General features: G+C 56.3%; 3 protein-coding genes across 7 annotated transcripts in view; 2 read left to right on the top strand and 1 right to left on the bottom strand.

Moving 5' to 3' along the window:
* KIAA1755 (KIAA1755 ortholog) overlaps window positions 1-9,754 on the bottom strand; it is a 22,643-nt gene extending 12,889 nt beyond the window's left edge. The window contains exons 1-6 of one of the 2 annotated variants that reach the window (XM_024108891.3): window positions 9,494-9,633; window positions 5,130-5,327; window positions 3,224-4,390; window positions 2,992-3,115; window positions 2,675-2,869; window positions 1,451-1,574 (exon numbers count right to left, since the gene is read on the bottom strand). In XM_024108891.3, the coding sequence (XP_023964659.2) occupies window positions 1,451-1,574; window positions 2,675-2,869; window positions 2,992-3,115; window positions 3,224-4,390; window positions 5,130-5,327; window positions 9,494-9,496 (1,811 nt within the window). In that variant the 5' untranslated portion in view covers window positions 9,497-9,633. Of the gene's footprint in view, window positions 1-1,450; window positions 1,575-2,674; window positions 2,870-2,991; window positions 4,391-5,129; window positions 5,328-9,493 lie in introns of both variants that reach the window. The other variant, XM_008172199.4, reaches the window with a different exon arrangement.
* Window positions 9,755-14,890: 5,136 nt separating this feature from the next.
* Window positions 14,891-45,200, top strand: LOC101943323 (bactericidal permeability increasing protein). 2 transcript variants are annotated; one of them, XM_005304860.5, is made up of 15 exons: window positions 14,891-15,092; window positions 30,944-31,058; window positions 31,819-31,947; window positions 32,849-33,004; window positions 33,615-33,678; window positions 36,234-36,297; window positions 36,857-36,948; window positions 37,505-37,681; window positions 38,038-38,097; window positions 38,469-38,636; window positions 39,126-39,193; window positions 41,075-41,117; window positions 41,954-42,017; window positions 42,530-42,606; window positions 43,889-45,200. In XM_005304860.5, the coding sequence occupies exons 1-15, from the start codon at window positions 15,029-15,031 to the stop codon at window positions 43,925-43,927; spliced, it is 1,380 nt and encodes a 459-aa protein (XP_005304917.2). In that variant the 5' UTR covers window positions 14,891-15,028; the 3' UTR covers window positions 43,928-45,200. The 2 variants fall into 2 exon arrangements, with proteins under 2 accessions (XP_005304917.2, XP_005304915.2); XM_005304858.5 differs by lacking the exon at window positions 14,891-15,092 and adding an exon at window positions 27,685-29,062.
* Window positions 45,201-48,555: 3,355 nt separating this feature from the next.
* Window positions 48,556-61,334, top strand: CDK5RAP1 (CDK5 regulatory subunit associated protein 1). Of its 3 annotated transcripts, none has more exons than XR_010592411.1 (14): window positions 48,556-48,857; window positions 49,962-50,270; window positions 51,533-51,636; window positions 52,159-52,193; window positions 53,750-53,850; window positions 54,051-54,261; window positions 54,976-55,096; window positions 55,893-56,123; window positions 56,343-56,440; window positions 57,331-57,386; window positions 57,814-57,944; window positions 58,643-58,792; window positions 59,280-59,553; window positions 60,040-61,334. XR_010592411.1 is itself a non-coding variant. In XM_005304861.4 (14 exons), the coding sequence occupies exons 2-14, from the start codon at window positions 49,991-49,993 to the stop codon at window positions 60,118-60,120; spliced, it is 1,740 nt and encodes a 579-aa protein (XP_005304918.2). In that variant the 5' UTR covers window positions 48,556-48,857; window positions 49,962-49,990; the 3' UTR covers window positions 60,121-61,334. The 3 variants fall into 3 exon arrangements, 1 of the variants encoding a protein (XP_005304918.2); XR_010592412.1 differs by having other exon boundaries at window positions 59,158-59,553; XM_005304861.4 differs by having other exon boundaries at window positions 59,413-59,553.
* Window positions 61,335-68,190: the final 6,856 nt, after the last annotated feature.

The following is a 68,190-nucleotide window of genomic DNA, read 5'->3' as shown; positions in this document are numbered from 1 at the left end:
GGGAGACACCTGCTGGATTTAATGGTACTGAACCCCCAAATACATTGCTTGGATTACCCCAGGCCTTCTCCTGCATGGAGACAGTGAACAGTTCATCACTTCACACCTACCCCTCTAGGGGCTATTTTACCATCAGCAGCGTAGGTGGCTTTGGGTGTGTTTTTTCTAGCAAACAGGGAAGGGCTGGAGCAATCCAAAGACCCCAGAAGCAGAGCCGGATTTACCAGTTAAGTGAAGGTTTCAATGGACTGTAGAACTCTAGTTTTCTCTTCTGTGAGGAGTAGGTGGCCTTGCGTATGGCTGGTCCTGGTTTCTAGCCTTGATTACTTCACTCTGGTGCACAATGGCTAATGACGTTGACAAAGAGGTACGTGGCGTGTACATTATCCTCTGAATTAGTTACGTATTTCAGTGACTCCTCCTGGGATTGTCTCTCAGGCTGAAACCCTGGGACATGAACATCAACTCTTCCCTTTCCTCCGGAAGATCTTCTGGGCATTTTGCCCTAGCCAGCCTTCTCCCCCTTGGCAAAAGCCCCACCTCTGCTCTCTCTCTGCCTGCTCCCCCCAGAAATGCCTGCATACACCCAACATCACGCACACTATTTATCTTCACATCCCACAGCTGCCATGGGATTTCAACGGATGGGTGGAAAGAACGTCTGAACTACCAACGCAATGTCCAACGTGCTCCAGTAGGGGGCAGTGGTACACATTCCAGCATGTGTGCGGGTGGAATCCATCCAGCTACACACGGAGAGTTAAAAGCCCCCAAACCACCACAGTGAGCAGTTCCAGAAATAATGCCTTTCACAGTAATTAACTGGGCCCTCTGAGAGTTGCCTGCAGCCTAGAGCCATCTGACTCCCTTTTGCCAGGCAGCGGGATGGGGGCGCAAAGCAGGCAAAGGAGTGAGTATGGATGCCCAGCTCCCAGGCAGAGTCCACCCCCTAAACTCCATATTCCCCAAATTCCATTAGCCCGTGTTTACCCTCAACTATGCTACTGCCTGAAAGGAATTGGAACGGGGCATGCCAGCCTCCACACATGGCAGGAAGGGGTTAATGGGCAGCTGGAGGCTGAGAGACCTGGAGCAGAAGTCTGGCTTCCAGGGTAAAAGGCAGAGCCCTGCTCAGCTGCGGGGAGCAGAGGTTGGAGAAGGCTGGTCAGGGCCCAGGGCCTAGCAGATCTGCCCGAGGAAAAGGAAGAATTTAAGTTCATGTTGTTTCCGCCTTGTTTTGGAATTGGAGTGCCCTGCAAGGGGTAGCACTGGAAGGGACCTGACGGAGGGTCCAGACCCAAGGTGTTGGAGGCTGGGCAGAGCAGTGGGAGACAGGCTGGGAAACCGAGGCTGAGTGGCTGCTGCGCCGGGCGATGCTGCATGCAGGTGCTCTGCTAAGGTGATGCTATAACATGGGTGTTGTGGGAAGGGTGCCGCGTTCTCCCCTTACCTGGGGATGGAGCAGAGGTAAAGGAGGAGCTGGGCTACCTCTCTGGCGGAGCACCAGGTAGCTTCCCACGCTCTGCTGCTTGTGGTCACCTGGATCAGGGCCCTGCCAAGCTTATCTGTGCTCCCTGCAGCCAGGAAAAGCAAACGTTGAGTTACCAGTTCACAGTACTGCCACGCCCATGTGTTCGGGAGACTTAAAAATCATGAGATTGTTCAAAAAACAAAGGTTGGGTTCTTTTATTCGCCTTCTCTTTTTGAGCCTTTAAGAGTCACGTTTTCAAGCTGTTTTCTCTCCGCAACCATGAAGGCCAGAGACATGCTTTTTCTTAAAACAAAACAGAAAAAAGCAGAGTTTCAACCTATGCCATGATTCCAGGAATTGGGGCTTCAAGGAAAACAGCAAGTATCAGGAGACTTGGCGATGTTACGGTTGTGGAGTGGGAGACCACGGACAATCCAAATGTCACCTATTGCGTGCTCCCTTGAACTGCTCCGTCCCACGGCCGCATGCTTTCCCTGAAAGTCCTTAGGGAGTGCTGCGTGCATGGCACAGCACCTCCAGTACGTCTCCTTGGGGACTTCATGGAAGAGCTGCGGCAAATACTATTGGCCTAAACTCCCTCACGACCTCACTTTCACCTTGATGCCTGCTAACGCCTCAGGTTTCCGCCTGGTCTGAGTAGCTGGGGTGGAGGCGATGTGAGAGGGGCTGGAGTCTGGAGGAATTAGTACCATGTTGGGAGCTCTAATTCTGGCGCTGGGGGGCTTTCATCTGTATCTCAGAGTTCTCATCTGTGAAATGGGGGGAGAATGTTTCCCTGCCTGCCTGGGGGGCTGTGCCGTGCCTTCAGGAGATAAGAACTGGGTGGGAAATGTCTGGGTTTCCCCTACAGCATTTTTTTGTTTCTGTCAAAAATGTTCAGGTTTTCATTGTAACCCCTCCTCCTGCCCCCCCCCCCCCCCCAATATTCAGTTAAAAATTAGTTCTCAGCCACTTAAAACAGAAACATTTCAGCTGACCAGGCAAATATTTTCGTTTTATTGAAACGCCCAGCTGAAATGTTTGCCATTTTGGTGCTTTCCATTTTTCAACAAAGCCCCTAAAGAACGTAGGACATTCCCTGTAGAAATGTTCATTTTGACCACAAAAAGCTTTCATTAAAAACCATTGTGAATGAAGACATGCGAGTGGGTCTAATCGCGATCCTGTCACTGGGTTCAGTACCTGGCAAACAAGCTATGCCCGAGAGCAAGAGCTCAGCGCCAAGATCCTGCCATTGGGGCGGCCGTTGAGGGCTGGACTCTGCAGACAGCGGTTCTTGGGCAGGAGAGCTCCCGGTGGTGGCACAAAGCCCGTTCTTACAGTTGGTGCCTTGGAGAGAGCTGATGTCGAAGAGAGACGCGTCCGTCTGATCGGTACCTGGCCAGGAAAACAGATCAAAGATGGGGCAGAGTTTTTAGCTGAAAGGAGGCAAAGCTTGCACAACTTACTACCGTGATTGCTTTATACCCAGTTTTGTACAACCCTCTACTGGCTATTACCTTTCCCAGCCGGCTTAGCTCTGCTCATCTTGGGAGAGTAAATAGCCGACATCCTTTTCCAAGGCCCTTCATGTTGGCTGGTACCAGACAAACTGTCCCCTGGGGATGCTGGTGGTTGTCGGCCCTTGAAGAAGGAGAATTTATGGTTGGCAGGGGGAGACTGTGACCGAGGGAGATTTCTCCTTGCACCAGCAGGAGACTTGAGAAGCTTTAAGTACCCCTGTTTTGTCACCTCCTCGGCTTTCGTCTCCTGAGTCACTGCCTTCCGAGGGCAGCCAGAGAGGAGTCTGGGAGCGGCTGCCTGGCCTGGCCTCTGTCTGGGGTGAGCTGGACTCTCTGGAGCTGTGCTTGCTGAAGGGAACTCCGGTTTGGGCACATCAGACTCCTCCAATATGGCTGCCATGAGCCCAGAGCCAAAGCTCACGGGGTTCTGAAGGGCGGCCACGTAGGACTCACGGTATCGACACCTCAGCCCATGGAATTTGGGGTCTCTGTTCAGTTTTCTCCTCAGACACGGCGTGCAGGGACCCTCCTCTGAGCTCTGCCCTTTCCCACAGGTCCATTTTTCAGCTGCTGACCCTTTGTTCACCCTTGGAAGCCGTGATTTACGCTCTGATGGCACCTTTATTTCTCTAGAAGGTCCAGGTTGCTCAGCAGATGGTCCTGACTTGGCCAGAAGATCCAGCTTCATTTCTTCAGAAAACTCCAGCAGGTCGACATAGTCACCGTCCAGGTCCTGGCTGATGATATCGCACAGGCTTGGCACAACAAACACACTGGGTTTCTTCCATGATCCTGCTTGGTCCACCTTGATGAGTCCTGGATACTTGCCCTGGCTGGACCTCCAGGGCACATCTTTGCAGTCTTGGACATTACACATGACGTTACCAGGTGGCACCTGAGCATCAGTCATGCAAAAAGACATTGTGCAGCTCTGTGATGCTGGCTCTACCATCACTTCAGAGCTGCCAAGGTCGAGTGCATGTGCTGGAAGGGACACTCTGACCTGGGTGGGACTTGGTGCTGCTTTGGGCTTGCTGATGAATTCTGGCGTGGCTATCTTACTCCAAGGCACAGGGGCAATTCCCTTTTCTGTGGCTACCAGGCAGGTGTGCAGAGGCGCTCTGTCCAGGTCTCCGTTGATTTTCTCCAGCCACTCATTAGTAAATAGCAGTGTGTAGGAGGATTCAGGAACTGTTCTTTCTTCCACAGTGCGCAAGTCCCGAGAGAGGCACTTAACAGTGATGCAGGCAGATTGCTCTCCGTAGGGCTCTGCTTGGAGGTAGAAGTCTCCTGGGCGTAGTAAGAGGGGGTTGAGTGGGGCAAGGTGAATGACCACTTTCTCGTGAAGACACAAGGGCCAGCCTTCATGGAGAAAGATGCAGTTAAAGTAAGGTGCCTAAGAGAAGAAAAACACACAATGTTAACAACATGGGATCTGACCAGCTTCTTGTGGCCTAATGGATGGAGCGCCAAACAGGGAGATGGCTCTACCACGGGCCTGCTGGGTGATCTTGGGCAAGCCACTCCCCTCCCCGTGCCTCAGTTTCCCTCTCTGTAAAGTGGGGATAATGAGCCTGTCCTCCTTTGTAAAGTGCTTTGAGACCTACTGATGAAGAGCTGTGTAAGAGCTTGGGATTATTATTATTATTATTATATGGCCTTTGTTCCACAGTATGCGAGCACCTTGCAACCTGTACTGATCGATTTGTCACAGCCCCTGAGTGCGGCCGGGCCGGGCCATTATTCCCGTTTGGGGTGGGGATAATGATGTACAGACCGACTCTGCAGTGCCACAAAGTGCCTCACACAATGATTAATAAACCCAGCAACCTGCGAGGGGTTGGGGAAGTCTCATCATCCCATTTTACAGATGAGAAAACGAGACCCCGATGAGGAGATTTGCTGAAGGCCCCATAGAGAGAACCCAGGCGTCCTGTCCTCCTGTTCCTTGCTTAACTACCAGACTGCACTGCCCCTAGGTGGGATACCGCAGCGTTTAGAGTCTGCGTGGAAAGTTTGCTTCAGTGGGGGAAGCCTGCCTGCATCCATGCACCCACGGCAGGCCTGGGCCTGAGAGCCGGGCTCTGGGAAGGCTTGGGGGAGATGGGTCCTGGAGTTGTTATCCATGAACTCACACAGGCCGCCTGCCGCACATGCTCAAAGAGGCGCTTGGCAGGAATCAGGAAATCAAGGAGGCAGCACAGCCCGTCGCCGTGGTAGTCGCTGTCGAGTAGGCGGAAGAGCTGGCTGAGAACGGTTGGGGCTGTGACTTCAAATGGCGGGTAGAGGGCTAGCAGGGCGTTCTGCACCGCGGCATCGAGAGACCGGGGATCCTGCAGGGGAAACGTACCATCCATTAGACAGATCAGCGCTAGCAATGGGCCAGTTTCCACCCCCTTTGGGGACCTCTCCCACCGCCCCCCGTTTAATATACCCCATCCGTCACTTGCTTTCCCAGCCTCCCCACAGAGCCTCCAGACCGGCCCTCCAGCCTGGGGGGAGCGTGGAAGTGTCTTTAAAGGAAGAACGCTGATTTAAATACACCAGTGCGGCTGGCAGAGCCACGTGCCATAGACATGTTTCCTTGGGAGTAACCGTGCTTTTCTGGGACTCGGGGTACATTAGTTATGACACTGCTGAAGTGAGGAAAGGTCGAAAGGTCTGAGCGAATTGGGGAGATGTCACAGAGGACTGTCTCTTGCACAGACAGGTTAAGGGGCTTTTGATTTAAAGGGTCGCCCGTATGTCTAGGTTTATACTCGTTTGATTTGTAGTGGGTCTGACTTTCCAAGTGCAGGCTCCAAATTCTAAACTCCTCAGAGTTCAGGAGTGTTCACACCTGGTGATTTGGCTCAGCCCATTGTAGCGAGAAGGGTAGCTAGCGAGATTAGATGCGGTCCCAACTTCCCCCAAATTCAGAGCTGTTCAGAGCTAAGCTCTCTCCCAGACACTGGCAGGTGTCTGAGAAATACAATCGTGTGGATGGGTGACATGAGGCCAGGCACCTTGATCGCTCTGGTTCAGCCTCATCCCTACATTTCACTGATTCCAAACCAATCACTGGAGAATCTGTTAGGAAATATCCGACCTTTTCTACAGCTCCATTCCTTGCAAAACAAGACCCTCCAGACTAAAACAAGCCACCATGTGTGTAAGGCCCACTTCATGATAGTTCCAATTCGCCGACCTGACGCTGCAGAAGCAGTTAATTAAACAAACCCTGTTTCCAAGGCCGTGCTAATCTGACTGACGTAACTGGTGCACAAAGGGAAGCAATCAGGATGAATTCATGTTCAATTTCAGCTGCTTTAGGGGTGGGGGGGAATAAAAATGGTTGTCAAATGGAAAAACCACCTAACTGGTAGGGACAGACGTTGGCCTTTCAAGCCTTTAGGAAGAGCTTTCAGGCCATTCACGGAGAGTAAATAATAATGCAGCTGTAGTCGCCTGAGACAGCTCTCCTAGAGCTAGTATTTGTGCAGGAACTGGACAGGCAGACAAATAAAGACTCGACTGGATTTGCATGTACAGAGGCCCATCGGCTCACACAAATGGAGGTTTCTGAGCATGCAAACCCACGTTCCTGCAAAATCTGGGCTGTTGGAAGCTGGTGGAAGAATTAACCCCAATGTGCTTTTTAACTAGGATGTGTTGCGTTTTTATATATATATAAAATCTCCTGCTCTGTCTCTGTTCAATCCCTAGGTAACAGAGAAGGCGCTTTTATCTCCCGCTGCCAAGCTTGACCTGCTACAGATCTGAGCTTCTTGACCTGGTCGAAAGGTCAGTCTCCAAATTTAACTGGACTTGATACGGACGAATTCCAAAGCTCTGAGCACAGCCTCAAGCAGAGAGTTTCGTTAGCAGCCTCCCATTGATCCAGCCAGGAGTTGTATCAGCAACAGCTTTCTGGTACGTCAGTGAGCCCAGGCACTTGGCAGGGTCTGTAGCTGTCACACACTGGGGCTGAGGGGGTGAGATTGTCACACACCGGTCGACGTGGGGACACTCGGGAAAGTGAAGTGGAATTATCCCAAGGTGTGAAGGTAGAGAGCACTAGTTAAAGCACATTCTGTGTGGACACGCTACTTCAGAAGTAAAACTGCTTTTGTCCAGCTTAGCTTAATTAGGTTCAATGGGTTTTAGCTAATGCACTTCAACATCACACCTTTAGCTAATTCTGAGGAGCTTTCCTGAGCGTCCCCAGGTAGACACACCCTGCCACTAGATTCTCACTTCTCAGTGAGGCAGATTTCAGCCTGGTTGCAGAGCTCTCTGTTTACCATTTTAAAGTGAAGGCTGTGTCAGATTTGACAGCCTTAGGCCTGGTCTACACGTAAAAATTAGGTCAACATAGCTGTGGCGCTCAGGGGTGTGAAAAATTTACACCCTCTGAGTACTGTGGTTAAACCAACCTTGCCCTGGTATAGACGTGGCTTGGTCGATGGACGAATTATTCCGTCAGCCTGGCTACCGCAACGTGGGGAGGTGGATTCCCTACAGCAGTGGAAAAATCCCTTCTGTCAATGCAGGAAGTGTCTACTACGCTAAGGCCGCACAGCATGGGTGCAGGGCTGCAAAGCAAGCTTGTGACACTCTGCTTCTGCCCTGACCTGCAGGGACCTCTTCTAGAGGGGACAGGGGAGGCAGGGAGCTACATCCATGTGAGCCCATCCAATGCTGGCCTCCTCGCCGCTGCTGAGATCTGCAAACAGACACTTGCACAATACTTGGTTTTCTCCCCCCGTCAGATTTGTCAGAAGGGGCCTGGGTGGGTGGCTTTGGGGCATGGGAATCCTACTCTTTTGCAGACTGTCTTGCAAGTCAGCTTTATCTCTCCGTTCTGTCCTGCTGTCTGGGTACATGGCACCTCAAACCCCCTGTCTGCTGGTTCTCATGCCCTTCCTTGGTCTGGTGGATGGGACAGTGAACGGAGCAGCCGGTGCTGTTACTCCCAAATCTCAAAGGGGAGCTCGGAATTTAGCCACCTCCCAGCAGCTGGTGAGGTACTGAATTCACTGAGTGTCCTAGTGCTGTAACAAAACAGAGATGAAGAAGTTCAGATCCCCCCCTCTCCCCCAGATGAACCAGTTCAGATCCTAATGCTGTAATTTGTAAAGCAGCAGGGCCCTCTTAAACTCGGGTAAAAGAAAATTGTCAACTGAATTTGGGGCCCCCATGTAGAGCAGAGAGGAGAGTGGGATTTTACAAATCGTAATGACACGACTTTATTCTTGGTGTAATTCCACCAAGGGCAATTACACCAGGGATGATTTGGCCCAAGATGACAAAACGACTTCATGAAATGTTACCAAAAAACCTCCCATCAGTAAATGAGTCTGATTTGGCTGTCAATAGAGAGCCGCAGCAACGTGCAAACGCGAGGCGAAAAGGGACACTAGCTAGAGAGTGATTAGAAACCAAAGGGAACTGACCAATTTAAGTGAAGTGCAAAAAGAAAACAAAAGTCACTAAGAGCATAAAGAGACTGAGATTTTATAAGTTATTTCCATTTCAATAACCTAAAGTGTAGTTCAAACAGAGACGATGCTGTTTCCCCCAAATCCCCATCTGTTTTTATAAAGCTGTCTGTCTGAATCTCTGGGAAGGGTTAGATCTTCACAATAAATACAGTTTTGGCACAGTAAGGTTGTTCATTTAACTCTCAAGTCACCAAGTGTACTGCTCTCTCTCCCTTATGCAGAGGTTTGAGAGCACTAACCAGCAGCCAATAACAAGTCCACTCCCGCTGCTCCAGCTCGTACATCAGGGGAGTTTAGCTTGAGTAAGGACTGTAGGATCCAAACTTTAAAGACAAGTCAAAGCATTAGGAAGGCAAGAGACGAGGTCTGTGCAGCCCATCACAGCCGCTCAAGGCAGCACAGTGTGCCTCTAACAGTAATGCGAGCCCTAGCGTAGGGACCGATGGAGTAAGGAATGTCATCCCTGCCCAGCAAAGGGAGAAGGAGTGAAGTTATTAACACACATTCTCTGGCTCTAATTCCCTGCAGCCATAGCAAGGGAGTGCAGGGAGGTTTTAACCACAATGGTTTGCAGCCCCACACGCTTCCAACCAAACAGCTGGTAGTGATCTTTGTACCCTTCTTTCTACTTTGTGCCAAACGTCTGCTCAGTCTGCTGGAGACATGGTCTCTGCATGAGAAGGGAATCCTCCCAGACACAGATGGGTTTAGAAGCGAGCTCTGTCGTCAATCTATCTCCCCGTTCCCACCCGGCAAGGAGCGGCGTGACACCTGAGCGTTAGCGTGTCAGGGCTGACAGCCACGCCCGGGTGGCACAAGCACACACAGACAGACAGGGCCTGGGAAAGGGCAGCACCTGCCAGGCACGGAGAGCGATAAAGCAGCAGGCAACTGCTAGGACTTTGCTGCAGGGCCAGGTGTGCGGTCTGTGTTGGCAGCAGGGGACAGAGGAGACAAGCAGACAGGGGAAGCGAGTGGGAAAGTCATGACAAAGATACAAAAGCAGAAGGCATTACCATGTTTTACTGGGAAGTGGCAGGGAGGCTGGCGGGAGCAAGGAGGTAACTGTCCCTTCTCCCAGGATGCTAGAAGTTTTCCTAGTGCATCTAGTTGCCCTGCCACTCTCTCCAGTCCATGCAAGCGGCTCTTTTTTCTTCTGGCGGATCCTCAATGAAATCCAGGTGCCCTAGAAAAGTTGCAGTGAAGCCAGACAAGGGGCAGAGGTGGCTCTGCCTGCGTCAGCCCAGCCGTACCTCCATCCCATTCCCGACCAGAGTAAGCCAGAGAGGATCCCTCCCACCCAGCCACCCAGAAGAGAGCAAGCCCTGCTTGTGAAGGGGAGGGAGAGGGAGTGGAAAGGGGGAAGGAGGGAGGGGGCTGTCTGGGAAAGACGTCTTAAGCTCAGTCTAGCTCACGCCTGTGCGGCTTCATCTGCAAAACATTCACAGAGCAAGCCAGGCTTCAGACACAGCAGCTCCCATTGTGCATCTAGACAGGCTCTTTTCATGCCCACACAGCACAGGAACTGGGGTGAGAGCAAACCAGGCAGGGTACACATCTTAAAACCAAGTGGCCAAATCCATCCGGGGTGCCTGGACGCAGAATTCAGCGCAGTCCCACCGGGTGAATCTGGCCCAGGATGCCTGCCAAGATGAACACAAGACGCCCACACAGGCTTGTTTTTCTAACTGTTCTATTTCCCTCCGCAGTGGTTTCTTTCTCTGTCTCTTCCTGGAAGGGGCGTGCCAGCCAGTGCCTTGAAATCTCCCCTCCTGCCTGTGTGAAATAGCTTTGCTTAATTGGCCACTCATTTCCTTTGTAATGTGGCAAAATCCACTTCCAGGCTCAGGGCTGTCCAAGCTGTGACTCAGATGATGGGGAAGGAAAGCAAGAGAGAAGCAAGCCAATTAAAGGAGACACTGTTTCATACAGGCAGGACGCTGCCCTGTCTCTGCACTAGACATTATCCAGGTCTCCGTTTCTAGCTGAGCATTTTCAGAAGTAAAGTTTTTTTGGGAAAAATAGATCATAAAACTGTTCTGGGAGAAACCCACTGCAGAATCCTAATACAGAATGCTGGCGCAGCGCTGCAATGACCTGGGTTATAGAGAAATCTGTCCGTCTGTCCGTTCCTAGCACCTTTCAGCCATTGATCACAAGTAAAGTGAGTGTCATTATCCCCATTTACTGGTGGGGAAACGGAGGCACAGAGACTTGTCCTAGATTACATGGTGAGTCAGACAGTGACTGGAATAAATGATTTGGGGGGAGGGATAGCTCAGTGGTTTGAGCATTAGCCTGCTAAACCCAGGGTTGTGAGTTCAATCCTTGGGGGGGGCCATTTGGGGATTTAGTTGGGAATTGGTCCTGCTTTGAGCAGGGGGTTGGACTAGATGACCTCCTGAGGTCCCTTTCAATCCTAATGATCTATGAATAGAGACCAGGTCTCCTAACTTCCATCCCAGTCATATTCTTTCTCTATTGGACCATTCTGCCTGCCTGTCTTATCAATCGTCTGTCATATATGTCTGTACCAGAGATGGGCTGGCTACAGACCTTACTTGTACACACCAGAGGTGTTCATCGTAAGATCCTTTACTGTTCTGCCAGGTCTGGCTGAGGTGAGCTCACGTAAGATTTTTTACACATGTGTCACCTAGATGCTGACCAGTGTCACACAGTTTAGCATTCCATCACATCTCCCCCTTCAAGTTCTACAATCCTACCCTTTACAGTATTTCACTATCAGGCTGCCGTCGAAGTTCCATATGGATCAGTTTGTTAAGTGTGTCTGAATCGTCCCAGTTTTCTAATTACACCTCCTGAACCTGTAACAACCGGGTCATCTGGCTGTCCATTAATTGCAATGACTGGCTCTGATCGGTTTGGAATCCGTCAGGCATCGGCGTCTTGTTCTGCATCTGCTGTCTGTTGAGTTTGCTCTGTTTATTGTTCTCTCCGAAGAACAAACTGTAGCTGTCAACGGTTTCTGGTGAACTCTCCACTGTCAGTCGCTTATCACATACCATCTGAGCACTGAATTCTTTTTCTTTATGACAGCTGGAGTTGTCCATCCTTTTTCTCCATGTACGTAGTCACCAGGTTCTAGACCTGGCTGTTCTCTGACTGAGTGATGTCTATTATATAAGTGTCCTTAAGCTCTTTTAAGCCTTTTTACCTGATTGGGCTACTCTCTTCATATCTGGTCATTATGGACATAGGTTCTTTTCCAAAGTTGGAACAGTAGTTCTGAGTTGTCTTCCCACCAGGAGTTGTACTGAACTGTATCCGGTAGCTGCTATTAATCTTGCTCTGTAACTCAGGAGAGCAAGGAATGGGTCTTCCTGCTGTAGGATTTTCCTGGCTGTCTGTTCAGCTCTCTCAGCCTCTCCATTTGCTTGTGGGTAATGTGGGCTGCTAGTAAAATGATCAAAATCATATTTCATTCAGAGTGATTTAAATTCCGCTGCAGTGAATTATGGTCCATTGCCCATCACTATTTGTTCTGGAATATCAAAGTGAGCAACAGTGCACTTCGGTTTCTTGGTAACACAGCCACTCGTTATATCTTTCAGGTACATTACTTCTATATGCCTGGAAAAACAGTCCACAATGACCAGGTAATGATGTCCTCTGAATGTGCATATATCTGCAGCTAGTCTCTTCCAAGGTCTCTCTGGTAGAGGTGTTTGTACACTGTATGGTTCAGCATTGTCTCGTAAGTTGATTTGTACTGGCTCTCCTGTCAAAAGTCCAATATCATCAAAACCTCTGTTGAATTCTTCCTGCTTTCTCACTACGCCCAGGGCCGGCTCTGGCTTTTTTGCCGACGCAGGCAAAAAAGCCTCCGGCCGCGCCCCCTCCCCTCCCCCAGCGCGGCAGGGGAGGGCGGCCAGAGCGCCGGGGGGAGGGCGGAGTGCCCGGCCGGCGCTCCGCTCTCCCCGACGGCCGGGGGGAGGGCGCCGGGGGGGAAGGCGGCCGGAGCCCTGGGAGGAGGGCAGAGTGCCTGGCCGGGGCTCCGCTCTCCCCGGCGGCCAGAGCGCTGGGGGGAGGGCGGCGAGCCCCGGCCGGGGCTCCGCTCTCCCCGGCGGCTGAAGCCGGAGCGCCGCACCGTGCTGCCCCCCTCCAGGTGCCGCCCCAAGCACAAGCCTGGTGGGCTGGTGCCTGGAGCCGGCCCTGACTACGCCCATCATGGCTGCCATCCTGTGGCTGAGAAGACTGCTGGCCTGTGGTCCTTTGGTCACAGACACGCTGAATGCACAGCTTTTGTTTTTGTAAGTTGTTTCAGTGGTGAACTGGCCCATGCAGTCCAGAAAACCTGCAGGGCTAGTCAGAGCGGAGTCAGGGGACTTCAGCCCTGGGAGGGGCTGAACATGATTGTAAGCCCCTTCTGCGAGGACTCGGATGTCAGCTCCTGAGTCAGTTTTAAAGTCAATAGACTTGCCATAAACATTCAGTTTCACTCCCCAGGCAGGCTGTATGGCATCACAAGCCATAGATCCTAGAAACAACAGCTCTTGATTGTCTGGAATATGTGCCAACTCCCTGACTGCTTTGGTGCACCAAACAGCTGCAAAATGTCCATATTTCGTGCATGTATTACACCGTGCGTCTCCGGCTGGACGTGCATCGTCTCTTGGGATAAGACTTTTTCCACACCTTGTGCATGTAGGCTGGAATTTGTCCCTCTTAGCCTGGGAGTGATTTCTCCTTGCCTCTGGGGTCTCATGGTAAGTACTTTTAACACTCATGCTGCATTTGTTAACAGCTTCTAGGCTAGTTTCTTGGTTTTCAAGTTTGGCAAGTTGCTCTTGGTTTTGCTGTCTCACCAGCACAGACTGCTTTCATGTTTTGCATTCCCCAAATCACAGTTTTCAGCCAATGAATGCAGAGCTCCTATAAAACACTCAATATTTCCCCCTGGTTCTTGAATTCTCTGGTGGAAACATGCTCTTTCATAAACCACATTTCTCTGAGGTATAAAGTATGCAACTTTCCAGTCATCTTTGTGATTGTCTTCAGTAAAGTCAAAGGATTTAAAGATATGCTCTGCCTTCTTCCCCATAGTATGTAAATTGAAGAAGATACCTATATATCTCCAGTTTCTTGGTGGAGTTGGTTTGCAATTCAGAATCTTGCAAAATGCTGCTTCCAGTCTGTCCACTGGGAAGGTTTGTCAAAGCTCAAGTTCCCAGGGGCATTGAAGAGTGGCATGTTGATGAGATCCTGCAACCTTTGTTGCTGTTCCTTCTGTCTGCAGCCTTTGTTGTCCTTTTGTGTCTGTCCTTAATTTACTCCTGACACCATGTCATGTACTTCTGTACCAGAGATGGACTGGTCACCGAACTTACTTATACACACTAGATGGATTTGTCAGAAGATCCTTTAATACTCTGCCAGGCAGAGCCGTCCTTTGGGGGTGTGGGGCCAGGGTGGAAGTGATGTCACTTCCAGAACTGACCACGGCAGGGGCGGGTAGGGGAGGCTGGGGGAGGCGTGGGGGAGGCCTCAAAAAGCTAGGTGTGGCCCTGCTCACACTCCACCCCCTGCCCTGGCCTCACTTCAGCGGTGCCACTGGACTCCAGGGGGCTGGGGCCACACCGCCCGCCTTCCTGTTTTCCTTAAGAGTTTTCCTTGGAGTTTTCCTTAAAGTGCCAGCTCCTGGAGTCAGCTGACTATGTGAGACTTTCAGCCTTTCAGCCTTCATTAAAAAAAAGTACGTTTCTAGCCCTCATGAACATAAGAACATAAGAACGGTCGTACTGAGTCAGACCAAAGGTCCATCTAGCCCAGTGTCCTGGCTCCCAACAGTGGCCAATGCCAGGTGCCCCAGAAGGAATGAACAGAACAGGGAATCATCAAGTGATCCATCCCCTGTCGCCCATTCCCAGCTTCTGGCAAACAGAGACTAGGGACACCATCCCTGCCCAGCCTGGCTAATAGCCATTGATGGACCGAACCTCCAGGAACTTATCTAGTTCTTTTTTGAAGAACTGGATAAATGGTCACAGAGTAAAGCTGGAGAACGTGACCCATGCGTGTCCTAAAGGCTCAGAAACCCAAAAGCAAATGGAAAGAACCCCACATTTATGATTTTTTAAAAAACCCTCATGATTTCTGAGTCCTCCCTCATGAGTTTTGGGGGCTGGCAGCCCTGGGACTGTGGTGCTGGAGATCAAGCATACAGCGTGACATTAACAGCAGCACCCAGGCAGCTCTGGGAAAGGGGCTCTGGCACCAGAGCTCGGTGGAGCCTGGAACAGCTGGCTGAAGGGGAGGCAGTTGCAATAACAAACTTTTGTCCAGGGATTAGGCAGGGGATGGACAGAGCGCTACAAAAACAAACGGGGGTGGGGGGAGGAGGAACGCTGCTCCGCTGGCCAGGGAAGCCTTTCGGGGGGTCCGTGGCTTGCTGCGTTCCCCATTCACTTGCGAGCCGGTTAGCAGCGAGAGCCCCTTCGCCACGGCTGCAGCATGATCGTTCAGTGTCCGAGATCCAAGGGCCTCTGGTGCAGCGGGGTTCCCAGCTCCCTTCTCCAGGAGCGGCCTGGATGAGCCATCAGTCCCGCTGGATCGGGCTGCATCGGGCTGCTGCGCTGGTGCTAAAGGCAACGGGTGATGTGCAGCGATGCAGAGCCGGGGCCTCTCCCTGTGTGTCGGGGGGGGGGGGGGGGGCGAGCCGAACACCTGGCCCAGGAACAGCAGAGCAGTTGTGGCCCTGCCTAGGGCCACTCCCTCCCCAGCAGCCGTTTCTCCATGGACTGGTTTGTTTCTGTCTCTCCTTTCATCCTCGCCTGCTCGGGGTGAAGTCAGATGCAGCTTCCCCTGAGTCTCGTTACGGGCGGAAATGAGGGTGAATTCCCGGCAGAGTTAGCCTGGGGTTGTCCCTACCCCCCGTCCACACCCCAAACTCTTGTCACCGGAGCTTCGTGGTGCTCTCCGCCTGGCTGGGGCTGGAGCTCGAACCCAGGCTCTGCTTTCACTCAGGCTGGTTTGCAGTGAGGACGCAGGTGAAAGCTCTCGGGCGCTGACACTGCCGTCCCATACTTCCCCCCCGGTGCCCTGGCCAGACACGTTCTCCCACAATTCACTGGGAAAGAATCCTAAAGCGGCTCAGCCCATCGCCATGCTAAGAACCAGGGGGCACGTCCCCCGGAGTCCTAGAGACGTACACGGGGGCAGACTGACATACGCAGTGTCCACCGGGGAGAGGAGAAACCCCAGACCTCCATGGCTGGGTGTGGATCCCAGAGGTATCCGCTCTGCAGAACGGCATGACCCAGGAGTGCTGGGGTCGCTAGCCCCTCGGCGGGTCCGCTGCGAGGAGCGCAGGTGCCCCTGGGGAAGCGGCTGCACAAAACCTCGAGGGGGGATCGAGCAGTTACAGGCTTGCAGGCTGGGACAAGGAGTTCGAACCAGCGGCAGCCCAGGGCAGGAGGGGGCAATGCGGCCAGCATGAAAGAACGCCCTGGTGAAGCCAGGAGCAGTAGGTAGGAGTCCCCCGTAGCGCCCGGAGCCTGTCCAGCCACTCCAGTGCCAGAGCCAGGCTCCGGGCTGAGTGAGCCCCTGGCATTGCCCGGCTGGCCGTGGGTCTGCAAGTAAGAATGGGATGAAGAGATGAGCAGACGCAGGAGGGAGTGACAGCAAAGCATGGTTCCCTTTCATACAGGCCACTACCAGCTTGGGCCATCTCCCCCCGGGTTCCCTGGCTCCCCAGGGATGGAGTGGAAAGGAGGGACCCTCGTGCAGAACTCAAGATAGCGGGGCCAGATGAGATCCAGCTGACGACAGGCAGAGCGTCCCAGGAGCATCTAGAGTTTGCCTGCAGGGAGGGCATGGGGTGAGGGTCTCTGTGTGGGTCTCTCTGTTTCGCCCTCACTTTTATCTCCCCCACCCCCCTTCTCTGTCTGGCTTTGCCCGAGCAGCTGTTGAGAGCCTGTATGTGGCTTTTCTCTCTGCGCCCCTCACAGGCACAGAGCCGCCATTCAGGGCCAGCGGGACGGCTGGAGCCCTCCTGCCAGGGTCTCCCTGAGGTCGTCATTCCTGCATTTTTATTTTTATTTCTGCAAAATGGTCCTTCCCAGCTCTGGGATGTTATTGTCTCCTGAGTGGGGCCTGGACATCACGTCACTGAGCGGAAGGGAGTGTGTTGGCGAGGGGGGACTGAGCGGATGGGAGTGTGTGTGTACGGGGCAAGGGGGTGCAGCGCAGGTGTAACAGAGTATTTTTCGGGGCATGGGATCACCACCGTGGTGTGTCTAGAATACATCATTCGCTGCCGTGTGGTTGACCAGGGGGAGCAGGCATATGGCTCAGACGTTGCAGGCCAAGGGCTGGGGGTGAGCTGCGGTAGGGGTGGATGTGAACCCAACCCTAGAGCCGAGAGCCATGTTCCAATCCATTCCTAAGGCTACAGCTGGTGCCTTTCTCTGAGTTGGACCCGAAGTGTGAGACTCCTGAGCCCAGCCTTCCTGAGAGTGGGGAAGGCTCGGCTCTGGGTCCGGAGTCAGATCTGAGCTCTGTGACTCAGGGCTGTAGCCAATTGCATGATCCTTACCTCGTGGCATCTTCTGGGGTAGCTGCAGCCCCAGTTCCTGCCCTGCGTGCGTGTGGGAGCCCTGCCACATCAGAGCCACAGGCCGTAAGGCCAGAAGGGGCAGTTCTGATTGTAAAACGAACAGGAGTCCTTGTGGCACCTTAGAGACTAACACATTTATTTGAGCATAAGCTACAGCCCGCTTCATGGGATGCATAGAATGGAACATACAGTAAGAAGATATATACACATACAGAGAACATGAAAAGGTGGAAGTTCCCCTACCAACTCTAAGAGGCTAATTAATTAAGATGAGCTATTGTCAGCAGGAGAAAAAAAACTTTTGTGGTGATAATCAAGATAGCCCATTTCCAACAGTTGACAAGAAGGTGTGAGGATACGTAACATGGGGAAATAGATTCAATGTGTGTAATGGCTCAGCCATTCCCAGTCTCTATTTAAGCCTGATTGTGACACTGTATGGAACATGTGGGACACTTTATGATATTGTTGATATCAATATTATAAAATTGCAAGGAATCTGACCCGATCTGCCGTGTGAAGTATTTGTGAAAATGTTATAAATTGCCAAGTATGACAAGCTTGTGGATATGTTTGTATCCCCTGCGTATGGTGAGTTATAGATCTGTAAGGTATGTCTGTATTTCCAAACTGGTGCTGGGTGACACCCCCACACAGATTGGCATCCTGCTTGATGGCCCATCAAGGGACATCAGCTGTACAATGAACCAGTTGAAAGGAGCCAGGGGATACACCTTATGACTCAGCAAGGCATGTAGGGGCATGCCGGTGGACAGAACTAATGCCATGTGCTGTGAAGCTTGTGTTTGGGACACAGGAATTACAAGCCACATAGCAAAAGGAATATAAAGGGCAGCTGCATCGGCTCCATTTTGTCTTCATTCCCGCTTCCTACCTCTGGAGTAACCTCTCTACAAACAGAGCGCTGAACAAAGGATGGAATGACCCACCCAAGCTGGGGATGTTCCAGAGGGACTTTCAAGCCAGCAAGCTCACCAATACCGCTCAGAACCTGACAGATGAACTCTGAGGTCTCTGCTGTACCATTCACAGCTCTCTTCTTGTTCTTTTTTTCTGTATAATAAACCTTTAGTTTTAGATGCTAAAGGATTGGCCGGCATCCTGGGATTTTGGGTAAGATCCAACCTCATATTGCCCTGGCAATGTGACTGGCCCTTTGGGGGTCAGAAGAACATTTTGTAGAGTGAGCAGAGTTTTGAAATAACTCCTCACCTTACGGCACCTCGGTGGTGATTGGGAGCCAGAGAACAGGAATGCAGTAAAGGGGGCTGCGTGATTTCTCTTTTAGCTTCTTGATAACCAGTGGGGGGGATCAGGAGCACGGTTTGTGACTGGTTGGGGAGTTTAACTTCAGTATTTACCCATCTGCCTTGGGAGCACCTGCTCTTCCTTTTGCGGCCTGCCCTGACCTTGGCATTTCCAGTGAGGGCTACTCCAGCCCCTTGGGTCACACTGAAATGTAGTCCGACCTCCTGCAGCGTAAGGGCTCTTGACGAGCGCCTGACGGACCTACACCTGACTGCATTCAGATTGGGTGCCCCTCAGCCACTAAATTGTCTCTTAGGGGCCCAGAGCCGTTCCTTTGGTTATTGCGCCCAGAAGTGTGCATCCTGAACTCCTGCCAGAAACCAGGAATTCTGCCACTGACTTACCGCGTAGCCTCAGTCAAGTCACGTTGCCTAGCTGTCTGTTTCCTCTCCTGTGAAATGAGCAGGGCTGCCTGGGGAGGGAAGGGGGGGGCAAGTGGGGCAATTTGCCCCAGGCCCCCACGAGAATATACTATTCTATAGTATTGCAACTTTTTTTTATGGAAGGAGCCCCCAAAATTGCTTTGAATCCTCGGGGCGGCCCTGGAAATGAGGATGATGTCACACGCTGGCCTGCCTCGCTCAGGCGCAGTGAGGATTAATTGGCTGATGTGTGGCAGATGCCCCTAACCCGCCCCTGAGCGGACACCCTCCCCCTAGAGGGGCCAGACACATGCAGGGGGAGCCGCAGCCTGGCAGAGCTCCCCAGAGGATGAGCCCAGCATTCTGGGACTATCCCTGCACTTTGTGTAAGAGATGCAAACCCTGCCCTGCTGCCAGGGCATGCTCTTATTTATTGTATCCCCAAGTGGTTCCTGGTCTCTTGGAGTTCTGATGACTTGGCCAGCTGTTCTCGTCTGACTCTGTAACATCATCCCAACCTAGGGTCGTCCCCACAGCTTCCAGGAACAGGCTGAACCCTGGTCATGCTCAGGAGACAGACTGATCCTGCAGCTGGGAAAACAATAGCAGAAAAGGACCCCCCGTCCCATCCTGCTAAGACTGTGTATTTTTAGACACCACCGGAATGGAGCTCAGTGGCTGTACAGGCAGCAACAGCTGATGTTGATGCTGGGGCTGGTAAATCAAACTTGGAAACAGCAGAGAGAGAGAGAGAAAAAGCAGGAGCAATGCGGCTACATTCTGCCCCTGGGAGATTGTTACTCCTGTGGGAATGCTGCGCCACTGCGCAGGCACAGAATTTATGTCCCTTGCAAATTTCTATGCTTCCCCGCAGAAAAATGACTTTCTTATGGGGAAGTAAGGGGAAGCCACAAGAGCGGTCATGCGACCCTCCCCAGCAGTATGTTTCGGGTGCACAGTGCAACCGGCAGAGAGGTAAATCACTGTGGAGCAGGAGGTGGAACTGGGGAAGACCCTGTGCTGGGCTTGGCTGCTAGTCCAGGCTGGGCTGGGGAGAATGGGACTTCCTCTCCCCCAGCATGGCATCCGGGGCAGGGTCAGACCCACTCCCAGATTTCTCCCCCGGCTGCTGGAAGCTCTGCAACCTTACCCCACTCTGCTTCCTGCACCCATCACTCCTCAGCTGCAAGGGGAGGGATCCTTCTACAGGGAGCTGCTCCCCCATCCACCAACCCTCGTGCATCCAGACCCCCTCATACCCAGACCCTCCTGCCAGGCCTCAGCCCCCTGCCCTCAGAACCCCCCTGATGAGCCCCACTCCTCCTGCACCTGGACCACCCCAACGAGCAACCCGCGCTCAGATCCCCACCCCACTCAGCCCCACTCCCCCAGCACCTGGACCCCCCACTGAACCCCACACACCCAGACCCCCTCCACTGAGCCCAAACCACCTTCACCTGGACCCCCCTGTAGAGTCCCATTTCCATTGCACCCAGAACCCCCCTGTGCATCCAGATCCCCCCACACCCAGATCCCCCACTGAGTTGCGCCAGGCAGAACCCTCTCAACCCTCACCTGGCTCCCCCCCCACACTAAGCCCCTCCACACTTGGATCTGCCTTGGGGGAGACAGAGGGGGGACTCTACCTCCCCTTAGCCAGTGCTCTCCCCTGGGATCACTGTAACGCCTGCAAGGCGACCTCCGAAGAACCGGGGGGGGGGGGGGGGGGGGGGGGGGGGGTATTGATTCAAAGACTGGGACAATCTGGGCCAATCCCAGGGTCCTTTGTTAGATCAGCCTCCGTTATCAGGGCTTTCTGCCTTATCTTTGCTAGGAGGTGCAGTGTGAGGCTCTCCTGAACTCCCACGCTGCTCCCCCAAGTCCAGCTGCCTTGTCAGGACCTTTCCCTGGGATTTCTTTGTAGTGTGTTGGGGGGAGGGGATAAGACATGGAAATCCCACCTCTAAACTGGCTGTGCCCTGGCTGGAGGGGCCAGATTGGGGGCTCAGCACACTGGGGACTGAGCCCTTTGGAACAGAGAGCTCAAAATATTCAGCTCTGGGTCCGTGAGCTTCCCAGCGAGGAACTTGTGTGTGTCTGTGGCCAGGAGTATAAGAATAGCGTTATCCCTCTGCAAGTACCCTGGGGAAGGGTACAGACAGCATCCCCTACGTTTGGAGTGACCTATATTGTCCCAGGGTTCCCTGAGAGATCCCAGCCCTGGCCAGCAGGGCCAGACAGACACAGTTTTAGTCCCAGTTCCCTGTGAACTCGGCCCAGGTTTGCTGTTGCTCTTTGAGCCCCGGCCTGTTATTGATTGGACAGCAGCAGATCTCATTCCCCTGACATCAACCGGGGCAATTCCCAGTCCTGGGTGGGTTGTCAGGGAGCCCAGGCTTCAGTCTGCATCACCCCCTCACTGCTGACTTGTCTGGCTTGTCCTCAGTTAACAGCCCTCAGACCAGGCCATGGCCCAGGTTACTGAGAAAGCTACTTTCGATCACACAGTTACCAGAGTCCCCAGCGTCTGGGCTGCGTCATCCCAGGGATGTCAGCGCCCAGTCAGCAGCTGGCTGCATCCCCCAGGGCAAAGAGGCCGGGTGTTCCAGGAAAGCTCTTTGGGAGGGAGCGGGAAGGAGGTTGAACCCCAGAAAGTGAACTGACCCAGGCTGGACTGTCGCCCCGAGCCTCTGACAGTGGCCTGGAGAATGAGCAAATAAAACACAGAGTGCAATTCCCACGCGGATAGACCAGGCAAATGCTCATCCCCCAGACTGTGCAAAGACCATGCAGGGACTGCAGCGCTGCACCCGCAGTGTGATTGCACCTTGAGAGTCGTGGCTGACCTAGGCTCACAGGGTTAGAAGGGACCCCTATGTCTGACCCCCGGCCGAGATGCAGGAGTTGGTGTGTCTGACCCATCCCAGACGGACGGCTCCAGCCTCCTTTTGAAAACCTCCCGTGAAGGAGCTTCCATGACCTCCCCGCGCATCTGTCCCATTGTCCGACTGTTCTTACAGCTGGGAAGTTTGTCCTGAGATTTAATCTAAATCTGCTGCGCTGCAGTTTGATCCCATCGCCTCCTGTCCTGCCCTCGGTGGCCAGAGAGAACGGCTTTTCTCCAGCTTTTCTATGGCAGCCTTTCAGGTATCTGAAGACCACTATCATATCCCCCCTTAATCGCCTCTTTTCCAAACTAAACATACCCAGTTCCTTCAGCCTTTGCTCCCATGGCTGCATTCCAGCCCTCTGATCATTAGTCTCATTAGCCACAAGGACTCCTCGTTCTTTTTGCTGATACAGACTAACACAGCTACCCCTCTGAAATTGGATCGACTTGTCGCTCACCTCTGGATCCTGTCCAGTTTCTCTACATCCTTTCTATACATCAGTGTCCAAAACTGGACACAGTCCTCCAGCTGAGGCCTAACCAGTGCGGCGTAGAGTGGTACTATCACCTCCTGTGAGTTGCATGCTATCCTCTGTTAATGCAACCTGAAATTGCATTTGCTTTTTTTTGCAACAGCCTCGCATTGCTGACTCATGTTGAGGTTGTGACCCACCACAACTCCCAGATCCTTCTCAGCCATGCTGCTGCAAGGCCAGTTATCCCCTATTCTGTGTTTGTGCACTTGGTTTTTCTTCCCTAAGTGGAGCACCTGACACTTCTCTTTGCTGAATGTCATTTTGTTGTCTACATCCCAGTTCTCCAATTTATCAAGATCCCTCTGAATTTTAGCTTTATTCTCCAAAGTATTGGCAACCCCCCCTAGCTTTCTGTCATCTGCAAACTTGGTCAGTGTGCTCTTTATACCTACATCCAGGTCATTAATAAAGATGTTAAACAACGCTGGACCCAGAACAGATCCCTGTAGAACCCCATTTGAGACCTCCCTCCAGTCTGACATGAGCAGTAACATGACATAGCCACACCCAGACTGTGGGAATCAAGACGTGTGCACAGCCCCTGGGACAGGAGAGTGGTGGAAGGCTGCAGAGAACCAGTCATGAACTACAGCTACAAATCTAGATAGCTGTGGACTGTCATAGGAGAACAACCTGTTCCCCTTCCCACCCCCTGGAAGCCCTTCTGCTCTCTGTCTGCACAGCAGGCCCTATATTCAGCAGCTAGAGAGGGGCAGCTGAGCAAACCAACTTCTAGTTCAAGACCATGGGATGGCTTGTGTGTGGCCCTTGGGAGAGAAGAGATCGCCATCTACTTGTGAAACCGTACCTGGGCCTTTTACCCCGTGCATTGTTAGCAAAACTATGTTTTTCTTGCACGAGTCAGCACTTAGAGCTGTGTAAGGACCACAGTCTTCTGCTTTAGGTGCTAGTGATGTCACCAGCTGTTGTGTGACAAACACAGGGATGTGGAAAGGTTCGCAGTTCACCTTTAAAAAGCTCTTGAGTGCCAGTGGAAAATTGTCTGTTTACACTTCCTCTATTTCTCTCCCCACCTTTCTGCATGAAACAGGATCTCTGGTTCTTACGTGCTCCACTTCTGCACATTTATTAAATTGTTACCAAACTGAACTCAAACGTCTGCAGTATCACAAACCAAGGCCTTCAGTGGCTTTTTGGTGAATTGCTCAATCTATAGCAAATTGTGGGTCGGACCGAGAAATTACACCACGCAACAGCGCTCTTGCACCTCCTGGGATGGGGCGTGGGAGGGGCTGTGTGTTCTAGGAGTCATGGCCTTCGGCTCTCAATTAACAGGCCTTGTCCACCTGAGCTACAAGAGAGAGCCCCCCCCCCATGACTTGTTTGCAGAGGCTTCGGAGAGCTGCTTGTTAGACATGTCACGTGACACGTGTGGCAGATGAATGAAGTTTTACAGTTTGAGAGGCTTTGGGGTTCTCCTCGCTGGGGATCCCAAACCATCCCAGTGGGGTTTGCCCCCCTTTGAAGCACAGCTCTGTGCTGGTTCATCATCTGCCTGCTGCTCTAAAAGGAAACAGTCAACAGCTGCCTTTTTTGGTGGGTCTTTCATTGTGTTTCCTGCTGTGTGTCTGCCAATCGCAGCTGACTCCTAGGACTTCACAGTCAGAGACAGCCGGGATAAAACTCAAGTCCTTCTGCTCCAAAAGTGCAGGTGTCTCTCACGTCAGCCAAAGGAGAATCCCCTCTAGCGGCAGCAGTCTGAAGGCCAATGGCAGAGCAGCTCTCACACTGGATCCAGCGTGCAGCAGTGATACCCACATTGGCACGTCTTACTGGAGGTGCAGTTGGCCAAGTAGGCACCTAATTGGCTCTTTGCACCTTCAGTTACCACAACTGCACCCTCAAATGCAATAATTCTGCATGCAAATCGTGCACATTTGCACAAACATTCCTTGGGCACCCAATTGCATGGGCCTTTTTCTCAAAAGGTAGGAAAAATAGACTCTGGCTGTGGGTTTCCAGCCTCCCAGGCACAATCCCTCAGAGTGCCAGACCCCTTCAGGGAGGGGCCCCGGGGCAGCACCACCAAAACATGCTAGTGAGCTGGATAACACTGCTTGTGCACTGTGTGTTTTGAGGGGCAATGGTAAATCAGCAGGCAGCTAGTCTCCAGCCTGCACACACAAAATACAGGCCCCATGTCATCTAGAGCCACCAGCTTTTGCGCAATTGGTTTGCTGTATGTCTTCCTTTGTTAGCAGCCGTAAGCTCTGGGGAGTTGCCTCCGGTGCCTGTTTGCTCCATGGGATTCACAGAATGTAGCAATGCACATGCAGCAGTGCCCTTCGATTTCCTGTGCTCTGCCTGGAGCTCATCACAAAAGGGGAACTGAAAGTTTCTGGAAAGATTTCTCCTTCCTTCGGTTGTGACTGTCAGTTCTGTGGAGGGGCAGGGCTGCTTGGGCCCCCGGAAATGTGCTTCTGCACCAAGCAAACCATGGCCACTTGGGAAATGGGTGTAGAATCTTCCTAGCGGCTGGACTTCAATGGCAGGACCAAAGCATTGTGGTTTGCAGAAGCAGAGGAGCTGCCTCCAGGCCATAATTTGGCGGGACGGGGCTGAGGCAAACCCCCAGCTCTGAGCACACCTCGGCGTCTGGGATCTTTGCAGCTTGGGTCTGCTGCTGGTTTCAAGGCTGCATGCCCCACCTTTCCCAGCACGGCTGCTCTTGGGCAGGGCTGAGAAGGGGCAGAGCAACTCTCCTGCAGCCTAGCTCCCCACGCACGGGGTAATAACGGCGTCCCACTCATGTCGCACCGCGTCTGAGCCCTCTCTGTTCCCTTGCTGCAGGTGGAGCGCCTGGGCTCTGCGGGACATGAGAACTGTGCATCCCTTTTTCTTTTACACCATGCTGAGGTCCTGTCCGGAGGCTGGTCCGAGGCTGACGTTGCACTTGGTGCCATTAAAGGGCCTGCAGCATGTTACTAGTGACTAAAACGAAGGGCATGGGAGGAGCTGAAGATGGTTCCAGATGGCGGGCTGTTCAGAGATCCATGGCTGAGTGGGTATTGTGTTACCTGCTGGCCCTACGTACCCTCTCATGCTAACTAGCCTCGTTTCCACTCGCCAGCTCGTCCGTGGAGGCTGGAAGCTGGAGAGATGCATCTTGTTTGCAGCATGCGGTTATCACATGTTCTAGCCAGGTCTGGCTGTGCAGTGGGCACGGTGGTGTCACTGAAACGGGGCCGGAACCTATTGTGATGGGTTCTCCCTGGGGTGTCACTTGGAACTGGGGTACCACTGAGCCCGCCTGACCCACCAGCCTGGGCTCCCTCTCGCACTGTCCTGCTGAGGCAAGCTAGCCAAGCCCTTCCCCAGGCTTCAGACTGCACTTTACCAGCACACATACAGGTAGGGACACGCCCGGCTGCAGCGTTACACACAGAGGCTGAGATCAGCTCTGCATGGGACGACTCAGCTAAGGAATTGCCCCGTACTCAAGTGCACGCCCCCCTCTAGAGCATAGACCCCAAACTGTACCGTCTTGCACTGCACAGAGAATGGTACAGCACAACCTCATGAAATTCACCCTCTCCCGCAACGTGGAGAGAAATACGCAACAGCTTTTTGTTTCCCCAGTTATGAATTCCACACACTGGGTTTTAGACCAAACCAAACCAAGTTTATTCCCTTCAAAAGATAGATTGTAAGTGATTATAAGGGATAGCAAACAGTGCAAAGCAGATTACCCAGCAAATAAAACAAAATGCAATCTAAGATTAATACGTTAAAGAAACTGGTTACAAGGAGCAAAGTCTCACCCTAAATGATGTTGTTGGCAGATTGCAGAGATCCCTGAAGGCCGACTGCACTGGCCTGCAGCTTAAACCTTCCAATATTTCAATCAGGCTGGACCAGGGGTTCTCACACACAAAATGCTGGTGGCCGCTCTGACAATTTTTCCTAAAATACTTAATTAACTTTAGGAAAATCAAATAAATATGCAAATATCCATGTCGAAATCACTGTAATTTATTTATGGAGGGTTTTTTGCAGACTCAATAATAAAAATAATGTCCAGTTGTCTCTATTCCTTATGGGATCTGAACAGTAGAGACACCCAAATCAGGTGCTTTGCACATTCTCATGTTCTTGGTTTTTATCTTATTGTTTCTTTTGCTTTTTTTTTGGTTGCTTTTCTCTTTTTGAGACTTGCTAGCCAGTCGGTCTGCTGTGAAACGTGATATTAACAAACATACAAATATCACGTTTCACAGCCCAGTCCCAGCAAGCCCAGGGACAAATTAAACCCTGGATGGGGAAGTGGGTATGGAGGCAGCGGGGTGATGGGGTACTGGGGGTGGCAGCAGGAGCCAGGGGTGATTGGGGAGGTTGAGCTCGGGGCCAGAGCCCATCACCACACAACCAGGGAATGGAGCCCAAAGCCCTTTGCCCAGGGGATGGGGCCCAGGGATGGAGCCCAAAGCCCCATGGGTGGAGCCTGCAACCACCATCCCAGGGCTGAAGCCCAATCGCACCACGACTGGGAAGGCGGGGAATACACACCGTCTGTCTGCTCCTCCAGCTTTTCTGTCTCCAGAGTTGGCCAGGAGCCAATCACTGCTGGTAGCCCCAGGGGAGGGGCCGCTGCTTTGCCCCTCCCCCCAGTTTTTGCATATGGCAGGAATCCTTTGTCTCCCGGTGTGGTTCCCGCCCCCAGTTAGTGGAAAAATACTAGTATTATCATGGAGTCCAGGACCAGGTGACTTGGTCACATGACCTTGTAGCCATAACTCAGAGGCTTCAGAGTAGCAGCCATGTTAGTCTGTATCCGCAAAAAGAACAGGAGTACTTGTGGCACCTTAGAGACTAACAAATTTATTAGAGCATAAGCTTTCGTGGACTACAGCCCACTTCTTCGGAAGTGGGTTGTAGTCCACGAAAGCTTATGCTCTAACTCAGAGGCTGTTTGTAGTGTCCCCAGGAAGACTTCTCAGTGGGTGATTAGCATCTTCAAAGCCCTGTTGTTCTCCCTAATGGCCCTTCCCAGCGAGACACCTAGACTGATTGCATTCTGCCCTGTGGGCATCCCCAGGTGTAAACATCTCTGTAATAGATGCATAGACAATATTCCTCACTTCAGATATCCAAACAATACAAATAGGATAATCATCTTCAGGAAATCAGAACCTTTCCAGTGATATCTCACATGCCTTATCTCGTGTAAAATCCATCACAGTTACGCCATTATCATATCATAATATCTGTGTGAAGACTATGGGGGCGTAATGCCACACCCATGAAGAGCAGCTCTGTTTTCACACGGGGGCGGCTCTGAATTAGGAGGGACTTCAGAAGGGGGGGGGACATCCCCGGGAGCAGCAATGGGAAAGGTGCAGTGCTCTCTGTATGTATAAAGCGGCATCCCCCTGGGCGGATAACACACCTCTGGATTCCACAGGCCCCTCCAGGTCAAGGGCAGGCAGGACTTGGAGCCACACAGAGGAATCCATCCCTTGGAGGCAGTGAGCAGGAAGTGACCTATTTTAATGAGATCAGGCTATTGGCCCAGTCCCACAGAACCCTTCAGCTTCTCCCGGGACCTCCGCTTGGAAGATTTATGCAGGACACTTTGGGGCAGAAAAGCACAAGGCAGGGCGACGCTTGCGGGGACTGCTGGGTGCGGGCTCACCGGGCTGGGGCAGCGAGCGCCAGTGTAAGAAGCGAGTGCAAGTCTGTGGTGAAGATGGACCGTACCAGTCTGGCTTCACAATGACACTGCAGGCCTGGCGTCCCGGGCCCCGACCTGGCTTCCTGCACAGACCCGTGCAGTGAACGTGGCTGCTAGCTGGCCTCGCCAGGGTGCAGAGGGGATAAAAGAGCGACAGACTGAATTCCCCGGACTGGCCCGTGCCATCTACCAGTGCTCACTCCACGCTGACTGGGCCACGTTGGTTGGTGAGGCCATTGGCTAATGGAGCTGGGGCCTGCTGAGAACGTGAAAAGGAGGAAGCTACAGGAGGAGAGAAATAACTGGGAAAAGCTGCTCCCAGCCAGGGGGCTTGACAAGATGTAAAATCCTCCTCGCAAGGGAGAAAACGCCCAGAGAAACCTCTAGTGAGAGCAGCCCCCCAGCAGGTCCCTGCTGAGATATAAACAACTCCATCCTGCTCCCTGCCCTCTGCCAATGGAATGGGCAAAACACAGTGCAAGAATCCCTGGCTGAATCTCGGGGCCCGCTCCAGGAGCCAGCAAGGAGCTTGTTCCAGTTGCCAGGGCAGTGGGGAGGCATTTGAGGTTGGCGTGGTGCTGAATGCAAAGTCCTTGCCTCTCCTTTCCCCAGGACCCACCCTGGTATCCATGGAGACCCTTCCAGCTGCATTCCTGTGGCTTGCAGGGCTGCTGTCAGCAGGTGTCTGTTAATGGAGCCGGGCGTCACCCGCACTGCAAGAGACCAGCAGAAACTCCCAAAGTGAGCAGCGAGCGAGCCACGGGCCAGGGAGCAGAGAGCACGAGTGCCCCGAGCAGTCCTGTCCCCTGGGGGGTGCCACTGCCCTCTGCCCGGGGGTCTGCCCCAGCCCCAACCCCTGGAGGAGGAACCTGGAGCAGGACATGGCTGAGAATTGTGCAAGTGGGGACGGCCCCCGGAGGAATGTGAAAGCAACTTCCTGCTTCCTTGGCACCTGTTCTCAGTTCCCTTTTCCACCCTGCTATAAACACGCCGGTTCTAACAGCAGGATCGGAGGGGAGCATCGGCCAGCAGCCAGCGCGGCACGTCTCAGCGGCTGGACGGTACCGCCGCACTCCTGTCAGGATGACAACGCGTCGCCTGGCCCTGGCTGCCTTGGTGCTGGCTATCTGCACGGTGCTCACCGGGGCCACGAACCCTGGCTTTGTGGCCAGAATCACTGTTAAAGGCCTGGACTACGGTAGGTTCCCAGTCTAATTTGTGTCTGCCTCACTCCGAGCCGGGCGAGAGGGGCCAGGTGTGCGGCTACCCACAATGCACTGTGAGGGGGGTATGATAGGAACCAGTCGGCCAGTGGGATGGACACGACATGAGAGCCCAGAAATGTGGGTGCTAGTCACGGCCGTGAGGATGGGTCCCGGGACCGTGTGGAGTAGCCTGTTCCCGTCTCTGGAATGGGCCTTTTCATGGCAACGTCTCCCTGTGAAGGCGGGGAAGGAACCCTACCAACCCCATTAGGGCCCTCGGAACTTGCATCTCTCCGGGCGCGTTCTCTGTGGGGTGCGTGCGGGTTAAATGGGCAAAGTCCTCCCCGTGTTCTCGCTGCCTGTGGTGGGAAGCGAGTGCGCCCTGCAACCCGGCTTGGAGGATCTTTGGGGCTGGGGACCCCTCCCTGTCTCCCTTTGGCCCCCAGCTCTTGCTCCGTGTACTTCCCGACCCGGCAGCACATGGGGCTAGTTGGCTGGCGTGATGTCTTGTTCCTTCAGTGCCTGATGCCAGCTCCCGAAGAGCAGAGAGACTCACCCAGGTCAATGAGCTCCCAGAGTGGAGGGAGGCTGGGTAGGGGCGGGGGCGGGGAGTGGCTGAGATGAGCGAGTCCGTGACTGAAGTGAAATCCCAGACCGAGCTCCTATGCAGCCCTCTCATGGATTGAACTATACTGCGTGAGAAGCGGTTCATCCCCCCAAGCGCTATCTGGAGAGCAGGAAGTGCCTTTCCCTCCCAGATAGAGCCAACAGCGGCAGCCGCCTCAGGGGCTGTCTACACTGCAGTAAGAGGTGTGATTGCAGCTCGCACTAGCTTTAATTCCGGTCATGTGACTAGAACTAGCACACGCCGGCACGGCCCCTGGTGCAGGCTGCACAAGCCCGCTGGGAATCCTGGGTACGTGCGCACGTTGCTAACCCACGCCAGGGCCACGCTGCCGGACCGTCGCTGCTGGTTTTAGCCGCACTAGCTAAATTCAAGCTAAGGCAAGCGGCAGACCCACCTCCGGTTGCAGTGGACACATACCTGTAAGGGCCGTGCTGATCTCAGGAGAACCCTGGGCCCATCCTACCCAGCTCTGCTGTGTCTTGTGCAGTGCTCTGCACTGTCAAAGTGAGTGCAGCGTGCGAGCACTCAGATCTGGGGCCTCTTTGACACCAACAACACGGCGTCCTTGTGGCACCGTGGAGACTAACAAATTTATTTGGGCATAAGCTTTCGTGGGCTAAAACCCACTTCATCGGATGCATGAAGTGAAACATACAGGAGCAGGTATAAATACATGAAAGGATGGGGGTTGCTTTACCAAGTGTGAGGTCAGGCTAACGAGATAAATCAATTAACAGCAGGATACCAAGGGAGGAAAAATAACTTTTGAAGTGGTAAGAGAGTGGCCCATTGCACCAATGTTACCCGTGCTTTGCACTGGTGTAAACGACTGCCCGGGGCGCAGGGCCGTGAAGAATGAGGCTTATGCCCACTAGCATCCATTAGGAGCTGGAATTAATGCATGTTTTGGCAATCAGTCCTGCTTCCTGGGTTCCCTTCCCTTTGGCACAGTGCAGCCTGCCCTGTGCCAATTGTCCACCTTGCTGCAGCCTTCCCCCATGGGCCAGGGTTAATCAGATGTCACTTAGTGCAGCCCGTAGCTCAGGCTGGAATGTTAGGGCTCTTTCTCGCACTAATAATCGCACGTGGGATGGAAACCAGCTCCCTTCACTTATTGAATCAGCAGGTAAGTTACTTACTAGTTGTACCTTTTGACACTTTCCTCGTGTGATGGCAAATATGCCAGGGCTGTATCCGGCTCGCTCTCAAAGGGCCAGTCTGTGACGTCCCCTTTATGTCCCTGCAGCTCGTCAGGAGGGCATCACTGCCCTGCAGAAGGAATTAGCCAAGCTGAAGCTGCCAGACTTCTCGGGGACCTTTAAAGTCAAGCTCTTAGGAAAGGTGCACTACACATTCTACAGGTGAGACCTTGGGGCTTCCGCGCGCAGCCGTCCCCCGCTCTGAGTGCAAGTGTGGGCAGAGTCCTTCCCAGGGTGGGGCACGTCCCTGACAGACCGTTCCTCTCCTGCCGGAGAGCCGGGTGCCCAGGGGGTCGAATAAGGTGGAGAGTGAATTGCCGTGGTTCTGCCAAACCTGTTTATCCAAACCTCCCAGCCGGAGCCAGGTACAATGTGCCCTGGAGCCCAGGCACTCAAGGTTGGGAGGGTGTTTGTGCAAAATCGGACCAATGGGTTTTGCCAAAAAGAAAACCTACCCCCAGCCCAGTTTGTCCCTGTCTGATTCCAGAGCTAGCCCTTCCCCAGGGAGCAGAGCTCCCGACGCTGCTGGGATGACCTCTCCTTTCAGGAGACCACAAATAACCCCCCCACTCCCACCCCCAACCCGTCCCACACAAGCAGGTTCCTGTGATGGCGAAAGCACTTTGTGGCTCTCTCCCAGGAGTGAGGTTGCTGAGAGACTGCGGGTGACTGGCAGAGCGTTGTGTTCACAGGAGGGGGCACAGCCCCTCCATGTGCCTCAGGCCGGTCCTGGTGGGGTCACTCGTAAAGGAGGGAAGGAGTTTGTTCACCCTGACCTGCTCGGTCTTGGGCCCCTTGCGACCAGCAGTGCTGGTGGCTGTGGGGACATGGAGACCTATGCTGAAGGTGCGGCTGACAGCCACCTGTCGGTTTTCCCGGGGAAGCTCGGGTTTCCTGCTGATAGAATTTCTCTCTCTTGCAGCCTGAACCTTCGCAGTTTCCAGTTGCCGAGTTCGCAGATTGCCCCGATCCCCAACGTGGGCCTGAAAGTCTCCATCGCCAATGCCTTTGCCCAGCTGACGGGGAAGTGGAGGGTGAAGAAGAGATTTATGTAAGCGCCGTCTGACCCCACGAGTGTAACCCTTTGTGTCCCAAAACGGCCCTGTCTCTTCTATCTCCCCTCCCCCGCCCCCTTCACTCACACACGCACTCACACACGTGTTCTTCCTTGTCATTTCCTGCCCCACTAGCTTGTTTCCCACGTGTAGGGGGCTGATTCTCCTCTCATACTCGATTTACACCAGCATGAGTGAGAGAAGGATCAGGCCCATCATCCACAGGGAGGCAGGCCCCAAAGCCCACCCATGGGTGGGGGTCACCCATAGGGGCTGTCTCCCTGGCGTGAGCATTCACGGGGATGATTGGAGGGCAGTACCCAAGCGGCACTGGGCAGGGGGCTGTGTTCTTCTCTGGATCTCTTCCAGAGTCACTCCGACAGCCCTCGTAGACTCTGGCCTCTGCACGTCAGCCCTTGGCGATCCGTCTCGGGGCTTGGTCACGTGGCTCCTGGGGAAGAGCCATGGGGATGAGGGTGGAGGGAATTTCTTGCTGTGTTCTCCCCTTCTGCCTCGGTAGAAATGGCTAAAATGGCTGGTGGGTGACATGGGGCAGCCCCGAGGCTGATGCTCTGAGCTGGTCAGTATGAAGCACTGGGGAATATACTGGAGGGCGCAATCCTGCAGTGAACCTCCACCCCGGGCATGGAACCAATGGCCTTATAGGTTATTTCCCATTCCCTAATTCCTGCAATAGTGATGGATAAATGAAAAAAGAAGCGGCGGAGTGACTACGTATCCTGAATATTGCTCCAGCCTCAGGGATGTTCCTCGTGAATAATCAGAGCTCCAGGGATTAACATACAAGCCCTTTCCACCAGCATATGGCATGTGCAGGGTATTAGGAGAGCCCTTGGCTGCAAATGCAATCTCTTCTCCTTCCCCCTTTTCCATTAGCAGGGACAGTGGGTCGTTTGACCTGAAGGTCGAGGGTCTCTCTATCTCTATTGGTCTGAAGCTGGGCAGCGACGCCTCTGGGAGACCCACCGTTACCACCTCAAAGTGTGGAACCCACATCTCCAACGTTCGGGTGCACATTTCGGGCAGGTTTGGGTATGTAACTTCCCTTAATTGTCATGGCTTCGGGACCATGCTGATTAACCCATCTTCTACAAGGGCCTCCAGGGATATAGGTTACCTTCAGCCCATCTCTGCTGTGCCCACTGGTCTGTAAGCAGCACTGCCGGCCCTTCCCATTCCTTCCTTCACAGAATGCTAGCGGGGTAAACTGAATCCTAGAGTAATTGGCCCAAAGGCCCAGTAGCTGCATAGGGAGGCTAATTAAGGAACAGCTCCGCTACTGCCCGGGAGATTGGTTGGTCAAAGAGGAATTTCATAAATAAACATGCAGCACCAAATCATGAGCTAATGAATTATCTTGCACCAGGTCTGAATTTGGCTCACGGTGTTGTCCCTTTCGGAGACACGTTTTCAGCCCATCTCTAAATTTGGGTGCACACATTTTACAAGCCTATCGATTTGCAAATGCAGCCATCATATCAAAACAAAGCAAAGCAGCCAAGGTTTGAATCCAAAACATCCTGGGACAACGTGCCCTGTGGTCACACACTTCTCTAGTGTCGCCCCTGTCCAAGGAGTCGCTCCTCCGATTTCCTCCCATGGGCAGGAGCACGACTTTAGCACGCTGTGTTTTTCTCCATAGCTGGCTGTACAATCTCTTTCACAAGAAGATTGAGTCCAGCTTCAGGAAGACCATGGAAGGCAAGGTACGATATGCTAGGAGCACAGAATACCAACCCTTTTTAGTGACCCCTCCTCCACTGTCCAGCTCTCCTGCGGCACTGACACCGTTTCCAGATGACCCATGTCCACAGGCTCTTGCTCTCAGGCGAGAGCTTGGGAGACGGGGGGCGTCCTGGAGCTCGATTTCTTGGGGAGAGGCGTGTGGTATGGAGATCAGTGCTGCAAAGTATCGTGAAAAAACACATTAACGGCAGTCACCTCGGCAGTGCACAGTTCTTACGGAATTCTAAACTTGCGACATTTGCCAGTGCCTAATATAATCGGTCTCAATTAACATAGACTGTTCTTTTCACATGGTCGGTTAATTAGATCGCATGCCTCAGCCAAGCTCGTATCAAACGAGAGAGCCCACTTCGACCGAGGCTTTGAATGGCCTGTCACTCGCAGAGATTTTTAGGAGCTTTGGGGTAGAAATTCTCATCGGTGGATTTACAGACATTTCCCGGCTTGTTTTAATGGGGCACAGTAGCTAAACCCTGATACCGACAGCACGGTACAATAGCCTACCCTCAGGAAACCTGCACCAAGACATGGAAACAAGCTGTTAGCAATAATTGCTACACGGCTAACTGGCACGACTTGCTCCATCTCTGGATGTGAACCTCATTCAGGAAGGAGGCAGTTGGAGAACAGTGAAAAGTCCATTTATATAATAGATTTAAACTACTGGACTGATTGTATTGAGCTACTTTTAGTGCCATCTAGTGGCTTTTTAAGGGCCATCTGGAAGCTGTTGGAGCAGATGGGTTGGCATTAGAAGCAAAGCCCGGGCCTATCGAAGACGTGCTTCCATTTAAGGCTTTCGTCTCCTGCCTCTCTGGAGGGGACACCACTGGGGAACACTGGTGAGAATCTCTCTCAGTCGCTCCCCTTCTGCTCCTCTTGCAGCAGGTCAGGTCCCTGTCACCACATGCAAGAAACTTCCCGTAGGCAGAGGCCTAAACCCCCCCCATAGCGACCGGTTAATCTGCTCATGCCTGTCCCAAGGAAGTCACTGAACTGCTTTGTTTCCCTCCTTAGGACAGGGGGTGCATCCTGTCTCTCACTCTAACTCCCTGCACCCCCAGCTCCCTGTCAGTCTCAGTGACTTTCCCACCCCCTGCATAGCTGACCTGCCCCTGCCTTGCCTCTCTTCCCTCCCCATTCTCTGCTGGGTTGGCTCCCCCTTGACACACCAGCGTGTCTCTGTGCACTAGGAAGGTGTGTGAATGCACAAGGGCTGTTATATGACTCAGCCCGCAACAAACCTTTCCTGTTTCCCCATCAGTCTCAGGCACTCCAGGGCCTTACATTAAAAATATATGGAGCTATACCTATCTCCTAGAACTGGAAGGGACCCTGAAAGGTCATCGAGTCCAGCCCCCTGCCTTCACTAGCAGGACCAAATACGGGGATGTGTCCTGTCTCTGCACAGCAGGGTGGAAGGAACATACCTTCCCTTTCACAAGCTGTACAGCAGAGAGCAGGGAAAAGAACTGGTTTGACAACTACCACGCGAGAGCGTGAGCTGACCGCATGATGGATAACGGGGACCCGTGGACTAACCAGGCAGCTCCTGCCTCGTACCTCTCAAGGGAATTCCCCCCTTGTGCTCAGCTCTCTGTTTTCTGGTTACCGTTCCTCTTTCCTCTGAAGCTGGTATTGCTCTTGGCCATGCTGCAGGCCAGCGGCCAGACTGGACAGACCAATGGTCTGGGTCCTTCTGGGAAACGGGACTGGAGAAGATCTCTGGCAGGTATTCTAGTGCATTGGCAGGGTTATTCCCTGCCGTCCATTTCCTACCATGCTGTGTACGCTGGTTCAATCCCCCAGTAATACTGAAGTGGTGTTTATACAGAGCACCTGGAGCTGGGGGAGAAGAGTCAATAGCATGCTGTCACTGTTTGGCTTTTAGCATCACACTCCATCATGCTGTTTCTCTCCCCCTCCCCAGACAAGGCTGAATTAGCCCTTTCTGGTTGCCTGGGTAGGCTAAAAACTTGGCTACCCAGCCTGGCTTACCCAAGAGCAGTAAGTTAAAGACACCCCCGCACTCCCCCACTCTATGTGCTGCCTGCATTTGGTGAACAGACAAACTTCCAGTCTACGTGATGGAGCTTTGGCCATAGAGGTCACAGAGACCATCCAGAGCAGGTTGGATTCCACGGACATATTCCCCCACGTGTCCAGTATAGAACCGGGAATTGGGTCACAAGTGAGACCCTTGTCAAAGGGGCTCAACTCCGCCACCAGGCTGTGCTTGGAGTTGTTGCATGAGCAAATATTTGCACACACAGCCCCCCCCCCCACACACACACGTGATGCATGCATGTTGGGCAGTGAGCCAGACCGCTGCCTCATTTGCATGCACAAATGTCACTTGCATGTGCAAACGCAGGCTTTTGCATAAGTAAAATAATTGTGCAACATGGCAGAAACTAAGAGGCGGTTTGAGGACTTGCCACTCTGTGTGTGACTCAGCTTTTCCAGACTGAGCAGCTGGCCGGTCACCAAGGTGTCACGTCTCTGTTTTCCTCAGGTCTGTGGAGTGGTGACCAGCTCTGTCACCACCAAGCTGCAGCCCTATCTCCAGACTGTGCCAGGTACAACATGGTGATGGCTTTGGATTTTTACAAGTATTTCCCCCAGGCCAGGCACATGCTCTGGGACACTGTTTTTCACCCTGCATTTAGCCTCCAGCCCACACTGAGGGCCATGGGGCACCACGTCACCCCAGAGGGACTGTGTGAGCTCCCTGGCGGAGGCTGTCCCGCTCCGTACCTAGTCAGCTGCTCTCTGGACAGGAGGGTGCAAAGCCCTGCCTCCTCCCTGCAGCCTCTGGGGAGCATGGCAGGACCAGGACCAGGGCCTCCCAGGGGTTGGGACTGCGATTGTCCTTAGCAGAAAAGACCTAGGTTGACTCTCCGGGCTAAGGGCTAGTTCCCAGAGCTGGTAGCTACAGAAAAACCCTGTCTCTTTGTGCCGAACTGAGCTAAGGGAGAATAAACCTGGCTCCCTAACTCCCCATGCCACTGGTAACTCCTCCCTGGCTTGCTGCTCTGTGTGAGTCCCAGCTGGGGAGCGGGAACGGCTCGCCGCCCCCTCCCCCCCGATTTCCTCTGGCATCTCAACCGTCGGATTTGTGTCTCTCCTGTTCTGCAGTCACAGCAAAGATAGACAAGGTGGCTGGGATTGATTACTCCCTGGTTGCACCTCCCGCGGCAACAGCCCAGTCTCTGGACGTGAATCTGAAGGTGAGAGGGGAACGGAGGGACACACACAACCCTGCGGGGATCAGTGAAGAATATTGGTACGTTCCATTAGCATTTCTGCCTAGCGAGGTCCTGGAGCATCAACTACCAGGTGCCGGAGCTAGGGGCTGGAAGTCAGGACTCACTGGTTCTGTTCCCAGATCTGCCACTGACTCTCAGTGTGGAATTGTGGCCATCAGCAAGTCACTTAACCTCTCTGTGCCTCCAGTGACTTAGCTGCAGCTAAAAAGGGTGACATGAGTAAAATGCAATCCGTCCCTCTCTGGTGTCAGGTACAGGGCACTTGAGCTCCTTCCCGCGACGAGCTCCAGGCCAGTCCTATAAAGGCATTAGCATTCTTTATATTGAGCCTATCCCGGGTTATTTTTAACATGCTCTGGCGCGAGTGCAGGGCGGGGAGAGCAGTGGGTAGACCTGGTTTTTATTCTCTTCCTCTGAACGCTTTGCTCCCAAGCTGGGTCAGTGAAAACCAAGTGAATTCTAGCTGCCCCTGTTCTCCCCTCCCCCAGGCGTCACTCTTCCTTTCCTTCCTCACTAGGGTGAATTTTTTTCCCTGGCCCATCGCTCTGCCGTCCCCTTTCCTCCTCCTGCACTGGCCTTCCCGGTGGATCATGACCGCATGGTTTACTGCGGGGCCTCCAGTTACTTCTTCAACACAGCCGGCTTTGTGTACCACACGGCCGGGGCCCTGCTCTTCGAGATCACTGACGCCATGGTAAGGGGCTGTGGGACTCAGGAGACCTGGGTTCCATTCCCGTCTCAACCCCAAGCTTCCTTGGGCATGTCACTGAGTCTCTCCGGCCCATTGGTGAAATGGGGATCGTTGAATCACCCTACTGCATGGGGTGGGGGTGGGATAACTCCATTGATGACTGCATGGCGCTCAGACCCTGTGGTGGTGAGGGCCATATGAGTACCTTTCCCTGTTGGTGAAACTAGCTTCTAGTGAGGAAGGCAGAGGGGGTTTGGCGGCTGATTTTGCCTCCAGCTCTTCCTTGTGCCGTTCCGTACGGCAGGTCATTGCTGCGGCGAAATGGCCCTCAGACACCATTTGTGTTTCTCCTGCTACAGATTCCTAAGGAGTTTAAATTCCATTTGAACACCACCACCTTTTCAGCCTTCATTCCCCAGGTAAGTGTCCCGCTCCCTGAGCTACCTATCTGCCACGCACAAATGATTGGGCATTGGGGTTTGCTGGGGGTGGCCGCAGTGCCTTGGTCTGTTGTTTTCAAGTGAGCCGTCGCTCATTCCCAGACTGGATTAAAGATGAGAACTTCCCACAACACTTGGGTTTGTGTTTCGGAAAGACGTGTTTGGAAATGGCGAGGTGGGCCCGCCGCTCGCTGGGGTGATGGTCACTGGAGGAACATGATGTGTTGTTAGATTAAAGGCTGCATCAGATCCCATTTCTCAGGGACTTTGCTTTATCACTGTACCGAGCTTGTGCGAATCTGTTGTCACCTTCCCTGGTGCTGACTGGCTCCCCTCTGCTCCGTCCCCAGCTGGAAAAGATGTACCCAGACAAGCTGATGAAGCTCAGGATTAAAACCTCTTCTGCTCCATTCCTGACCATCACGCCTGGGAACTTGTCGCTTACGCCTGTTGTGGATATCCAAGCATACGTTATCCTCCCCAACTCCTCCCTTGTCCCTGTCTTCCTCCTCAGCGTGGTCAGTCTGGGCATGGCTTATGGATATTGACCCTGGGTGGAGAGACCTTAGTGCAGTTGTCCTACTGATGATAGAGGAGGGATCTGGCATATGGACCTGGAATAGCTGTGAGCTCTCCTAAGCTCACATCCCTGTGTCACCCCCTCTAGCAAGCTGACTCCTGCTGGGATTGGCTGGGACTGGATTTGCCATGAGCTGGGCCCCATCCCTTTGCCAAGTGCAGCAATTCTATGGCATTCCCACAGCAGGAGAGGAGAGGGACCCCTCCCATAACCTGCCTTTCTGCCTTTCCCAGCACAGCCCCTCTGGCTTCCTCCGGAGGCCAGCTTCACTCCAAGTGCTGTCAGCAAGGTGACAGTGCAGGCTGTGCCCAGCCCTTCCCCCGGAGGAGCCAGACCTCACTCCTGGCTCCCCAATGCCAGGGAAGGGCCTTTGCATTCACAGTGCCAGTCTCACGGGAACTGATGTCACTTCTCCTTCTATTCCTAGACCAGCAGCGTTTCAGCCAAGATTATGGTGACCTCTGCCCGGATAGGTGGGACCCTGGAACTTGGCAGGTAGGAGCGACAGCGAGGATCGGGGGGAGTTCAACCTTTGTCCTTCCCCGCTGAGCCGCCCTCAAGTCACAAGATGCTCGTAAAGGCTCGATAGCGAGCCGGGTGTCTCTGAGAGCAGTTTCAGAGGAGCAGCCGTGTTAGTCTGTATCCGCAAAAAGACCAGGAGGACTTGTGGCACCTTAGAGACTAACACATTTATTTGAGCATAAGCTTTCGTGGGCTACAGCCCACTTCTTCGGATGCATGGTCTTTCTGAGAGCAGTGTGGATCCTGGGGAATGGCGCTGCCGGAGGATTCGGCTAAACTTCCCGCAGGGCCCAGGAGGTGTTAGAGTTTCCATTCTGGGGAGGAGGGCAGTGGGCGGGAGGCTGAGAAGCATCCCAGAGCTGCAAGCCCAGACTCCCTGCTGGTTAGTGGGCTAGCCATGGCCATGGCCCTATTGGTGGGGTAAATCCAGCCCTTTTGGCATCAGGCGAGTTGCATCGGCTTACATCTGAGCTGAATGTACCTGCCAGCGAAGGCCAGGGCTCACGGGGCGGGGGAGCGACGAAGCCGGGATGAAAGCTGTGGGATTCAAACTCCCAGCTCCCCTGGTATGTGACCTTCACTCCTCCCAGCGTGCCTCGGCATTACAGCACACACAACACTGAGTATCACAGCGCCCGAGTGTCACTGCCCGGGGCCCGCCCCCGACCGCCCCACAGCGCCCGGGTATCACTGCCCAGGGCCCGCCCCCGGCCGCCCCACAGCGCCCGGGTATCACTGCCCAGGGCCCGCCCCCGGCTGCACCCCAGCGCCCGAGTATCACTGCCCAGGGCCCGCCCCCGGCCGCTCCACAGCGCCCGAGTGTCACTGCCCGGGGACCGCCCCCGACCACCCCACAGCGCCAGAGTACCACACCCAGGGCCCGCCCCCGGCCGCCCCACAGCGCCCGGGTATCATTGCCCCAGGCCCGCCCCCGGCTGCCCCACAGCGCCCGAGTATCACTGCCCAGGGCCCGCCCCCGGCCGCACCCCAGCGCCCGAGTATCACTGCCCAGGGACCGCCCCCGACCACCCCACAGCGCCAGAGTACCACACCCAGGGCCCGCCCCCGGCCGCCCCACAGCGCCCGAGTGTCACTGCCCAGGGCCCGCCCCCGGCCGCTCCACAGCGCCCGAGTGTCACTGCCCGGGGACCGCCCCCGACCACCCCACAGCGCCAGAGTACCACACCCAGGGCCCGCCCCCGGCCGCCCCACAGCGCCCGGGTATCATTGCCCCGGGCCCGCCCCCGGCCGCCCCACAGCGCCCGAGTATCACTGCCCAGGGCCCGCCCCCGGCCGCACCCCAGCACCCGAGTATCACTGCCCAGGGACCGCTCCCGGCTGCCCCACAGCGCCCGAGTACCACACCCAGGGCCCACCCCAGGCCGCCCCACAGCGCCCGAGTACCACACCCAGGGCCCACCCCTGGCCGCCCCACAGCGCCAGAGTACCACACCCAGGGGCCGCCCCCGGCCGCCCCACAGCGCCCGGGTATCACTGCCCAGGGCCCGCCCCTGGCCGCCCCACAGCGCCCGAGTACCACACCCAGGGCCCACCCCTGGCCGCCCCACAGCACCCGAGTACCACACCCAGGGACTGCCCCCGGCCGCCCCCCAGCGCCCGAGTACCACACCAGGGCCTGACCCAGCCATGCCCATCACTGCCCAGGGCCCGCCCCTGCCCGCACCCCAGTGTCTGCTGCTGTCACAGAGGGATGGCAATGCTATGCTTGCAGCCATTCCACTCTCTTGAAAGGCCGGGCTAGCTGCAGGTGGGGTTCAGACGCGAGCCCCCCCGGGGCAGAGCTCCCTACCCGAGGGCGCGACGGACGTGCCAAGTCTCTGTGTTTTTCTGCAGGCTGCAGCTGTCGCTGAAGCACTCGGACGTCGGCCCTTTCTCCGTGAGTTCTCTTCAAAGGGACTTCACACCAGAAGTCACCCAGGCTCTGCTTGGAGGAGCTGCTGGCCTTGATTCACACCCCTGGGTGTGCAGCCAAGGGAGGGCTCCCAGGGGAGGGGAGATGGCGCCCCACTGCCTCCATTCTGTGGGGGTGCCACCGGGGCTCAAGAGGAGCTGCACCACTGGGGTCTTCTCATCTCTCAGGACTCAACTTCCACAGGCCCATCCCCTCCTCCTCCTTGTGTCTACACTGCACACTAAGCCCAGGCTGGGACTCAGGTGTCAGCCCCCCTTCCAGCAGCAAGCACTCAGGACCCGGGTCCTAGGACCCTGCTAGGGGACTGGGTCCCCTTCTGGGACCCCTCAGGGGCTCGGGTCAAAGCCCTGTGATTTTGCAGTGTGGCTGGAGGTCAAGCTGCAGCCTGAGTCAGACGGTCTGCGTGGTGCAGTGTGGACGCATCAGCCCACCTGGGAGACCCAGGTGGAGCAATTCTAAGCCCAGGTTTGCACTGCAGTGCGGTTGCTCAGGGAAACACTGAGTCCACCTGCCCAGGTCCCCCAGAGCCAGGCTCAGGGTGTGGTGCAGACATGCTGCGTGAGACACGGAGCCTGTACACCCCCTGTGCCTGCCTGTGGGACCTGGGACGATGCTCCCCCAGCCCCGGGGGTTGCAGTCTGTGGGACTTGGTTAGTTTCCAGGACGGCCCCTGTGTTTTGTCTCCTTGGTTCAAGCAGATTCTTACCTGAGTGCCTGGTCCCCTGGCACACAGCCACCCCCCTCCCATTGCCTCCCCTGCTGCCAGCTGCAGAGGGTTACGCTCTTCATTGCATCCCCAGGTGCAGCTGCTGCAGGCGCTCATGAACTTCTATGGCTCAAGCATCCTGATCCCACGCATCAACGGTGAGGGGCTGGGGGGTCCCAGGGTATCTGTATCAGACCAGAGCCCTGACACCCACTGATCAGCAGTGGGTAGAGCTGCTGCGGGCAGAGGAGATCTAGATCCCAGACCTGCCACCAGCGTCCTGGGGCCCACTGCACACACAGGGTGGGCGGCTGGAGAGAGTCCATCTCGGAGCGGTGACACGCAGAGAAGAGAACACACTGGAAAGAATGTGCCTGACGGCGCCCGTCTTAATGCCTTCCAGATCCCGTCTCCCTAACACGCTGCGTCTCGTGCTGCAGCTCGCAGGGACCGGCTCCTGTGTGCGTGTGCAGGGGCAGAGCGGCACGCGAGACGTCTCCCCGCTTGTGCAGCTGCTGGGGAGCTCCTGGCTCCTCCACCAGGGAGCAGGGTGCTAACAAGGGGAGGGCGGGGTGGGTGCGAGTCGATGGTGCCCGGTTCACTGCACAACCCCACAGTGACTCGGATTGTTCTGCCCCACCATTGCTCTCATGAGTGGTTTATTTTGCAGCGAGACTCAAGGAGGGCTTCCCTCTCCCACTGCCGGCTCGCGTCCAGCTCTCCAGCCTCGTCATCCAGCCCCACCAGGTCAGTGAACACAGTCCTCTGTGCTGGGCAAAGGGGCAACAAATAATGCCAGCAGCAGGCCGGATCAGAGTGAGGAGCCGGGCCCGGAACAAGCACCACTGGATACCTTAGTACAGGGCCAGGGAGGGGCAGGGGAAGGCGAGGTGGCCTACTAAACCCTTTTCATGGCTAGTGAAGCTCTTGCGGGGGGGAGTAGGGTGGGAGAGGGAAGGAAGGGGTCTCTGCGCTGACACACAGGGAGGAGCTGGTCTGTACTAAGGGAGGAGAATGAGGAGAAGATCACTAGTCAGTGTCAGGGGTCCAGCCACACACAGACTCCATGGGAGCCCAGGTTCATATAAAGCCCTCTGTCTACCCAAGGTACATCCCTGGATTTCCTGGGGATTCACTGGGCATGGGCGGACGGGGGGTAGGACGTGTCTCTCAGACAAGAACTTAGGAACTGAGCTGGTCTCGGCCCTGAGCGTCAGGGTCCAGATTTTCACAACTGCACAAGTACAGTTGCACACCAATCCCAGAACTGCACGTTCAGAGTCAGCGTGCAAATGTACATGTGGTTTTGTGTTTTCTGAAAATCTGGTCTTAACTTTCACATGGCTCTTTTTATAAAGAGCAGAGATTTGCTGTGATTTTTGACCCTAAATTCCCACCATCTCCACCACCACTAACACACCCAGTCTTGCGATGGGCTATGTGTGGGTTTTCTACTGGTTCGCATCCTTCCCTGTCCCCCCCCTCACGTTAGCAGTGGCTGCCTTTGTACGCACGTAGACGGCTCAAGCCAATGCACACTGAAATCAGTGCAGAGTCCTGTTCATTTCAACGGGGCTTGGCTCGAGCCCAGCCTTTGTGAGGCAGCGTGAGAGGAACTAAAGAAACGTAACATGTTAAGGACGAGTCCGTTGGGTGTTGGCCAGGCACGTTTGTAAAGCCAAAGCAAAGCAACATGAGAACGTCGGTGCCTGTGACTACTGCAGCACATCCAGCCTAGCGCCAATGACAGAAACAGAGAAACAGCTGTTCACACAACGCTGAACAAATATAAAGTTGGGAACAATAGCTGGGGAGAAACATGGATTTCCCTCTGATGTGGAGCCAACTCACACGCTACATGCCCTGCGGCGTGCACCATACGCACGTGCTCACCGGCTTGCTGCTCTAATTAGAGTACATATTCCCTGATTAAAGCGAGCCCTGCATTCACCTAATGCAGGTGGGCTCTGCTGTTCTGTGACCAAAGGCAAGGCTTTGCCACTGGGTTACATCCTGATCTCTTTCCTAGAACTTCCTGCTGTTTGGAGCAGACGTTCGTTACGTGTAGAGAGGCCGAGGACGACGCTGAAAGAAATGACCGATATGAAAAGACAACGTTCCTCTTTCCCCTGAGCAGCACCTGGCCTTGTGAATGGATAGCAGGTGCCCAACTTTCCTCTTGGCCTGCGCCGCACCCATCCTCACGCCCAGAGAGGGCTCCAGATTCTCTCCTTCCCCCTGCAATTCACTGCTACCAAAGCTGTTTGTCCAGGAGTAAAAAACATGTGATTTGTCTCCAAAGAAATTCCTCCCCTGCCTGTCTCGGTCTGGATCACTGGGCACTGGATAGACAGAGGAGCAGCACGTGCATTTGAACAAAAAGAAAAACCAAGCAAACGAGCTTCCCTTCCACAGCCTTTGATACTAGGAAACCGTTCTGGTATGTGCTGCTCTCCAGCGCCCAGGAAAGATGCCCATTGGCTGCCCTGGGAGTTGGCCCCTGCCCTGAACCAGTCAGTGGATTTATTAACACACTTGGGGTGAAGTTCTAATCCGCGTTAATGAGCAGTTGTGCCCATCACCCTGCGTAGCAGACTGGTTGTGCCAGGTGGAGTGTGGCCTGGGGAGCCGCTCACAACAGAACCTGAGAATGGGCGTTCAGAAGGGACGTGGCCATTGATTGTGCAGAGCAATTCACGGTGGTGCAGAAGAGACCAGAAATGAACAAAAGCCAGGGGGTGAGGCCTGATTAGCAGGGAGCTGAGAGCCACACGCACCAGGCCCCGGCTGTCAGGCTTCATCTGGGCCCTGGCCCTAGTTTTGTTAAGTGTTGTGTGCAACTGAAAATACCCACGCACCCTACTGGGAGGTTAGCATCTAAGCTGGGGGTTCCTCCACCTTTCCCCCAGTGAGCAGACATGGTCTCGTGGTCGTGGCCCACGGCCCCTCACACTCGCCGTGCTGGGTCGTCTCTGGGGTAGCTATGGCAATTGCTTTCATGGATCAGTAACGTGGCAGCATTTCCTGTATCTGCTGCTGTCTCTTTAATGCAGTGTAGCAGCTAGCAATGAAGGGGGGCGGGGGAAGGAAAACCAGCACCATGTGACCTGCCAACTCGCTGCACATTTTATAATGATGAGAAAACTGGAAAAAAGGCACATTGGAATTGTGGGTTCCCCAGAACAGGGCTCCCGGTCCCGCATCTCCCCCGATCCACTTTTCACTCTGACCAGCTGTAACCTATTTATTCACACTGCAGCGTGCTCCAGTGGAAAGTATGTTAGAAAGAGGAACACATGTTGTATTATGCTGTTGGCAAATAAAACACTCTGATAAAGGCAGACGTTGCGGAAGGTTTTTTCATCTATTTCTGTGGCCCGTCAGCAGAATGTTTACTCAGAGGAAGTACCTGACATAACAATACTACTTTGCACGCACATGCCTCTCATAAACAGCTCTCCAGCGTTTGCGTGTAACACACTAGCCAACTAGGACATTTTCCATTGCCTTCGGTGGACTTTGCGTCAGGTCCAGAATGGCTTTTCGCCAAGCATTTGAAAGCTCCATTACACACAGTAATGAGATGGCTGAAAAAATTCTGTAAAAAAACATTTTTTTCCAATGAAAAACACGTTTTTGATATCCTGGAAATTTTGGGGGGAAAACTATGAAATCCAACAAATTTTCTCTTTTCAGTAACGAAAAACCAAGTGCATTTCTTAATTTATTTATTGTTTAAAATGAAAAATTTTGATTATCAGGTTTTCAACAAAAACTAAAAAAAATTAAGACTTTTATGAGAAGAAAAACAACAAAAATCATTTTCTTCAGAATTCTTCAAGGGAGAGGTGAATAATTGTCCAAGCAGCACGACTGATTAATAAGGTCTGGGGGGTAGGCAGCCATCGTACATGTGAGTAAACTGAGGCAAGTAGCGGTTAAGTCACATGCTCGGTTTTATAGCAGAGCCAAAAATCAAACACAGGAGTCCTGACTCTCAGGTCCCTCCCCTACCTGCCAGGTGACACAAAAATCTGTATGAAATACTAACCACTTATTCACTGGATATTTTTTCTTTAGTAGTTTGAACGCAGATGAACTTTCCCACCCACTGCTGGACTCTGGTGTTACGTAGGTCGCTCAGAGCAGTCCTGAGGCAGTAACTTCTGCCTGAGAGTCTCTTGAGGTGGGTAGTGACTGATTTCCCCAGCCCTGTTCTGTAATTCTCGGAGAGGATAGATTCAGGCAGCTGTTGGCGTAGGCAATGCTGGAGACCAGGGCCCTGTCTGCCCACAAAGAAGCCATGCTGGTCCTGCAGGGCTTGAGGGAGGTTTGCCTGGCAGCAGGGCCGCCTGGGGGGGGCAAATGGGGCAATTTGCCCCTGGCCCCACCGGGGCCCCCACGAGAATATAGTATTCAATAGTATTGCAACTTTTTTTATGGAAGGGGTCCCCAAAATTGCTTTGCCCCAGGCCCCCTGAATCCTCTGGGCAGCCCTGCCTGGCAGGTGGTGATGAAGGTGGGCACGGCTGGGGTGTCAGAGGCACGAAAAAGCCGACAGCAGGACGAGCAGGACTTGCTGTTGGAATGTCAGGCCCCCATGTGACAGGCAGCGTGATGGTTTCCGGAGCTGCTGTCCAGGCGGCAGCCAGTGATTAGAGGCAGGTTTCTGAGACCCAGTTTGCTGGTGGTGGAATTTAGACCATTGGCTCTTGAGACAGGTGCTGTGGAGCTGGGTGAGGCGTGAACCCTGTGGAGGTCTGTATCTGAAACACGGCAACGTCCCCCACTGGCCCCACACTCCGATTCTCTGGCCCAGCTGCTGCGTGCTCCGGGACACCCACAGACTTGGGGAAGCAATGGAGTCTGTGTGGGGGGCTCAGTCTCTCTGGGAAGAGGCACCGAGGGCACCGGGGCAAGCGCTTGTGGATGGCACATCAACGAAGGGGAGCTGAGAAGCGTGGGAACTAGTCACAGCAGGAGGCAGGCCGGCCGCTGGTTCCAGTCCCCACTCGGTTTCTGTACTGCCCCAGCCCAGTCCATGGGGATTGCTGTGAGCAGCAACACGCGGAAATACAAGCGGGAGACAAAGGCAAAGCTGTGCACTCGGCCAAACAGCCACTAGCCTGGGCAGAGAGCTGCAGGGGAGAGAGGCAAACCAGGGCCGGCTCCAGGCACCAGCTTCTCAAGCAGGTGCTTGGGGCGGCCGCTCCGGAGAGGGGCGGCACGTCCAGGTATTCAGCGGCAATTTAGCAGACGGTCCCTCACTCCCCCTTGGAGCGAAGGACCTCCCGCCGAATCGCGATTGCGGGTTTTTTGGTTGTTTGTTTGCTTTTTGTTTTTTTTTGTTTTGTTTTGGCTGCTTGGGGCGGCCAAAACCCTGGAGCCGGCTCTGGGGCAAACACAGCAATTGGCAACTGCCAGGGTCAGGAACCAAATGGTGCCCCCCTGGCTGCTTTCGCCTTGACTCCATGATCCAGATAACAGTCCCATTTCCAGCCAGACCTGCTGGGGAGGAGACCCTCTGGGCACCAAGACGGTGATACCAGGCGCAGAGCCGGTAGAAGAGGGACGGTGGAGCTACAAAGCAGGGAGGTGCCCTGAACGCTCCGCCCCCTGCTCCTCCCCCTCCCCTGCTTCCCGCGAATCAAATATTTGCGGGAAGCCTGAAACAGGGAGGCAGCAGGTAAGCTGGGGCTGGGGCAGGGTGTGGTGCGGCCGAGCGGCTCCCTCTGGCGGCCGTCCGGCCAGCCCAGGCCAAGAGGCTCTGGCCCCGGCGTCTCCCGCCCGGCTCGGTTTGGGCCCTGGGGCGCTGGCCTCCGGCCCAGCCCCCGGCCGAGCACTGCCGTCCCTGTCCTCGGCCGAGCACCGCTGTCCCCGTCCCCGTCCCAGCCCCGGCCGAGCACTGCCGGCCCCAGCCGAGCACCGCCGTCCCCATCCCTGGCCAAGCACCACCGGCCCGGCCCTGGCCCGGCCAAGCAGTGCCGGCCCCGTCCCCAGCCCTGTCCCCGCCCCCCGGCCGAGCACCGCTGGCCCCAGCCCCGGCCCTGGCCAAGCACCGCCGTCCCTGTCCCCGTCCGAGCACCGCCGTCCCCGTCCCTGTCCCGTCCCTGGCTGAGTACTGCCGTCCCCAGCCCCGTCCCCGCCCCCCGGCCGAGCATCGCTGGCCCCGTCCCCGTCCAAGCAACGCCGTCCCCGTCCGAGCACTGCCGGCCCCGGCCCCGTCCCGTCCCCGGCTGAGCACCGCCGGCCCCGGCCCCGTCCCGTCCCCGGCTGAGCACCGCCAGCCCCGGCCCCCGTCCGATCACTGCCGTCCCCGTCCCCGTCCCCGTCCCGTCCCAGCACTGCCGGCCCTGGCCCCATCCCGTCCCCGGCTGAGCACCACCGGCCCCGGCCCTGTCCCGGCCCCGGCTGAGCACCGCCAGCCCCGGTCCCCGGCCGAGCACTGCCGGCCCCGGCCCTGCACCACCGGGCCCTTCCTCCCTATTTTCCCAGACATGTCTGGCTTTGGGGGATTTCCTCCCGGACGGGGATTTAAGGCCCAAAAAGCCGGACATGTCCGGGAAAATCCGGACGTATGGTAACCCTAGCTCATGATCTTTCAAGGTCCCTTCCAGCTCTAGGAGATAGGTCCAGCTCCGGATATTATGATTAACCTTGTCAAGTATGTGTAGCCGCGTTAGTGTATCCACAAACACAACCGAGTCCGGTGGCACCTTAGAGACTCACAGATCGATTTGGGCATAAACGTTGGTGGGTAAAACCCCGCTCGGTCAGGGGCGTTGGGTTTTACCCACGAACGCTCGGGCCCCGCTCAACCTGTGAGTCTCTCGGGGCCCCCGGGCTCCCCGCTGTGTTGTGAGTAGGAACCTCGCAGGCAGGAACTGCCGTCGCGCCGGCGGTTGCGCGGGGAGCGGCTTTCGCAGGTCACCGGCCGGGGCTGGAGACACGCCCGTGGGCGGTGAGCAGCCGGGCGGGGTCTGCAGCGCGTCTGCCAGGTACGGCCTGAGCCCGGGGCGGGACCGACCCCCCCCCCCCCCGCATTTGTACCGGGTGCAATAGATACAGGGTGTAGTTAATGGGGGGGGGGTTGGCACTCAGGGGCTCTCAGCCTGGGGGTGGGACCCCCCAGTCTCCCCTTCCCGCTTTGGCTCCAGCATTTGTACCGGGTGCAATAGCTACAGGGTGTAGTTAATGTATGGGGGGGTCGCACTCAGGGGCTCTCAGCCTGGGGGGTGGGACCTCTCAGCCCCCCCCCCCCCCCCCCGCTTTGGCTCCAGCATTTGTACCGGGTGCAATAGATACAGGGTGTAGTTAATGTATGGGGGGGTCGCACTCAGGGGCTCGCTGTGCGAAAGGGGTCACGGTACAAAGTTGGAGAGCCGCTGCCTTAGCTGCTGGGGTGCTTAGCTCGGGGGCCTGGCCGAGCCCTGCCTGGGGCCAGCCCCAGTGCCCCGGGGCGATGCAGCGGGTCCGGCCTGCCCCGCAGTCCCTCTGACCCTGGGGCAGGGCCCAGGGGACGGGGCTGATTTGGGGATTGCCCCCGGCTGCCCGGACACAGGGCGCATCTGCTGTGTCTCTGCCTGGCTTTGCTGGGCCCAGCAGCTCGCCCTGCACCTCGTTCCTTTCGCTGACCCACGGGGCCCCCTCCCCAATTCATCCCTAGAACCGGCTCCTGCCCTGCACGGGGGGACGGGCCAGCTGCCAGACTGGACTGACTTACAGTGAGGCCTCCCGAGCACTCCCCTCACCCCCCTTTGTATCCTCCTCTCCGTTTGCACCCCAGGGGTGCACAGCCCCGGAGAACCGTGTCTCTGAATCACTGAAAATGACGTACGGCCCCGATTCTGCAGCTTGCTCCACCCGGGCAGGTGCCAGCGCTGGCCTGCAGCCCCCTGGGGTCACCAGCCCCCCCGATGCTGGGGCAGGAGCGTCCCCCGTGTTCTGAAACCCGCACGCTGGGGATGTCGCTCATTTAATAGTTTCCTGATTCCGGCGGGTGGAAATGGGGGTTCCCGGGCGTTTTGTGTCTCGTTGGTTTCCCAAGAAAGGGGGTGAAGCGGGGCTGGCTAGTGAACGCCCTGCTCTCTGGGGTTTTGCAGGGTGTCTGGTCTCTCGCCCATCTGCCGCGATGCTCCTGCCCTTCAAACACGTCTTCGGAGCTGCTGGGACGTTCCTCTGGAGGCGGTTGTCCTGGGCGGCGCGTTCTGAGCTCAGAGCTCGCGTGCCCACCTGGGGCCGGGGCGAGTGGAACAGGGGCCTGGAGGACTTTAGCGCCCGGCTGGCAGCAGGGCCGACGCTGCAGCACTTCTTAAGAAACACGTCCCCACCTCAGGAAACTCACCCTCAGCTGGAGGAGGAGCCGGAGCCCTATCTCACCTCCAGCATCCTGGAGGAAGCCAGGCGGAAAGGTCAGTGTTACTTCTCGGCCCCACTCACCCCTTTCCTCAGGACTGGCTCACACCTGTTCTTTGCACCAGCTTTCTGGTCCTCCCGTGCGCCTGTCCCCACCCCCTGGGCGTTGTGACAGGCCGCGGTCATGACAGGGCCCGGCCGTCAGTGACCTAGAACGAGGCTGTCATCGAGGGCTAGCGAGTCTCGCCCCGCACACCAGGGACTGATGGGCCAGTGGAACCAGTCCCGGGGCTAGCCAGCACTGAGACTCCCTGGGAAGGGCCCAGCCCCGCGGGGCCTGTTCGTGCTCTTTTGTTTTTCTGAAATTAGGAAAATGTAACTGCCCTTTCCCCTGTGCCTGGAAGGGGGGCCGAGGAGCGGGGGACTGTTCACAGTGCCCGTCTCTTCCTGATGTCTGGTCGTTACAGTGGTGACCAGGCATCTGGCACAGCCGCCGCTAGGAAAGTAGGAGTGTTTGTGCACGTTTCATAGCATGTGCGTACGGTTCCTCTGTTTCTACAGAGGGGAATCGCTGGGTGCCAGGAGACACCAGCCGAAGAGTGTTGCTATCAGCATCCCAACAGCACCGTGTCATTAGGGCGCTGCAGAGTCTGGGCCCACGGCATGGGGGTGAGACGCTGTAGGGCCTAGGCTGCCCAGTGCCAGTGGGGGAGGATCGCTGGCAGCCCTGGCCTGACATTGGTGTGGAAGAAGCAAGCTAGGAGGTGGCGGCAATTCACGTGCTGCCTGCGTGAATCTGAGCCCAGGTGGGAGAGCAGCAGGTTGGCCGGGCGAGGCACAAGACAGAGCCAAGGGCTGAATGATGTGATCCCGTCTCCTTCGAGCATCTGGCCCCAGAAACTGCTGCCTCTGTGCAGCCAGCCGCTTTACTCCTCTAGGGCAGGTGGAAGGGGCTTGTGCGTTCAGGGCTGCAGGTCCAGGCCCACCTGTGCACGCATGGCCAGTTTGTTACATGCTTGGCCTCCTCCCCATTGCGGCAGGATTCCCATCCTCACTAAGCCGCTGCCACTGCTGCAGGTTGAGGTTGGCGTTAGGGGTACAACTTGTCTGACTCTTTCGGCAGACCGCTGAGCAGCTTTGCACAGTGGGCGAATCTCCGAACGCCCCCTGCAATCGGCAGTGACGGGTGCAGCCTGGCTTTGTCTGCTCTGCACGGTCAGGATTTGGAGAGTTTATCCAGGGGGCCGAACTTTGGAAAAGGAAACTGGAGCTGAACCCTCCCCTCTCTGTCCTGGTCATGCCTTCTGTTTAATTGCAGTGTATCTGGAGACCTACGGCTGCCAAATGAACGTTAATGACACCGAGATTGCCTGGGCCATCCTACAGAAGAGTGGCTACCTGCGGACACACCAGCTGGAGGAGGTACGGCGCCGTGTTAGCTAGCCTGACATACGGGGTGCCGCACCGGGAACCCCTGGGCCCATGTCTCCCAGCCTGGGTCTTGACAGCAGCTTTACATGAAGGGTCTGATCCCATGAGATACTGAGATACCCTCAGTGGTCTCCTGTGCAGAGCACCCTGCCGGGTCAGGTGCTAACTCTGTGGGAAGCCCTGCTCGGCAGCTGGAATGGAACGATGGGCTGGGCACGATAATAAAACTTGATTTATATTTTTTAACTGTTGCATCTGACTTGGCTGCGAAGGGGATTGGGCCCCGCGTGAAGCAGGTGGCCGGGCTGTAACTTTCATCCATTCCGTGGAGCTCGCTGTCTGTTTTCCTTTCTGCTTTTTCTCCGCTCTGTTTCCTGGACCCCAGAGTGGAGTCGTAGCGATTCCCTTGGTTTGCCGAATCATGGCCGTGATGCTGGCAGCGCCTGGGTTCCAGCTTGTGTGGAGAACTGATCCTCCTCCTCTCATTTCTTCTGTATTTCTTCCCCACTGTAGGCGGACGTGATTCTCCTGGTCACCTGCTCTGTAAGGTAAGGAACTTCGCTTTCTTAGAAAGGGTTATTTGGAAACCGTGGAGAGTGAATGTCCCCGAGTGTCGGAGATCAGAGCAGGGAGCTTGAGACCTGGAACTGCCCAGTAGATATCTAAAGAGCTGGACCGACCTTATTACAGTGCTAGCCCTGCGGCACGTCATGGTCTCCCTGGTCTCTGCTGTAGCGCAGCCCGAAGTGAACATAACGTGTGTTCACGTGACGACTGCCATCCTGGCTGACACGCTGGGGCCTGAACCAAGGACCTCCCGAGCTAAAGCCGAGTTGCTGCAGCCTGAGCTAAAGAGAGAAGGTTCTGTAGCCGGAACCTGCAACAAAGAGGAGGGCCCATAACCCACACGCATCAGTGGGATACACTTACAGCAGCATTATACACAATGATGCCACTTCTTTTTTTTTTTTAACTACTTATTCTGCATCTGTTTTTGCTTCTCTGCATCTTGCCTCTTTTCTCCATCGCCTCCTCTCGTAATAACAGAAGGTGGGATGTAGTTCTGTGCTTGTGGTAAAATTGCCTGCGGTTTCTGAATGCATTGCAGAATGCTCGTTGTCAGCTGTGATGCAGTGTGTGTCCCCAGTAAAGTCTCTGAAAGGCCTCAGTCTCGCTGATTAAGAGTCATTTCTGCAGTGTAGCTGCGGCCTACAGGCAATACCTGTGCAAGCAAACAAAACAGCCCTTGGTGACGCGGTGCTGAAATAATGCAGTCTGTGTGCTGTAAACAGTGCGCACCCTTAGGCAATGGGCCCAGGCTATGGTACACTATAACGACAAATATCCTCCCTCGCTCTCGTGGGGTCAGGATGGGGAAAAATTGGAAAGGGTTCTGGAAAGAACGACAAGAACAGTCTGAGGTTTGGAAAACAGGCCTTCTAGTGAGTGATTTAAGAAGCTCAATCTATTTATTGTACCCAAGAGCGGGCACGGGGTGGTTTCATCATGGTATATCCCACGTAGCCCGCATGGTGAAGAGGTTTCTGAGAGCAGATGACTCTCTAATCTAGCAGAACGAAACCTCGTGAGTTTCAATGGTTGGAAGATGAAGTTAGACACATTCAGCCTAGATATGGTGCAGGTTTTTTCTGGGGGTGGGGGATTAACCATCAGAACAACGTACCTGGCTGTGCGCTGGGCTCTCGGTCTCTTGCATGCCCTAAGTCAGGGCTGGCTATTTGCCCAGTAGATCTGTTCTAGCTCAGCGTAGGCTGCGGGCTGGATGCCAAGGGCATGGGTGAGGTTCTCTGGCCCATGTGACAGGCCAGCTAATCATAAGGGTCCCTCCTGGCCTAATCTAGGACAGCAGGGGGTTGATTACCGTGGACGAGGTTCAGGGCCCAGGCTGCGGAGATGGGGGCTGAGCTCTTTCCCTGGCTGTGGGTGTGTCGCTCGGCAGCCATGTGCCTTGTCTGTGAAAGGAGGCTGATAACCTTCCCTGCCTCTCGTTCCGGGTGTTCAACAAGTGCCTGGGGCCCTTGGCTGGCCGGGGCGGAGGAAGAGCCGTCAGCGTCACTGACTGCCGTTTCTCATGGCTCCCCAGGGAGAAGGCTGAGCAGGCGATCTGGAACCGCCTGCGGCACCTCACGGCTCTGAAATCCAAGCGGCTGCGGTCCCAGGCACCTCTCCGCATCGGGATTCTAGGTACCTGGCAGTATGTACAGCGTTACCGTGTGGCCCTGGCAAGGGGCCAGGGGGTGTTACATCCACTGTCGAGGGGATGAAAAGCTGCATCCCAGAACACTAGCTTCAGCGGGGGCACTGAGCCCCCTCTGACAGGGAAGAGCGGGCTGTTGGGTGGGGTCAGGGGCCTCTCGACACTGACCGTTCTCCTCTGGCCGCAGGCTGCATGGCCGAGAGGCTGAGGGAGGAGATCCTGCACAAGGAGAAGCTGGTGGACATCGTGGCTGGCCCCGATGCTTACCGTGACCTGCCCCGGTTGCTGGCCGTGGCCGAAACGGGCCAGCAGGCTGCCAACGTCCTGCTCTCCTTAGACGAGACGTATGCAGATGTCCTGCCTGTCCAGACCAGCCCAGACGCCACCTCTGCATTTGTGTAAGAGCCGAGGCGTCTCTCTCCCACCTGCCCTGCTCTGCAGGGCTCTGATTTCGGAGGGTCGTGGGGAACCAGACCTGAGAGATGGCAGAGACCTGCGAGCTAGTGTCTGTACCGTGCTCGTCCCCGGCGACGCGGACCCAGGTCATCACCCCGCGGATGCAAGCCTGTCGCCTGTTGTACATTCGCTCCTGCTTTATCCCCGGTGATCGGACTCCCACCCGCCCTGGCCCGAGAGTTCTGACTGTCAGGGAGCTTTTCCTAGTAGCCAGCCTTGGTTTCCCTTCCAATGCTTGGTCCCACTTCCCCAGCACCACTCCAGACTCTGATATTGGCACCTCTCCCGGGTGGGCGGCTGTCTCACCCTCCCTGCCCGTGGATGGGCACCCAAGTTGTGTGTATTTTATCCTGACTTGTACATCGCCCCTTCCAGGGCACACCTCCCTCCCCCGCCCCGTCCTTGTTTCGTCCCGTTGGCGCGTTCCTTTCTCAAACGGAGCCGCCCAGCTGTGAAGCTACGTTCTAGGTGTGGACGTGCCGTAGGGGTACAGACAGGCGGTTACCACCCTGCTCTGGGAGGGAGGGAGGGAGGCATGGGCACCTCCCACATGGGGCAGGCTCACCCAGAGGCACTGGGTCCGGGTGGGGAGCACGCTCAGCTAGTGTCTCTCCTAGTGTGACTGGGGCCCATTCTTCGGCGTGTCCTCTCTGCAGATCTATCATGCGCGGCTGTGACAACATGTGCAGCTACTGCATCGTCCCCTTCACCCGTGGCCGCGAGAGGAGCCGGCCCATGGCCTCCATCCTGCGGGAAGTGAAGCTGCTGTCTGATCAGGTGCGCTGTCCTTTGCACCCCACCCGGCCCAGCCCCGGGGCAGTGGGAGCTCTTGGGTCAGGCTGCTTGGCCATGCTGCCATCTTTGCGCCAGCAGCCCCAAGCGCCGCCCTGAGCCCAGGCGTGTGGTGATCAGCCCCTCCTGGGGATCAGTGGGGAATGCTCGCTGGGGCTGGTTCTTTAGATAAGTGTAAAACCACGGCTCTCCCTATGGGACAGCCCAGAAGGGAGTGACCAAAGACTGTTCCCTGTCCACCCCCATTTCCCCCTACAGGGAGGGGCCCTTGGGCCCAGGCAGTGAGAGAGGGGGGCTGGCTGGCTTAGGGAGTTGTGCTGTGATGGGGTACGGAGTCAGTCACCTCTTCAAATCCAGCCCAGGCAGGTGGCACCCCCAAATCCTTCCCATCTGTTCGATGGCCCGTGGGAACAGGTTTGATGGTCCCAGGCTTGTTTCGGTGCAGAGGCATCCACGTCACAAAACCTCCTGTACGGTCTGTGCTCCTGTAGGCTGGACAGTCTCAGCCGAGAGGCCAAGGCTTGACAAGGCCGTGGCTGCCCCATGGCCCTCGAGGGCATCACGCCGGCAGGGCGGTGAGCTCGTCCTGCTGCTCCCGGGGCTCTGGCGGGTCTGTGCGTGAAATGCAGGCGTCGGCCCCCACCCCTTCCCGCCGGCGCATCGGACCTGCCCCCATTGGCGATGGCTTTGCAAAGCTGAGGTTGGTCCGGAGGTTTTCTTGGTTTGCTGGCTAGGCTGGTATTTCCCTTTGTGACGTGTGCCCCCTTGTCCGTCTCCACAGGGGGTGAAAGAAGTGACCCTCCTGGGTCAAAACGTCAATAGCTTCCGAGACACCTCCGAGGTCCAGTTCCGCTCGGCAGCCGCGCCTGGCCTGAGCCGTGGCTTTAGCACCATCTACAAGGCTAAAGAGGGGGGCTTGCGCTTCGCACATCTGCTGGATCAGGCCTCCAGAGTCGACCCGGAAATGCGGATCCGCTTCACCTCCCCGCACCCCAAGGACTTTCCTGACGAGGTGCGTGTGAAGGGACTGCCCGGATCCCACAGCTGCGGGATTTCACGAGCTGCAGCTCCCCTCAGAGGGAACCAGGCTGAGATCATCCCCAGCGGCTGAGGCCGAGCGGGAGCTGTGTCTTTGCAATCGCTGTTTGCTCCCCTTCGCTTCGGGAGGTTGGGCCAGAGCTGTGTGCAGCTGGGCAGCTCTGTGACCCCCCGTCCGCTCTCCTCTCGGCAGGTCCTGCAGCTCATCCGGGAGAGGCACAACATCTGCAAACAGCTCCACCTCCCGGCCCAGAGCGGGAGCTCGCGAATCCTGGAGGCCATGAGGCGAGGGTGAGTCTGACTGAGGGGACGTGTTCCCCCCCTCGCCGTGCTGCAGCCTGCCCCTCGGCTCGGCGATGGGGGAGCGGGAGCCTTCCGGGGGCCGCCGTCTCTGCCGGACAGGGAGCTCCAGGAAGCCTGTTTGCGAGTGTAATGACTGTGCATTGGCCAGGGCAGGCACGGGATGGCAGCAAAGGCTAGTTCCAAGGCCCAGGTGAACATTTTGCCTGTGAGTTTAACACCCCCCCAAACATTTTGGGGGCGAAGGGGGGGGATTCCGGCAGCGCCTCTCCAGGCCTGTCTGCATCTCAGCCTCGACGTGGCAAACGCGTTGCAGGGACGCTCAGCACGCCTCTCCGAGCAGTGTTCCCTTCTGTCGGCCATTTCATTCCATGCGTTTTTGGTTCTGCCTCAGCACCTCCCCTCGCGGCTGGCGTTTGTGGGGGGCAGGTGCCCCCAGGCGATCGCAGTGCTGTGTATTGTCGCCTTGAGCTTTGTCAGGGGCGTGTCGCCCACCTGGCAGGGAGGGAGATGGAGGAGACGCACTTACCCACTCCACTCCTCTTGAGCTTCGGGTCCAGCCAGAGGAATCCCTGAGTTTGGGGGCGACCCTGCAGATAAATTAAATTAATTAATTAATTAATTAATTAATGGAGATATCCCATCTCCTAGAACTGGAAGGGACCTTGAAAGGTCATCAAGTCCAGCCCCCTGCCTTCACTAGCAGGACCAATTTTTTGACTTTGCCCCAGATCCCTAAGTGGCCCCCTCAAGGATTGAACTCACAACCGTGGGTTTAGCAGGCCAATGCTCAAACCACTGAGCTATCCCTCCCCCAAAAGATGCTGCTTTTGTTTCCTGTCTCCCTGATGACCAACCCGTCCGTGTGCTCTTCCTGACAGCTACACGAGAGAAGCGTATTTAGAGCTCATACAGCATGTGCGGGATTCCATACCAGGTAGGGGTTTCCGTTCTCCTGGCTCTGACCCAGGCACGGCTGTCTCACTTCCCCTGCCTGAATCCCTCACTCCTCCTCACGCCTGCTCACACACACGGGCAGCGGTGCTGGGATCGGCTAGATCAGGGTTTGTGCTTTGCATTTGAAGGGGCCCATGGGAAGAACCAGGATGTTCCTCCAAATGAAACGAGGTCAGCGGGGTGCTGACCTGCCCGGCCCTCGCCCTCTCCTCAGAGAAGTGACTGTGCACCCAAAGCCAGTCTCTGGCCTCGCTCTGCCCTCGTGCATGTGGGAAAGAGCCGTGGCCGGGAGGGCTGATGGGGAATAAAGCTGCTCACAGCTGCCCTGGGTATTCCCCTCTTGTCTGTGCTTTGTGGGGCGAAGCGTCCGCTCCCCGGCTGTGTAACCCTGTGCCTCTCGGTGCCAGGAGTGAGTCTCAGCAGTGATTTCATCGCTGGCTTCTGCGGCGAGACCGAGGACGATCACCAGCAGACGGTGTCCTTGCTCAGACAAGTCCGCTACAATGTGGGTTTCCTCTTTGCCTACAGCATGAGGCAGGTGAGTGCGGGGCCCGGGGGAGAAGCCTCCATTGTCTCTAACGTGGTCATCCCGGTCCGGGTCAGTTTGTTCTCACCTGTTCCCCCCCCAAGCGAATGGCAGTGACTGTGTTACCGAGCCGCAGTCTCTTGCACACACAGTGCTTGTGAATAGCTTGTGTGCACTCGCACTGTCAGCATCCGTGGGGCTGGGCTGCCCAAGTGAGGACGTTCCCAGCCCACGGGGCCTATGGTCACGGAGCATGAGCTGATACAGCCCAGCTCAGCAGAGCAGCCCACGGGGCAGCCTTTCCCAGCTGCAATGCTTGCCGTGCTCAGCGCTTTCCACGTGCGAAACGAGGGGTGAGCATCCAGGCTGCCAGCGGGGTGAGCTGGTTTCACGGCACGGTTTGCCCCCAGCATGAGTTATGGTCCCCGAGCTGAGCACTCGGGGCTGACCGCAGCACGTTTGGCTTTGCTGGAGGGGAATTTTGCAGATGCAGGGCGTAGCCAGGTATCCGCCCCGCTGCAGGTGGAACCGGTCGGCTTTCAGAAGCTTTTGGTAGAAGAGGCAGGAGGTCTCTTGGGAGTTAACTGGCCACCTGTGCAAAGTTTGTCCTTGTTTGAGTGGCATCCGAGCCCCGCTGGCTCAGACAGGACAGGGCTCCTACCCCTGGCGGCCTGGCCGAGAAAGGGCTTTTAATCTCTTTGTTGTTTCAGAAAACCCGGGCCTATCACCGGCTGCAGGATGACGTGCCGGCAGAGGTGAAGCGTAGGCGGCTGGAGGAACTCATCTCTGTCTTCCGGGAGGAGGCCACCAGGGCAAACGGGGCTATGGTGGGCCGCTCGCAGCTCGTGCTGGTGGAGGGGGTGAGTGGAACTTTAACACCACGCTGGGTCTGCTTCCCACCACCAGCCCAAGAGGCTCTGAGGCCATTCGACCGTTCCACCTCCCCGGCACATACGCCCTCTAGTCAGGCCAGCGATACGTACCTAAATAAGTGCCCTGCTCTTCAGAAGTGCAGAGCAAAGTACTTTGACGCACCCATTAAACATCAGGCCACTTTTCTGTAGGGACATAACTCCAGGCACCTGGTTTGGAAAATCTTGGCTGTGGGGAGGTCCTGAAATAGGACTTTTGGGAGGCTGGAGAAGAATTATTTCAGGGTGGGGCTGCAGGGGATGCTTGACAGGAGGAGTTGGTGAAATATGTCTGTCCGTTGGATGCGTTGCAGACAGATGTGAAGACAGGGTCCCTGCCCTGAAGAGTTGACAGTCCTGGTGGGGGTGGGGTTTAGACATGTCTCCAGTTGGGCACCCAAAATGAGCGGAGGCTTTTTGGCTGCCTCTCTCCCAGCACTGCCGCTGCAGCAAGAGCTCTTTGCTTAACGACACGGAAGGTGGCTTTTAACACTGGCCGCAGCGCTCGACCCCCGGGCCGTGAATCGGGGTTGATGCTGTGCAGATAACGCCCCCTGTCCCCCTCCCAGCCCAGCAAGCGCTCTGCCGCCGAGCTGTGCGGTCGAAACGATGGAAACATCAGAGTGATCTTCCCCGACACGGAGATGGAGGGCGGCACTGGCTCCGGGGCTGTGGTCAGAGCCCAGCCAGGGGACTATGTGCTGGTGAAGGTGAGGCTCGTGTGGCTCTCGTTTCCAGGAGGGAGCCGTGCGTTCAGGGGGCGGTTTTCAAAGGGCCGGGGCCAGCTCTCCCTTTTTGCGTGTGCTTTTTTGTGCCAGCAGACGAATAGCGAGCACAAATCTGAATAGACGAGCTGCGCTGCTGCCTGCCTGGTGCTCCAGCAGGGGAGCTGCGAGTTCCTCTCCCAGGGATTCTGGCGTGGCCTGGAGCTCCCACCACTGCCAGCGCCGCTGCCCCGCTCCCTGCAGTGCCTTCTGGGGTGAGGCTGGGAGTTCAAACACCAGCAGCGCGCTGCCCATTCCTGCCAGCACTCCAGCAGACATCCTCCTTCAGCATTCCCTGCCCGGAATCCGTCTCAGACCAGCAGAGCTGGGTCATGGCCCTGCCCCACAAAGCCAGCTCTCCTGAACTGTTCCCTGCTGTCACTCCCCCACTCCCGGCGTGTCTCATGACTGTTCTATGCCGCTGCCTTTCAGGTTACCTCCGCCAGCTCCCAGACGCTGAAGGGAGTTTTGCTTCGCCGCACCACCCTCAGAGAATCGGCAGCGCACCGCTGACGCCTCCTGGCTGCCGGCGAACGAGGGGCAAGCGACTTTTCCCCGGGGAGAAACGGGGAGCGCTGGCCGGATGGAGGTGGAGACGGACGTGGTGTTTACTCCCAGAGATGCCCTCTCAGCTGGAGCCGTGCAAACTCCTGAGCAAAAGGCAACGGACACGGACACACACGCCTGCCCTGGGCAAAACTGCTTGGAGTTATTCGAAAATCACTACCGCCAGGAAGTGCTTTGTTTCTGCTTTTTCATCTGCTGTCTTGGCTGTACCTCCCTAGGCTCGGAGGCAGTTAACACTGCCCCCCTGTACCCCCCAAGCTCTGCACCTGCCAGAGTTCAGCACCAAGGGCTGGAGGTCTCCCCACCCAGCGACTTGCAGCCTTCTCCCAGGTCACCTCCGTAAACCCTGCAGGGAGACGCTGACATTAGGAGCCGCAAAAACTCCAGTGGTTGCTCAGAGCCCAAGCGAGGGCAGCAGCAGACGTGTGCAGAAGATGGGGCATGCCCTGATGGTTAAAGCACGGGGCTGGGAGTCGCTACTCCTACAACTGACAAGTAACACCTCCGTTTTGCCAGCGGGGAAGTGACAGCCCTGCGTGAAAGGGGAGGGGGAGAGTTAGTTAATGCGCTGTTTGTAACGTGCTGGACGGACGGACGGGAGCAGAGCAGAGCAGAGCAGAGCAAAGTGTTGCTTTTAAATGCCCAGCTGAGGTGTGAGCTGTGGGGTGGGAGATTGCAGAGCTGCACCCTGCTGGGTGTGGGAACCATCCTGGAGGCCCTGCCCTGCCCTGGTCACTTCCTCTCCGGGCCCCCTAGAGCAGGAGGAGACGGGAGCTAACGGGCGCCTCTCTGCCACCTGGACAATCCCTTTTAGCAGAGGAGTCCTGGGGTAGCTGGGAAAGTGGCTTTGAAGGCCTGGGAGTCACGGTGCAGCGTCCCCTTTCGTTTCTGTGCCGTGGATTCCAGACGGGCTAGTGTCATCCGACTGGGCAATTTCTCGGGCGTGGGGAGGCAGCCGGAGCCGTTTAACTGGGAGATTGTTCCCGGCCATCTGTTAACGTCCAGCGGAATCCCAGACTGACTTGGGAATTCCCCAGAGCAGGGTTTTGAAATCGAATCGATGCCCGTACCTGTCAGGTGGCGCTCAGCTGATTCCTGCAGTGGGTCACAGGGCGTAAGGTCCAGCAATGGGAGGACATCAATAAAAGATTCACACCTCATGAAATGTGTTGTGTCTTTTAACACTGCTGCAAGCTAAACACTCTAGCGAACTTTGTATGGAAAATTCAACAGCTCATCTCCCTGTAAAGTAGGAAGGAATCGACCTTGGAACTGGGCCCCCCCGAGCGCCCCCAGCTGGGCTGCAGTGAGTTCAGAGCCCTGCGTCCCCCGCTGGAGCCTGTGCTGGGCAGGACAGGGGGAGCGAGGGGCAGAGCTTCCAGAGCTTTACTGGGCATGGGGCTAGGTCTGTGGGGGAGCCCAGGGCCTGACCCACAGATGCTGCCAGCTGGAGGATGGGGGAACAATCTTCCATCTCCCTCCAAATCATTGAGAAGCAAGTCACGGAGGGGAATGTCCCCGAGTTCAGCCCTGGCTCTCTCTGCAGAAAGGAGCGGCCGTGCCACAGTTTCCAAACGCAGGGGGAGCAGCAGTTTTCTTCTGGGGTTTTCAGGGTTCTCAGCTCCCTGCATCCGCGATGGGCAGCATGTTGTTTCTAAACAAACACCCCCCTCTGGCAACGAACCAAAAAATGTTGTTTGCATCATTTCCTCAGTGAAAAAGGAGGCGGACGGGCTGCCCTGAGAATTGGGAATTTCTCAGCCCAGTCCCTTCTGTTGTCTGCTGCAGACTTTTCCTCTCGTGGGCCCTGCAGCGTGGCAGAAGAGAAAGTCACTGGTACAGTGAGGCCAGCAGCACAGCATTCGGCTTTCCCGCCCTGCTCTCTCGGGTTCCCTTAGCCCACTAAGGCTGCTCGTCCTGGGGGGGATTAAACCCTCCTTTCGATGCCGGCTGGGGCCGTTCCCCTGGGAGCGGAAGCCCCCCTGCTCCCGCGGCACTGAGCACCCCCAGGAGCGAGCCAGCCAGGAAGGTGCTGTCTTCTCCCCGTCACACTGTACTGTAACTACGTGAAGAGGGGGCGAGCTGAGTTTATATCGTCTCTCCGCCCGCAGACGCTCGGGGAGCCGGCTCAGCGCCCAGCTTGGGTACTTAGTGTTTAAAGGCTTGTGAATGACATTTGGGGCTTTAAAGCATTGAGGAAGCCTCCACGGTGACCTTGGCAGCTGTCAGGCACCACCGCCCAGAGCAGCTGTTTTGCCAGGCGCAGTTCGGTGTCTGACAGGAGCTCGGTATTGGGGGTTTGCACGTTTCCTTCAGCTGTAACACGCCCCGTGCCCTGTCATGTGTCACTGCCGTAGGCTGCCGTCCCAGTGCACCAGGCTCCCCAGGAGACGGGATCATTGCGAACAATTGATCTCGGTGCTTGCAACAGCCACAGGCATCAGGACAGGCCTGCCAGCGTCCTTGGGAGATTTGAACACCTGGGTGGTGATTGCATTGGCTGGGCTCAGCGTCGCCATCGGGGGGACTTGGGTGGGGCTGACTCAGACACACAGCACAGCCCAGAGAGCAGAACCAGAGCGGGACTAGATGGCCTGGTGTACCGTACAGCTGGGGTAAGAACAAAGCAAGTAAAAGGAGGGATAGAGAACAAGAACCCCCCTGTACTTACAACAAGGGACAGCGAAGATACCTGTATTTTCAGCCAGTGGTAAGGTCTGACGAATCTCACCTGGAGGTAGGACAAGCCGTAATCAGCGTCATCTGCAGCAAGGGAGGTTTAGGTTAGATGTTAGGAGAAATTTTCTAACTTCGAGGGCGGTTAAACTCTGGAATTGGCTTCCAAGGGCGGTTGTGGAATCCCCATCGCTGGAGGCTTTTAAGAACAGGTTGGACAAACACTGACAGGGATGGTCTAGATCAGCAGTTCTCAAGTGGGGGTCCAGCTGAAACCCAGCGTCCCCCCAGAGTTGAAGCTGTGCTCCCCAGGCCCCATGTGCAGGGGAAGCCGGGAGCCCAGGGGCAGAGTGGAGGGGAACAGGGGCTGTTGCCCCTGCAAACTGCAGCACAAGAGCAGGATAGTACTGGGGCAGCTCCATGGCGGGCAGAGCCCCCCGAGCACAGGGACCACAGAGGAGCTGTCCGGGCACACAGCCCCCAGCTACCCCCTGTCCACACACAGCCCCAGCTACCCCCTGCCTGCACCCTGAGCTACCCCTGTCCGCACACAGCCCCCAGCTACCCCCACCTGCACCCTGAGCTATCCCCTGTCCGCACACAGCCCCAGCTACCCCCTGTTTGCACCCAGAGCTACCCCCTGCCTGCACACAGCCCCAGCCACCCCCTGTCTGCACCCTGAGCTACCCCCTGCCCGTACACAGCCCCTGAGCTTCCCCCTCCCCCCTGCCCGGCCTTCCGCCTGCACACAGCCTCTAGTTACCCCCTGCACCTGAGCTACCCCCATGGCCGCACACAGCCCCCAGCAACCCCCTCACTGCATCCTGAGCTACCCCCTGGGGGTAGCACTGGGGGCAGCTCCCCCCCGCCCCCCCACACACACACACACCCCAGCTCTGTGGCTGGAAGAGCCCTCTGAGAACAGGGACCACAGAGGACCCCTCTGGGGGCACAGCCCCCAGCTACCCCCTGAGCTAACCCCTGCCTGCACACAGCCCCTAGCTACGCCCACCTGCACCCTGTGGGCAGGGCCGGCTCTGGCTTTTTTGCCGCCCCAGGCAAAAAAGCCTCCGGCTGTGTCCCCCGCCCCCCACCAGCGCGGCAGGGGAGGGTGCGGGGGGGGGGGGGGAAGGGCAGCGAGCCCGGCCGTGGCCCTGCTCTCCCCGGCGGCCGGAGCCGGAGCACTGCACCGCGCTGCCCCCTCTCCAGGTGCTGCCCCAAGCACAAGCTTGGTGGGCTGGTGCCTGGAGCCGGCCCTGCCTGTGGGCACACAACCCCCAGCTGCCCCCTGAGCTAACCCTCCCCTGCACACCGCCCCCAGCTACCCCCACCTGCACCCTGAGCTACCCCTGTCCGCACACAGCCCCAGCTACCCCCTCCTTGAGCTACCCCCTGCCCACACACAGCCCCAGCTACCCCCTGCCTGCACCCTGAGCTCCCCCCCGACCCTCACACAGCCTCTAGCTATCCGTGTGGGGGTAGCTCAGGGTGCAGGGAGCTGGTATTGAGGAATGGTGCAGGGAGGGGGTAGCTAGGAGTTTGGGGGGGGGCGCTCTGCTGTTTCCTCCTCCCCCAATATACGTCATACTACACCTCTGTGCGAAGGCCCCTGCCCCCCACTGCTGGGCCCTGGAGTTTTTAATAACATGTGGGGGGGGGCTTAGAAAAACCAAGGTTGCGACCCCCCTGGCCTAGGTTAACTTGAATTTAGGGTTACCATACGTCCGGATTTTCCCGGACATGTCTGGCTTTTGGGGGCTCAAATCCCCGTCCGGGGGGAAATTCCCAAAAGCCGGGCATGTCCGGGAAAATCGGGAGGGCTCGGTGGTGCTCGGCCGGGGCCGGTGCGGGGCCGGGGGCATGGTGCCGGGCCGGGAACCAGTGGCGCAGTGCCGGGCCAGGGTCACAGTGCCGGGCCGGGCGCGGGGCCGGGCGGGGGGCCGGGGTCCGGGGAGCCGGTCAGCCGGGGTCCGGGGAGCCGGGCCCGCGGGGCCTGAAGCCGAGCCCGTGGGGCGGGGAGCCGGGGAGCCGGGCCGGGAGCCGGGGAGCCGAGCCCGCGGGGCGGGGAGCCGGGGAGCCGAGCCCGCGGGGTGGGGAGCCGGGAGCCGGGCCGGGAGCCGGGGAGCCGAGCCCGCGGGGCGGGGAGCCGGGGAGCCGAGCCCGCGGGGCGGGGAGCCGAGCCCGCGGGGCGGGAGCCGGGAGCCGGGGGGTGCGCCGGGCCGCCACGGGCCGGCAGTGCTGGGCGGGCCGGGGGTGGTCGGCCGGGGGCCGGGGCCGGCACCCCAGGGCCCGAGCCGACCCAGGCTGGAGCCACCGGGGGGGGCCAGCCTGGGCCGTGCCTCCTCCCCCCACACTCCCCCTTACCTGCTTCAGGCTTCCCGCGAATCAAATATTCGCGGGAAGCATGTGAGGGGGTGGAGACTTTGGGGAGGGGGCGGGGCTGGGGGCTGTGGAGTGTCCTCCATTTGGAGGCACAAAATATGGTAACCCATCCTGCCTCAGCATGGTGTGTGTTGGAGGAGGTTTGGGGGGGGGGGGGGGGGAGGGGGGACCGGGACTAGGGGACCTTGCGAGGGCCCTTCCAGCCCTACGTGGCCAGGAGTCAGTCTCACTGGATACGCTGCGCCTGCTCTGGTGAGTAAGTGCTACTCAGCATAAGGGTAAAAAAGCTGCCCTTGAGTTGGGGCATCAAGTGGCTTCCATGACATGGGGTTTTCCTAACCGGCCGTGTCCTCGCGAGGCACCTGCCAAGAGCAGGGCACTGCCTTGTCCTGCAGCAACGGCTGGTATTGACCAGCTCATTGGCTTCCCCAGCTCCCTTAGGCCCCCGTGTGACACACGACTGGATCCCCGTGCAGCACTGTGCCAGCCGAGCCCGACGCGCCGCATGTGTCCCAGCCCTCCTGCCAGCCCCGCGCGTGGCTTAGCGGCGTTATTGAGGGCAGCCCATTGATTTGGCTAATTGAGGTGGCGCCTGCCTTCTCCCAGGTGTTTGATTAACTCGTATTTTGTGTTATTGAAAGCTGATGCTGGATCCCCAAGGAGACCTTCTTTGATATGGGGTTGCTAATTGTTTTACTGATGTTCCTGAATCTGCCAGACACGTTTGCAAGCCACGGCTCAAAGCTTTGCACATAATGGCCAGAACCTGACCTGCAGCAAGGGGGGGATGCAGCTCATGGAGGGCCAGGGTGAGTGACTACTTCAGGTCTCCTTTGCATGCCCCTAATCCTGGGCTGGTCGATGCCAGGTTGGTTTCCCCCTAGCCGTGCCAAAGCTGCATGATTCAGTGGTGCAATTCTGTACCTTCCGTGATGCTGAGATGGTGCAATCTGTCTCAAAGCTCAGGCCCTGTCTGGAGGGAGCCAGATATGACCCATAGTAAGGGGAGGGTCACTGCCGATATCATCTCCCCCTCCCCATGTCTTAGCAGGGCCCCTACCAGGCCCCTTCTAACTCTGCACCTGAACCAGTGGCGGATTAATAATTTTGCTGCCCCTAGGCCGGGAAATAATTGCCACCCTGGCCCCACCCCAACTCCGCCCTTTCCCCGCCCCCATTCCAACCCACCTAGTTCGGCTAGTGGTTACACCGGCCCTGGCGCTAGCTCTAGGCAGACCAGGCCACTGCCTAGCGCAGCACATTTCTGGGAAAATACTTGACTGGAAAGTGTGGGTGGGGGTGGAGGTGGAGGTGGAGGTGGGGGCGTCTCAGGGCTGCCGGCCTCTGCTGGGCCTGACCAACTCTGTTGTGCTTGGGTAGAGTGTTGTGCAGAGGGGCAGGTGTCGAATGTGTGAGCGGTGACACAGAGCACATCGCCGTCACTAACGCAGGGCCAGAGGCGTGACCCTTTCAGCGAGTAGCAGTTACTGTCCCCGATCGGTAGTTGCTAGGTGAGGTACAGGTGGGGCCTCACGGCCTGTATGATACTAGCTTAGCCAAGGCCGAAGGCCCAAAACCCTGAGCATGGCTGGGCGCTAGGGTTACACTGGGGTAGATCGTTATCCCACCATAGTGACTAAACTGCTGGCAGCTCATCACAAGGGGCTAGTTCAGGGGTCCCCAAACCCCCTGGGGTCCCCAAACCCCCAGGGGTCCCCAAACCCCCTGGGGTCCCCATGCCCCCTCAGCCCTAGCCACACGCCCCTGCCCCTCGGAGCCAGGGCCAAGAATGGGGCTGCAGTTCGGGGAGGAGGACACTCAGCCAGGGGCAAGGGGGCGGAGGCTGGGGCTGCAGCTGGGAACGGGTCTGAGGCTCGGCCTGGGGCCAGGGACAGGGCTGTGGCCAGGGGCCGAGGTTGGGGACAGAGGTGGGAGCAGAGCCACAGCTGGGCCGTTGGGGGGGGGGGGCGGGCTGGTAGCTGGGCCCCGAGCGAGTGGGGAGCCATGCTGAGGCCAGAGCCGCGGCCAGGCACAGGAGCTCGGGCCGCGGCCAGAGCAGAGCTCGGGATGGGGCTGGGTGGTGCTCCCTCCCTGTCCCCCATGGGGGCTGGCCTGGGCCCCGCCACTCCCCCCCGCCCCGAACATTCTGCTGCGTCTCCTTTGGGGGGCGCACCCCACCGTATGGGGACCTCTGCGCTAGTTTCTAGCCACTTGGGATATAGTTTGGGACATCAGGAAAGTCTGCCCACAAGAACGCCATGGTAGCTAACTGATGTAGATGCTAATAAGCTTGAAGTAACAGGCCGACTAACCTATGGGAGACGACACCCCAGCACTACAAATAAGGGAATGGGGCTGAAACCCCCATTGACTGTGCATTAGGCGTCAGGGCATCAGCGTAACACAGGCGGGAAGGTGGATCCCAGCCGGTGCTTCGAGCCGGGGAGGTGTTGCCCTGGGGAGCTGTCAGGAGGACAACCCCTGGTGAGGGGCCGATGAGAACTGACACTGCAGGTTGTTTGGCAAGGGCTGGGGTAAGGCTGGGGATGCGCCGCGCTGCCTGCCTGGCTGGAGTGGAGTGTTTGGGAGTTTGCTGACTGTACCAATAAAACGATTATAACGATAGTGTGAGGGTTGCAGCTGTGCACACAGGGACGCCATGCGCACCGGGACAGTGATTCTGATAACGCTGGGCATGCGCTTGGCATAGGAACTTACCAACGTTCAGTGTGCTAACTGGGGGGAGTAATTTAGTAATAGAATCAATATACGAGCAGTAGGTGAGCCAACTTTACTCCCCAGAATAGACTCAGTGAAGCCAATAAGACTACTTGTGTGAGTCAGCACCGCTCACTGTGACGCTGGGTTGGAGAATCTTGCCCTCAGTAGTCACTCTGAAAGGTGCTGGATTAGACGGGCACAAACTGTGTCTAATAAACCCATGGTTGCTGCTTCTTG

Source organism: Chrysemys picta, chromosome 13 (assembly GCF_011386835.1).
Source record: "Chrysemys picta bellii isolate R12L10 chromosome 13, ASM1138683v2, whole genome shotgun sequence".
In the NCBI taxonomy this organism is placed as follows: domain Eukaryota; kingdom Metazoa; phylum Chordata; order Testudines; family Emydidae; genus Chrysemys; species Chrysemys picta.
The sequence above is the reverse complement of the archived record's forward strand: the minus strand, read 5'-3'. Positions and strand labels throughout refer to the sequence as shown.

What these genes read in the sequence shown, in the direction of transcription:
- LOC101943323 (XM_005304858.5), top strand. Translation starts at nt 28,948, where the DNA reads ATGACAACGCGTCGCCTGGCCCTGGCTGCCTTGGTGCTGGCTATCTGC. An exon ending in TGTTAAAGGCCTGGACTACG is followed by an intron (nt 29,063 to 30,943) that starts GTAGGTTCCCAG and finishes ATGTCCCTGCAG; the next exon opens with CTCGTCAGGAGGGCATCACT. An exon ending in CTATCTCCAGACTGTGCCAG is followed by an intron (nt 36,298 to 36,856) that starts GTACAACATGGT and finishes CCTGTTCTGCAG; the next exon opens with TCACAGCAAAGATAGACAAG.
- CDK5RAP1 (XM_005304861.4), top strand. Translation starts at nt 49,991, where the DNA reads ATGCTCCTGCCCTTCAAACACGTCTTCGGAGCTGCTGGGACGTTCCTC. An exon ending in TGAAGCTGCTGTCTGATCAG is followed by an intron (nt 55,097 to 55,892) that starts GTGCGCTGTCCT and finishes CCGTCTCCACAG; the next exon opens with GGGGTGAAAGAAGTGACCCT. An exon ending in TTGCCTACAGCATGAGGCAG is followed by an intron (nt 57,945 to 58,642) that starts GTGAGTGCGGGG and finishes TTGTTGTTTCAG; the next exon opens with AAAACCCGGGCCTATCACCG.